At 37.4% G+C, this 72,089-nt stretch overlaps 1 protein-coding gene and 1 long non-coding RNA gene across 3 annotated transcripts; both read right to left on the bottom strand.

The window, feature by feature from the left end:
- Positions 1-22,067: 22,067 nt before the first annotated feature.
- On the bottom strand, positions 22,068-35,127 carry thbs1b (thrombospondin 1b). Of its 2 annotated transcripts, none has more exons than XM_007541294.2 (23): positions 34,871-35,127; positions 34,708-34,788; positions 34,015-34,574; positions 33,746-33,821; positions 33,364-33,447; positions 32,782-32,891; positions 31,813-31,944; positions 30,731-30,827; positions 29,698-29,871; positions 29,397-29,573; positions 27,976-28,149; positions 27,752-27,879; positions 27,518-27,670; positions 26,831-27,049; positions 26,638-26,745; positions 26,180-26,339; positions 25,975-26,093; positions 24,557-24,791; positions 24,252-24,479; positions 23,831-24,102; positions 23,655-23,752; positions 23,437-23,576; positions 22,068-23,357 (listed from the first exon to the last, which is right to left on the bottom strand). In XM_007541294.2, the coding sequence occupies exons 2-23, from the start codon at positions 34,769-34,771 to the stop codon at positions 23,350-23,352; spliced, it is 3,516 nt and encodes a 1,171-aa protein (XP_007541356.1). In that variant the 5' UTR covers positions 34,772-34,788; positions 34,871-35,127; the 3' UTR covers positions 22,068-23,349. The 2 variants fall into 2 exon arrangements, with proteins under 2 accessions (XP_007541356.1, XP_007541435.1); XM_007541373.2 differs by having other exon boundaries at positions 34,708-34,785.
- Positions 35,128-37,051: 1,924 nt separating this feature from the next.
- Positions 37,052-49,099, bottom strand: LOC107835555 (uncharacterized). The gene is made up of 3 exons (XR_001661347.1): positions 48,882-49,099; positions 38,197-38,375; positions 37,052-37,283 (listed from the first exon to the last, which is right to left on the bottom strand). It is a non-coding gene; the product is annotated as an uncharacterized LOC107835555 (long non-coding RNA).
- Between the last annotated feature and the right edge of the window lie 22,990 nt (positions 49,100-72,089).

The following is a 72,089-nucleotide window of genomic DNA, read 5'->3' as shown; positions in this document are numbered from 1 at the left end:
CCAGCAGATTTATTAAGAACGTAGCCCTCTGTCTTCAACGCCAATCCATGGATTCGTTCATGCAGAGCTTACATGCAGCGGCTCTATTTCCCTCCAGTACTAACAGATCAATAGCCTTTCAACTTAAAAACGGAATCATATGAACTCCTGCATCTTGTTTCCGTGATGAGGCGGTATGAGTTTGAAGACATTTCTCTGTCGAGCCTGCTGCTAGCATGTGCTTGAAAATTAGCTCTTTCTTCTTTGATTTCCAATTCTGACTTCCAATGATTCACTTCCTGCTAAAGAGCCCCCTGGTGGCTGAAGAAAAATTCACAGAAAAGCAGCACTAGGGTAAAAACCGGATGGTTCAAAGTAGCGGCTTATAGTCCGAAAAATACTGTAACATCTTTTCAGTCCCTCCAGGATTTCCTGATTCTTTTTGTGTTTTTTTGCAATAAAAATCAAAGTCTTTGTGGTACTAATTTGGAAATAATTGCACTTATCTATGACCTTAAATGCAACTTTTAATTACTCGCCGAATAGATTATAGACTATAATCTGACATCAATTAAAGCTGAGGCAGCTGTTTAGTATAATTAAGAACGTTTTTGACAATTTTTGAGGAAAATTTGCAGTAAACTTCCAATTATTAGCACAATTTGCTGATTTTCCACAATAATTCTCAAGAAACTGGAGGGACTGATTGATATAATTTGGAAGGTTGATTGATAACATAATATTTAATCACACTTTGTGTTTAGTTTATAATCTCAAGGGCCACATAAAAAGCTGAGGCGGGCCGGATTTGGTCCACGGGTCTTGAGTTTGACACGTTCTATAATCGCTTCTGTTTAGCCTGTACAGCTAAACAACTGAATATTTCTGAAGATCCAGGAAAGAATGAATATGTAAAGGTGACTAGAAAGAATAAACATAGCTCCTTTGCTCATATAAGACAGAACCACAGCCACGGAGCCAGACTGTCTGAGCAGGCCTACTTTTAGGAAAAGGGAAACTCTCAGCACGTGCAGAAACAGTTCGCTTTACAGGTCAACAAGCCTGAGAGAGAAAAATAGCTGGAAACATGTTAAATAGAAACGGGGAACAGGAACTGCGGCTGTCAGGACACAGCTAGCTCCCAGAGGAGATATTTATACAACACTCCCAAGGCTATAATCGTGGTCTCTTAACTATGTCTTCGAGACTGCAGAATGGACGTGTTTATCCGAACCCTGTGGAGAAGTGACAGGAATAGCCACTAGCAGTTTAACATGAAGCAGCCTTTCTGCTGGCTAGCTAAACTATGCTCTAGCTATTTTTAATCAGGAAACCTCTGCTTATTTTGGGTTTTTCAGCAGACTATGTCTCTAATGAAAGGATCCGAACTGTTTTGGAAATGAAATGAAATGGGCAATTATAGCACCAAACAGAGAAAAACGATATCTAAGACCTCAGCAGAAAGTTTTTGTTGACTACGTCGAATTTTCAGCTCTGCTATTCAGAAAACCTGCTGAAAAGACGTTGACCTCTAAAATATATCCTGTGACCCACGAAAGACACGAAGCAGCACAAAAGCATAAAAAGTGAACTCATACTTAAAATGTTAATTTTAAAAGTACTTTTTTTGATGCAGCACAGCCACTACCGTGTTTCCCCGATAGTAAGACACCCCCGATTGTAAGACGTATCGGGGGTTTCAGGGGGGTCGGCTAATATAAGCCGTACCCCGAAAGTAAGACATATGTCTTACTTTTCGGGGAAACACCTCTCATCTAGCTGCGCGCCGCCTCCTGCCCACGTCCGCACCGTCCCCCTCTCCATACGTCGCCGCGTCTGACGCCTCCGTCTGATCCAAGTGAGCGCCGCCTCCTGCCCACTTCCGCGCCGCCCCCCCTCCATACGTCACCGCGTCTGCCGCCTCCGTCTGATCCAAATGAGCGCCGCCTCCTGCCCACGCCTGCGCCGTCCCCCTCTCCATACGTCACCGCGCGTTAATAAATGTTAATTTTATGGTTAAAACAAAAAATTCGACAATTTCTTTCCCAATATAAGACATACCCCGAAAGTAAGACATAGTGGGGCTTTTGGGGATAAAAAGAAAGTAAGACACTGTCTTACTTTCGGGAAAACACGGTATTTTCTTATTAGCTATTAGCACTGCTAGCTCATTCAGAGAGGGCACTTTGGAGTAGAAATGTGCGATATGGCAGTTTGTTTGACACGTGCAATAAAGGTACATGTGATCAGAAAACTCTGAAATCCTCACTTAGTGTTTGTGAAGCATGTCATAGCTGAAGACACGCTTGCTTATGGAAAGAAATGGAGGATTTTTAGAACAAACATCCACAAATCAGTTCTTTCTATTGACAAATATACTTAAAGATGTACAAAAGTATGCACATTTATACACAACATGAACATTTCAGCTAGCTCAGCTGTCATTTTTCCAAGAACAGTCTTCCTGAAAGTGATACATTTCTAGGAGAAAGCTCACCTTAATGTAAAAATTTAGCAGGAATTAGAAATCGGTGCATTTATTTTTGTGGATTAAGTAGTAAATGAGCTTGCCATACAGACCTTCCGCTCATGCAGGACAGATTAAATTGAAAGTAGCGACCCGGATTTTCCTGATGTGGTTGCGACCTTAGACTTTAGTTATTTCCAGTGTTTACATTCTGTCCTAAACTGCCTTGTATCTCTGTAGAATCTGTACTTAAAGTACTATAAAATACTTGTAAAAGTATTAAAATGTAGATTATAAGCATTAGCTTATTAATTGGAAACTTAACAACAACTCAAAAGGTGAAAAACTGCATCTATCTGGAATTGGTTTGTGTTATGCTGTGGCTAAAACAAAAATGCCATATTTTGCATCTTTTGGTAATTCTTGGTTGAAAGAAAATAATTTCACATCTGCCAAAAGTGTGAAAAATTTCTAATCTTGTATGTCAGCATTAGAGAATATGTGCAATGTTTCCTCAACATGAAGGAGAAATTATTTATTTTCATTCTAATCTTTACAATAAAGCATTTATTATTGAATATTTTGTGCTTTAATTTAACAATGCTTTATAAAGAATATCTAAAACGAAATAGAAAAGCTTCTTGACATCCATGAACTTGAATCTGAAGACCAAAAGAATGAATGGTTGGCCCAAAGAATGGATTCTGGTTCGGCATTGTCGTCCCACCCCGTAGATACGTCTTTCAGCTGTCAGTTTCGCCTCAGACTGGTTGAAAAAAGCAGCCGAGTTCATTAATCAAACTTGTTACCTTGTTTTGATATTCAGCAGAATCACCATGTTTGAGTCTTTGGCACCTAAACACGGTCCGCAGGCGGTCCGCCCCGCCCTGAGAAGCACTAAACTCCGCGACACGGCTGTCAAACTAAATCCCCATCTTTCCTTAAGTCCCGGTTGCTGGGAGCGGACATCAGGAATGTTGCTGGGTGACAAAAGACGATTAGTGGCCTGTTTTCTGTGTACGCTGACATTTGTGAGTCGTGTGTGTTGTATGGAAATTCTTGGCATTGAGGTTGGATTGGATACCACAAAGGCTCTAAAAGGTTTTCTTTCACACTCTGCTCTGAAAGCACGTTGTTGAGACATTTTTAAACAGAAAGAAAATGGTCTTAATCTGACAAATAATAGAAAGTGGCTTGATAACAGTGTCAGCATTCATCGCCTAAATTCATGGTGAAAAAAAGAATATATATGCCACTTTAAATTCCAGAGTTTTGCATATTTTATACCGGAAAAGATTTTAAATTTTGGACTTATTTAATTAGCAATAACATGTGGATATAGCTTAGAGTGTATGTTAAGGAATAGATCAATTGCTTCTATCATGTTATTTTTATTGGGGTGAAATGTTTAAGTGACAATTTTGAGATGCACAAGTTTGGATTTATTCTTTCATCCAACTATCTTTGGTTTTATGACACAAAATTTCAGTAGATGCTAGCTTGATTTATTCTTTAGAGTTTGGGGTCACTGATTATTTGGAAAATCCTTCTGTGGGCAATTTCCTGGTCAGTGCAGGGTTGGTAGTTCCTAAACAAATTTCAGTGTCTTTTCACAGTAGATCAAGTTTTACTTCACCATAAACTGAGAGGAGACTCACCAAAAAAAAACAAACAACAAAAAAAAACAATTTCCTCTCTAAAATTGTCACCTTCCAGCTTGACTACAATTTGCAGTTTCCCACATGGAAAAGCCAAAAGTCTTCTGGTGGGAAGTTTTAAGGTCACATAGGACAAATTTGAAATAACACAAATCTTTCAATTATGGGCTTCAGTTGGCATATATACAGAGAACTACAATAATTTGGGTTATTTAGCGTCTTACAACAAAATGTGGCTCCACATTTTCACCATGTTTTTCATTTACTTATAAATGTTAAAAAAAATATATATTTTTCTTGTAAACTAAACGTTTTGCTCCAATCTACATATTTAGTTTGATAACTAACTAAATATTCCATTTGGAAGCTAAATATTTAGCTAGCAAACAAAACTATTTATTTCGAACTAAAAATTTAGCTCAGAGCTACATGTATTTCTGTCACGATAACAAATTTTACTGGATGATAATTTGTCCCAGAAGTTATCACGATAGACGATAATATTGTTGCTTTATGTTCAACCAATATAATGATAAAGGCTTAATAATGCAATAATAATTCTCAAAGATTTATAAACTTTAAATTTTAGTGAATATTTAAACAGAGAGACATTTTGAATATCCAAACTAAAAAGTCTTAAGTTAAAACCAAAACACCAGGTTTTGGTTTTACCTTCTAGCTTGCTGAATAAATGTTTGGTTTGAAGCTAAATATTTAGTTTGCTAACTATATTTTAGCTTGGAGCTAATTTTTAGTTTGTAAACTAAATATCTAGCTTGATTTAGGTTGAAACATGAACAAAACAAAATGCATTTACAGGCTAAGTAGCCCAAATTATTGCTGTTGATGTGCAACTTTACAAAACACTTTGTTGAATGTGATGCCAGGGTCTTTTTTTCATTATGAATGTCAACATAAAAACTCCAGCTTCAGCACAATTGAAACTGTGTGAGATGTGCTTGAAAAAGAGATGCTTGCCAAGAAATTCACCAGTTTAAATAAACCTTATGTGTCAAACTGAAGGCCCGTGGGACAAATCCGGCCCGCCACAACTTCTTATGTGGCCCTAGGTGCTAGAGAAGACAGTAAGTGAGCTTAAATATTATTTTATCAATCAAATCAATGTAGTTTTTATATGTTTACTGCCAATTGATATCAATCAGACCCTCCAGTATCTGGAGAATTATCGTGGAAATTCACACAAAATCAACAAATTGAGCTAAAAACTGGTAGTTTGTTGCACACTTTCTCTTACTTGTACCAAACAGCTGCCTCAGCTTTGACTGATGTCAGATTATAGTCCACAATCTATACAGCGAGTGATAAAAACTCACATTTAGACTTTTTAAATGAGCCTGACTCCACTGTTATAAGCTACCAACACCTCCAGTTGACCTGGAACTCTGTGCTAATGTAGGACTGGTAGATATCTGACTCCCTCCAATGGCCACCAATGAAGCCCTTAGCACATCGAAACCAACCTGAACTCAGAGTTGTACGTTTTCTGTGTTTTTGTCTGAAGTTTGCAGACCAATGTGTCTGCTTCAGGGTTTATTCCAAGAGAGCACAACAAGCAACATCTAATTGCCACCATCTCAGAGGATCAGATTGAGACCAATGACTTCAACCGCAAATTGCATATGTTGCTTCATTGCTCAGACTCAAAGCCCTGTGTGGTGATTGCAGCTTGATCTTTGCCAGGAAATCCCAAAACGACCAAGTTGAATATACGACTTTATAAGACCAAATATCCTCTTTTGCTAATGGATAATTACTGTGGGAACTAGTAAATCAAATTGGCTGTTAGCATTTTGAAGTACAATTTTTACAATTGTGTCCTTGTAAACAAGATACTTAGGATACACAGTAAAAGAAATGGTAACTGAAACAAAGACTTTAGATTATCATGTAATAAACTCAGAGCCATAGCAGAAAAGAGAAGGTCAACAGTCAACCAGTTCATAATGGCACACACTCATTACGGACGTTAAGGTCAAATAAAAATTGTGTTGTTATGATCCATTTAAAGCTTTTTTACAAAACAACTGGGTGCTAACATTTCAATTTACTGTCAGTTATATCTAATCTACTTACCTGCAAGCTCAAATAAATTCATACATCTCCATTAATATTTCAATAAATACCTGACCACATTTCACCTTTTCAGATTTGGTAGCGTTTATTTCAGGGGTTTTTATTTTGGGCCAAATCCAGATCATGAATGCTCTTAAAGGGCCAGAATGTATTGATCAAACCTGATCACAAACTGTTAACATATCAATGAATTCCTAAAATTAAATAATATTATTGAACATCTTTTCAGTCCCTCCAGGATTTTTTTGCAATAAAAATCAAAGTGTTGGTGGTTCTAATTTGGAAATATTTGGGCTTATTTATGGCGGTAAATGTGACATTTTATTCCTCGCTGCAAAGATCACGGACTATAATCTGATATCAATTAAAGCTGAGGCAGCTGTTTAGTACAAGTAAGAATGTTTTTGACTATTTTTGAGAAATATCTGCAATAAACTCCCAGATTTTGGCTCAATCTGTTGACTTTGCATGAATTTCCACGATATTCCCCAAGAAACTGATTGAAATAATTTGGCAGTAAACAGATAAAAACCACATTAATTTGAATGATAACATGATATTCCAGCAAAATTAATGTTTAGTCTAGAATCTAGAGGGCCATATAAAAAGCTACGGCAGGCCCAATTGAGTTTGACACGTGTGGCTTTTAAGGTTCCAGTAATTTCAAAAACTGAAATTGAGAAAACGTTTTGGTTAACTGAAATAAATAGAACCTGTATTTAATGGGGAACTATATTATAAACACACAACACAATAACTCTGCACCTAAAAATTAGCTAAAGTATGAAAAAACTCAAACTTCTTACCTCAACAAAAACTGAACAATATACAACTAATAATGACAAATTAAAACTAGCAAACACACTCTAAAAACTAACTGAACAAGACAAGAGAGCCCATAACACCCATATCAGAAACTGTTGATATGCATTATGAATTAAATCCACCATTGAGACAGAACGCTGTGAGTCTGCAGGTTGTTCTGCGTATAGATTAACCTTTGTGTTTTATTGGGGTGTGGTGTCTGGGTTTCCTCACTGCAGGCTTTCACCACTTGGAACACCCTGCAGCTGCGGCATTCGCCAGCAATTATTAGCCAGGCAATTTGTGGCAGAACCAAAGCGAACTGAGCACAATCACATCTGGCTAGTGCAGCCACAGTCTGGTCAAAATGGGCATTTCTGACATTCCTACCACCTTTTGCCTCTCAGATTGGACTCTAATTGCATCCAGCCGAAGGAGAGGAACTTTCTCTTCCTTTTATTTGGCTAAACCCATCAGGAAGAACAGATGTTTTTGTAAAGACGCCTTTTTATGCCTCTACAGGTGCATAAAATAAACACGCACACATGGATGTTATTGTAATGAAGCAGATAGTGATTCCCAAGTCTTTTATTCTTCAATTTTCTCCCTTATTTTTTAAAATTAAACTTGAATTGCAAAGATCCTCATCATGGTTTACCCCACATGTGTCAAACTCAAGGTCCTTGATCCAAATCTGGCCCGCCGTAGCTTTTTATGTGGCCCTCTAGATTTTAGACTAAACACTAAATGTGCTTAAATATTATGCTATCAATCAAATAATGCAGTTTTTATCTGTTTACTGCCTAATTATATCAATCAAATTTCTGCAAAATCAGCAAATACTGTTCTCACTCAAAAGAATGGACTACTAAGTGGCAATAAACAGTAAATCAATTAATCGCATGATAAATTAAAACAAATTCAATCATTTTCATTTGCATGATTTGTCATTTTTCTCTTTCTACCAAAAACTGGATGATAAAAGTCTTCAATCTGTCGTTTTGGTCTTAGCTATCTCTTTTTTTGAAGGGCAATTTTGTTTACAAAGACTTAATAATTCATTTTAATTTTTTCTGTTGTTTATTTGGATATTTAAAGTTCCAGTTTTAAATGTTCACTAAAATTTAAAGTTTATTAATCTTTGCAAACGTGTTTTGCCTTTACCGTTATATTGCTTGAAAGTTGTCTCAAAGCAACAATATTATCATTTATCGCGACAATTTATCGTCCAGTAAAATTTGTTAGGCCTGTGAACTGCATGTGTTTAATGTCAAATTTTTACAAACACAACAGTTTCAAAATAAAGCATGTTGATTGGAGTATTGAACGATATGGAAACATTTATATGTGAAGGGTAATATTTAGAAAACTATTCCAATATCTGGATAAAATGCATTGGGACACATTTATTGGCGTCCCTCACAATGTTCTATAAAAAACTTTAAAATAAATAAATATTTCATTGCAACAGTGTAAAAAAAACATACACTAAGACACAGAAGAAACACAAGTTTTAATTGTGGGGGGTAATCAAAAAATTTTTGTTTTTAACCTCTCAGTAGAGCAGAAAATGTTGAATCTCCAGAAATTAAATGTGTTTTCTTTACTGTGTGTTTAATTTAACTGAACTTTGGCTGTAAATTGCTGAAATAAAGATCTCCCTTTTCGCCTGTTTTGTTGCTAATGCCACTCAAGCTGTTGTTGGGAGGGGAAAAACTGGGAGAAATTCAGCGCTTTCTTGTGGCCGTCGTTCTAAAACGATTGGATTCCTTAATTGCCATGTTGATAATAACATAAGTACATGGTTGAAAACCATAAATGCTACACTATAATTACGAAGGCATTTGGAATTTTAAGAAAAGACAAATATGAAAATACATGAAGTGACATCAGTCGAGCAGTTATTTTAAAAGGGAGTTGGAAGTTTCCAAAAAGTTTATAAATCTACTCAATGACCTGAAATGGCATGGATTCCAGATGTGATATTTAATTAAAAAAAGTGCATCTTAATTCCAATTATGTCAATATTTTGGAAAGTCAGTGGAATGATAAACACTACCAGCCTCTTTTGACACCTCAACTGCCTTACTCACACCACTCCTGCCTGGGGTTGCAGGTTTTTAGAAAATCCATGTAATTACAAAGGATGTTCCGCTCCAGCAAACAGCTTCGAATGCGTCTTTCAAATTAGGGTAATAATTTCTTCACACTAAAGTAAGTATACAGTAGATGAAAGAAACTGGCCCAGATTGCACCATTACATCTGTCCTTGCTTGTGGTTGTGACCCTCTCATTTTCATACCAACAAGCATGAATCAGGTCACTGTGTCTGCTGTCTGACTCAAAACGGTGTGTTTAACTGGGGCTAAAAAGGCGTTTTCCAAAACGCATTCATTAAGTAACAGGAAAATGTTTACAGAGGGAAAAACAGACATATAACAACTGTTTAATTGTGTTTTTTCCATCGATAATACTTCTCTTTTTAGTGCTATTGATCATTTTGACACCTATTCCTAATTATCTCTGTTAATCAGAATGCTGATTAGTGCAAGTAAATAAAAAAAGTAGGGCTGTAACAATTCTTCGGATGACTCAAGTAGCTCAATTATTAAAATTCCTGGAGCAAAATTATCTGCCTCGAAACTTTGTTAAATTAGGTTTGTTATTTAGCACACCATGTTCCAGCCGGGTGATTATTTGCATTGTACAGTGTTCTTATTTCCGCCTCTGAGTTGTTGACAGAAGCTAAGTGTTGGCAGCATAACGTCCAATGAAAAGCCCTCAGTTTGGGGGCTTTTCATTGATCGATGATAATGTCCGGGTTTTTATAGTTTTGCGGTGGACCAATAAGTATCCTTTAACTGACTGGTGCGATGCCTGGAGCACCGCAGCCTTTCTGCTCCCGGAGCTGGTGCCTGGTGGTGGTGAAGAGCGCGGCGGGTGCTTTTATACAGGGAATCAGATAGACTGAACACTGCAAGTGACTCTGGCATAGTTGATGCTTAAAATAAGTGTAGTTTTACGGACGAACCAGAAAATAAATTTCTTTTCATCCCGGTCGCAACAAATGGGTGGCGTAGCGCACCGTGGCAGTACATAGCTGCCATTTTTTGTGCTTCTGTGTGACAAAGGAGCCGAATCCCATCACTAACATGGACATAGAAGCTACAAATGACTGTGCAAAGTGAGAGTTTGTCTGTTAAGTGGATTGAAAATGAATACATAAACTAAAGAGTGAAGAATCAAAAATTTTTTACAAGTGTCTTTGTGATCCTGCCTCTTTATTTTCAGATTGAATATAACTTCAGATTTTTGTAAACTTTTTGTCCAGGTTAACTTAAAAAGTGAGCTATTATTGTTACTAGTTAGTTTTCTAAACAACACAAAAGTAATTGTTGTGATGTAAAAATATGAAATTTGAGTTGATCTTCATATCCTATTTAAAAAATTTACCATTATTGTATTTTAGCAAATTTTTATTCATTACTCAATTAATCATCAGTATAATCAATAGAATACTCGAATACTAAAATAATTGTTTAAAAAACAAATCTTTTATAGTTTGTACCCAACAAAGTTTGCAGTCTGTATGCAGTGCCTGGGGCTCAATGTCAGTGTCAAGGTTACCTAATATTCCATTTGGAAGATGATCACCAAAGCAGCTCAGTGTTTTGATGCAGGTAGGCATACATACCTTACCTGAAAAAGGTTTTTGTCTGCAACATTATTTTATATCCAATGCATGGTTCACGTCCTACTTGTGGGACAGAACAACATGTTGTTTGTCTGCTACAGTGGCGTATAAGGAGCCTACTGTTCTCCTAAGCTGTCACGTTTAGAGCCGAAGTCTGTAAGTTCCTAAAGGAATGCCAGTAATTAGCTCCATAATCTTAAGATTTAGGAAGTCTGCAAGAACACAGACTTTATCATTGTGTGAATATCTTCCATATCACACTCCTTTGGCTTTATTGAGAAAAAACGGTTTTCTAATTATCAACAGGTTGCAATTTTTATGGGTAGAAACTGAATAGCTAAATTAGAATTGGGCGTCCTCCGGACTCACTAATGCACAATACAAGCACAAGCCATTTACAACTTACGATTTAGAGGCCGTTTACTGCTGAATTTTCACAACAATAAAAAGTTTCTCTCTTTTTGGACCAACACAGGGAGGTGCTCAAGTGGAAAAATTGGCACCTTTTGCAGCACATGGAACTGCCAACTGCCTTAGTAATATGAGATTTATTACAAACAGCTTAAACATCACTTCAAATCAACAACCATATGCTGTCTGATGCAAATGTTTAAGAATTTCAGCCTGTTCATATCACTTTTCAGACATAGTCTCCAATTAAGTGGTGTATTTCAATTCAGTTTAGCTGACTTCATTGTTCACCCGGAGAAAAAGTTAACTCAAAACAAAAATGCATTGTAATTCATTTAATTCTTAGGATTATAAACTGATCAACAGGTAGATCAGTTTTGAACCAGTATTCAAGTTAAACTTTCTGAATTGAATTTAGAAATTACGTTACCCTTATTATTATTTTTTTTTTTTTACATACTGAGAACAATGTTTGTCTGGACTGCATAATGATGTACTTTCATCACAAAACATCTTCTCCACCATAACTTTTGATTAAAACAAAGTTTCAATCTAAAGTTACGGTACAAATCTACCATTTGGTGACAACAAGAGAGTTATCTGCATAAAATTTATTTAACAGCTTAAATTGACTATGTAAAATTTTTGTGAGTTCTTATGCACTCACTATGGACAAAAGATATTTGAGAAACTTATGTAACTAGTTCTATTACTAAATAAACTACAATTACTTTGTTATAACAAAGTAGTTAAGTACTCCTATATCTTAGAGCGTACAAACCTCCATGTTGCTTCAAAATAAAACCAAATAGGACAGAATGTCAAGGTCTGGCAGAAAGAACCTGAGGCAGATTCAAACCTAAGACCATCTTGCTAAGATGCAATAGTGATAAAGACATTGTAAATGTGCAGCAAAGTTACCAAAAAGAGTATGAAAGAACAAATTTTCATCTTTTTGTTCATGTATTTATGCCTTCTGGAGAAGGCACAGACCTTATGGGACCGTTCAGAACATTTTCTTGGCCATGAGAACAACACCTTGCTGGCTTCTTCTATAAACATCTCCGCACTTCATTGTCTGGTTGTGTGAAAGAAGCACTGAAACAAGTCGGGTCTCAATAGCTGCATGCACTCAGAGTGGTTTATATGTGTCAGCACGACACCCACTGTCTCTGAAATTACAAAAGGCGGTGATGAAAAGTCCTTTTTTTCCCACAAAAAGCCTGCAGTATCAGATGAGATGAAGACGACTGATCCCCTCACAGTTTGAACTTTCGCCAAACAAACGTGATTGTCGTGACTCAGCAAGGAGATGAATTCTCGCCAATACAAAGTCCCTTGAACGCCGCACTGCCTTTTTTAGGGCTCTAGAAGGAAAAGATGAGCCTGAAGGGGATGTCTGTGTGTTGGGTGTGGGTGTCCTTTATCAAAGACAACCCATCTCCCTTTAGCGTTGAGTGCTTCTCTGAGGTGTACAGTACAGCTAACCAGGATGAACAGAGAAAGGACTCCTTTCTTCTAGCCTTCCTCACTCACAGTAAAAGTGCAGTTCTACCTCAAGCTCTGGTTTCTGTGCTCCTTTTGTCCAAGGCCACCAATTGAGGACACAAAATGGGTCTGAAGGGAACCCAATACAGCGCCCTCACATGTCTCATTGCCCCTGTCAGTGCTGCTGTCACAAACATGAAAAAATCTGGATCCGTTTAGCAGTGTTGAATTATGCACTTGCTGTCTCAGCGTACAGTAATTCTCCATTTTTATCTCGAACTTGACAATAAAAATGGCAATGCTCCCTTCCTGTAACCTTTAAAGTGGTATTTTGAACTAACACTTGAAGCTTTCCCTGGTGGGCTACATAGTAAAGCAATGCCGCTGACCTGGTAATGTGAGCAGAATGCCTTCCTCTGAGTAGCTCTGCTCTGCAGGCACTCCACCAGAGTTTTACAGAGGGCCTATCCAGCAACGGCTTGAAACATGAGCTTTTTATTGGTGAAGGAATGTTGCCGGTAAACAGATTTGCCATCAGATATGTGTGGTACCAAACCTGACCTTCACTATCAAAGGTATGGGCTGCCTGTAAGAAGTCTCATCCGGACAGCCTTACGTGAATCTGGTTTTGAGCTAAAAAGAACACACATTTATTCAATATTTCCTCTGAAAATGACAAAAAAAGGACAACAATGTGACTTATTGTCTTTGCCACCAAATCAGCGAACTTTAGGCAGTGACTTATGGTTACATAAGCAGCATTTTGAAACCTTGAATTTACCTTCATGGATCTGAGACACTTAAATGTTTCTTGTGGTGTGGTTTAGATCCCAATACTGTTTGTTGTAGCTATGGAAAATATTGTAGTTCAGTTTTGAAAAAGCAAACTGTTGTAAACAAATAGTTTAGTAATTGAGTATTCTATCAATTATTCTTACAATTAATTGAGTAATCGGATTTAAAAAATGTTTATAACTCTCACCTTGCCCATTGATAGCTTTTGTGTCCATGCTAGTGACGGGATTTGACACGTTTGTTCATCACACACAGAAACACATCTACTCTCTATGTTCTGCCACGATGCGCTCCGCCACCCATTTGTTGAGACCAAGATGATATGAAAATAATTTCCGGTTCATCAGTAAAGCTACACTTCCATTAAGCATCAACTACAGAGCAGGAGCCCTTTGTGTTCAGTCTATCCGCTCATCTGTATAAATGCACCCGCCGCGTTCTTCACCACCACCAGGCAGCAGCTCTGGGAGGAGAAAGTTTGTCGTACTCCAGTCAATTTAAGGATGCTTATTGATTCCCTGAAAAATGATAAAACCCGAACATTATCATCAATCAATACAATTCTCCCAGACTAACCTTGAAAATTGGGCGTTATGCTGTTAGCACTTAACACTAAGCAGCAAGTCAGAGGCAGAAGTGAGAGTGCTGTACAATGCAAATAATGATAAAACATAATTTAACGAAGCATCGAAGCAGATAATTTACCTAGACAAATTTTAATAATCAAAGTACTCGAGTCGTTGGAGGAATCATTACAGCTTTAGATTATTTACCAGCATCCCATACTGAGTTGTAGGAATTGCTTTTAATGGAATCAAATTTGTGTGGATTGTATAAAACATGCATGTGTGCATTGAATCTTGAATAAAATACAGTGCTTCAAGGGTCACCTGGATGGTAAATCACTTCTGATATGATACCAGTATTGTAGATTTGAATTTGATACATACTTTATTACTTTTTTGGTAGTATGGAATATTAGAAAAGACTTGATCAAATTATATTATCCAGAGAACAATAGTGAACCACAATATTAGTGGAGTGCTTCTAATGGTATGCTTATGATAACTGAGATTTTGGATGCAGGCTGATATAATATGACACCTGTTTTTGACTCTTTGGTTAGGTTTGAAGTAGTTTTTGAACTTGATACTTTCAAAAAATGGACAACTAAAAGATCCAGTAAGAAGAGCTTCGATCAGAGCAGCAGCTGCAAAGATTCACAGTTTTGTTGGAAGAATCAGATGACTTTAGTGATAAGTCTAGCAATATGCATCAATATCCTGTTGGATAACAGTTTTTACTGTTGGATAACAGTAGTTTTTACTGTTATCCAACAGTAAAAACTACAATTCAGAAAATGCCAGACCTAGCTAATTTACAAAGATTAGCAACAATATACTCTGTATATGTGTAACGATTATTTAATTTATCCATGTTCAAAAACATTTGTGAGCTGTGTCACTAAATGTTACTTTGTGTTGATCAATTGCATAAAATCTAGACGCTTTATCAAGATTTTTGAGGTTGTAGAGTGACGAAGTGTGGAAAAGTGGGTCGCTGTAGAAGAAAATGTAATTTATACATGACAGTCCAATGACAAGAAAAAATCCCTCAACCCTACTTCTTCAACAAGCAGAGAGAAAGAAAAAAGCTTTCCCAGAAATGTTATAACTTTGGCAGCAAACAGGATTAGCAGATCAACAGTGTGTTGCTCCACATTTTGGACTTTAACCATACTCCTGATATTTTGTCTTATGCTGCTGTGCCAATGTCTCTAATCTGTATAGCAAATCTATGGAGTGAGGCGTAACCATCCACAAAAAATATATAAACATAATTTGGCTTTGCAAAAGAGCATGTCCAATGCTTTACTATGCTGTTTATGTTTGTCCTGGAACAAAATTCAAAACATGTTCAATACCACAAGTGATTCTGTACCCTGTGTCCACCCAAGTCACTCATGTCCTCTGTGATCTGTTTATGAAGGTCTTTTGGCTGAAAGGTGTCACCACTGAGTTTGTAGTGAGATGCAACTTGGTTCAAATTTGTTTTATATTCCTTCTTGACGTACTAGCAGCTGGAAAAGAGTTACTCTTCACAACAGACATAAACAGATGAACCAATATTGGAACAGGATGTTCCTGGTCGTACATGTTCTTGCAAAGAGAATCCAGTCTTATAATTTTTGTGTCAATGGATCCGCCAATTTTTTGGAAATAAGAACAATTTGATACTGGCAAACACAAAAATAGGTTTCTGGGTCATTCGTGACTCTGTCGACCTACTTTCAGTGTAGCCAGTTCTTGTACAAGCTTCCAAATCCAAACCATCCTGTGTCAGTTCATTGAAATGTCAACATCAACTTACATTAGGCTCTGTTCTGCGAAGGACAGAAGGGACACAGGTGTTTGTCTTAACTGTTCACATCTGATGAAATCCCTGTGTCTTGTGAAATACCGTTCTGCAAAAAACATGAAGGGTGTGTGGACATCTGTCTACCACAACTTTCCCTAATATTTCACACCTTTGTGTTGAGAGTGAAAGGTGGAAGATTTCCCTTCAAATACACAGAGGATATTATACATCCTGTAGACACTTTCATTGTATAAAAATCAAACTTTAAATCAAGAGAGAGTTGGCTCAAACCTTCAGTCACATTAGTTTTCGCAGCTCACTTATTCTATTTTTGTTTTCATCCTAACTGTATTGGACATGTAAATCTTGAACTACCCATTGTTACATTTTATTAAAGTTAGTCATGTAGTGTTTATAACAACAAACAAGTTATTTTAGATCTTTAAACGTGATTTATTTTGCTTCTTTTAACAGCTTAGGGTAGATCTGTGGGCTATATGCAAACATTTTTCGCACAAAATCATTCTTAGTGAGATTTTAGTCTGTTCAGTTCTGTCTGCTGTGTGCTCATTTCAGAACAAGAGGTTTTAGGTCCTCTTGGCACTTTAAATCAAAATAAGGTGCTGCTGGCCACACCCCCCACCTCAACATTTACACGCGCATGTGAAAATGGCTGCAAACAGATGTGCAATTATGCAACTGTACATCTTTGAAAAGTAGAAGTAACAAGAATGCAACAAGTGGTTTCTGAATAGAAAACTCAACTACAAAACACTTCTGTTTTCCAGCAGCCATTGTCCAGTGCATACAGCAGTAAAACCAGTTGTCTAAATGTGCTGGAGCTCTGCTGGGGTTGCTAGGTAACCGCCTGGGCTTTATTGAGGTTGCTAGGTGAGGGGCAGTGTCTGCTGATTTGTGACATTACATAAGGAAGTTCTTTGAAATGGCTCGTTTTCCAGACACCAAAAATCATTAACTTATTGCCAAAGAACGATAGGTAGGGTGGTGCAGCATAATCATCGGATCTTCTGTTGGAGTTGTTAATGATGGCAAACAGGAAAATAAAAAATGTTTTAGACCATTGTCGACCTTCCTTAGAGGTTAGTGAGTCTCTAAAAGGTTTGTTTTGCAGAGGTTTATCAAACCAGGAAAGATGAGACGATGAATCCCAAGGAAGCTAAAATAGGAGTCTGTCTGGTTTTTCTATACAATAGTTTGATGATTGCACCATTAGTCTTTTTATTTCTACTCTTCTCTCTCACTCTCTATCAATGTGAGATGAAGAAGATGTGAATTTTAAGGATTTAGGGGCGGAGTGGTTGAACATTTGAGCATTTTGTCGTCAATACAGGTATCTCTGAGATCTGAGTTTATTTCTGGTTCTTGGGGCAACCAAGTCCTGCAGCCTTGCCTTTTGTACATCGGATAAATTTTAATGTTATGTGTCATTTGTGGTCACTGAGTGATTTTTTTTTCCTTTTATTTGTCCAATGTTTTTATTTAGACCAAACAGTCCTGACTGATTAAAATAGTGTCAAAATTACGACTTTATTCTCGTAAAACTTTACCCATATTTAAAACAGAAAACAAAAAACTCATCTTGCAAAATGCCATCGCAAACAAATAACTGTAGCTCGCAGAAAAAGGTCAGAAAAAATAAATATTAGCAATATGTCTGCACATTTCGCACAATAAATGTTAAATTATATGCTTTGTGAAAAACAATAAGCTGAAAAAGCTGATAAGTAACCAGTTCTTTTTTACAGTTGTAAAAACCCACATCGTGAATCATTTGCACTTTTTCTCTTTCAGACTGGATAGTCTTGATTAACTTAATGTCTTAATAAACTGAACTTGGAAATTGTTTTGAGACTGTTTTATTTGTACAAATAAATTATTCAGTATGATCAGATTCCCAATAGTATTTAAATTAGGAGGGCGTGAAAAAAATTATGACAAAAAATATTTGAGAAACACTGGATTAAAAGAACATTGCGATCACATTGGCAAACATGTTTTACAAGTTTGCTGATAAAAATAACTCACAATAGGATTAACATCCCCAGAAATACGCACCGCTAACGTAGCCGTCTAAAATCATTGCAAACCACTTGCAGCTGGCTTGCCAGCTCCTACAGTCATTATTAGTAGACCTGTGGTTTTACAGTGATGTTAATGCATGGTTGTGTTGCACTTGCTCACACAGATGAGGTATACAGAAGGGGCACACAGTGACTTTGCTGTGGCAGGCGCGCTCTTTTTGAAGCCCACTTTGTAACTCGACACAAGAGCGGGGCCAGAAGGAATTACAGGTTGGCAGATAAACAGAAGCTACGGCGCAGCAGCAGGGTGTGCTCCCTTCATGAAATTAAAAGCCACTGCTTCTCTCATCAGCTGCCAGCTCAGCTAATGAATAGCAAACTAACAGGATTTTGGCCCATTCCCTCTCATGTGTTGTCTCGGTCGAACACTGAACATTGTACCAGAACATGCTGTTTGCTGTTCTTTTTAAGGGCACTAACAACAAATGTAGACAATATAAATAAGTTAATTCAGGCTAAGACCACAGCACAGTCCTAATTTACTAAAATAGAAAGAAATTTAAACTTTAGCTAGAAAACATTATGTTATTTCTTTGTTTATTTTGTATAATTCACTCATTGTACCACATTTGAATTGCTGTATGGAAGTCTGGGGCAATACATATTATAAGCCTGGCAGGCCACCAGGCTTCATTTATATTGAAATGTAAAAAAAACACCATCCCCTTCTAAATAATTACCTTTTTTCTCTGTCATTTATTTTATATTTCAACTCACAATGCATTGAAAACTAAAGAGTCAAGGAAACCATTTATAGGTCCAACTTTCTGTTGCATCACACGTCAGTTTTTTATTATTGTTTCACAAAAACAATATTAGCTTCTTGGTTGAGGTGTTCAGGATCAGGCAGCGACAGGGTCAGAGGTCAGAGCACATACTCGTCAGGAATCCCGACACTCCTGCCAACAATCACAGGAACTGTTTTGTTCTCTTGGGGGGTTTGCAGTTTTTCATGACAGCTTATACAAGGCACTTACAGAGAAGTAGCCAAGGTGTTTATGCGATTATATGGCAATTATGTCACACAATTAAAAGAGTATTGTCTTTGTTTTGTAAATGCAAAGATTGCAGCGATTTAAAATAAAAAAAATAAAAAAATAAAATAAAATAACTGGCCTGGGTTTGTGCTAAAGGTTGGATTTTTGGGCCTCTGATTGTAAAACTCGCCTTTTTCTGAATATAATGCTTGAAAGGTGGATATTTTTGTAAAAATTTTGCAAACCGACGCACCAGAATTTACAGAACCAACCAGTACATTGAGGTTAGTAGAAAAACATCTACCAAACCACATTCCAGACTTATGCTGGTCACAGCTTTATTGTCTTAGAAAATGTTGTTCTTTTCTAATTCAAGTCTCAAAAACTGTATGTTCAGGTGTTATCCAAAAGCCCTTGTTTTTACAGAAGCAGGTTGCAGGGAAGTGTATTAATAAAACACTGTTTTCTGTGGGATTCAACATGAATCAGACCGTTGTTGGTTGGTGGAATATGAATCAAGTATTTCAGATTTTAATTGTGAGGTTTGAGGATATTTGGGCGTTTCCACCTGATGGTGGACCACATGGTTTCTCCTGCAGGAATTAAATAAACAATTTATGTTGTGCAGGTGTATATATAGTCTTTGTGCACTAAATATTAGCTGCTGCTTTAGCAATCAAATTAAATAAAAAAAATACAACGGGTACCATGCGTCTCTCCTTTTAAAGGTTAATGTAATGTTGTACGTTGTCTCTGCATAAATAAATAAACAGTATAAACGGCTTTAACATAAAAAGATATCTGTATGTTTGAGTAAAATGAACGATGGATCTCATCAAACGAGCCTCCGGTCGGGTTTTGCGCTGCCTCTGGCCAGTTTTTTTTTTTTTTCCAGCAGACATTGAAAGTTTCAGTTTCCATCTCCTGAGTGGCCAATCTGTATTAAACACCGTAACGTTATTGGCACTCAGGTAGCGCGGAGACTGTTTTTACCAATCAAATGGTCAATTAGGACGAAGAACACTGTGGGAAAAAAAAACTGCACAAAAAAATCTGCGAAGCAGCGATACCGTGAAAAGTGAACTGCGTTACAGGAAGGGTTCACTGTATATGAAATAATTTATAAAAAGCAACTGAGTAATTTGTGGAATGGCTGCATATCTGAGTTTATCTAGGTGTATCTGGGACTTCATTCTCATGCCTGGCCTCATAATGTCTCAGCATTGAAAAGGTGGATTTATTTAAAGAAGACAGTTTAGTCAAACACATGCGACACTTAACCTGCAGAACATAATATGAAAGTAAACTAAAAGTCAGTTTCAGCTGAATTTGGGTTCAGATAGATTAAGTAGAAACTGACAAGAACCGGATGAAACAACAAAAATTAAAACAAATTTATTTTCCAGTATAAAATCAAAATGGTCCCACACTGCGGAAACCTTTCGTTTGAGGCTGCTCCATAGATGACAATGTAAAAGATCAAGAATTTGTTTGGCAAATGCTTTTGACAGATTCGCTTCCTTATAAACAGTTTGGCATCCAGTGTCATTTCTAAACAGTTCTTGTATCGGTCACGTGACTTGCTGAAACCAATACATGCCCGATACGGGTGTTGGTCTATGGGCTTGATGCATGCGTCGGCGCGTCGGTGTTCCTGGACCCATCACTACTGTGTCCGTTCATTGGCATTCAGAAATTATTTTAATTCAACACAGAGATTTTATCTTTTAAACTTTTTACAAAAACTGGAAGTAGATGGTAAATACTATAAATCCACCAGTACTCTTTATTCAATAACTTACTTATTAAAATTATACATCAAGAAATAGTTGTTAACTGTTGTTTCGAATTCAAAAATACTTTTTTAATCCCAAAGGGAAATTAAGAGTCTTTTCGACTCATCTGGGATTTATCGCTTCAGCATTACTTCAGCTTTTGTTAATCAGCGGCTTCTAATTGTAAACAACTTTTCGCTATGCTTGTGCAACATAAAAAATGATGAGCACCATCTCCCCCCTGGGCCCGGCAATGGACGGATTACTTTTATTACCAGTGCCACTTTTTCCAGAATAAACGTTCAGCGTAATTGTTTTTTCCAGAAGAACACTATCTTCTGGCGCTTCAACAATGTTCCCAAGGCCTTTGGATTAAAAAGACAGTCAGCTCTACAGATCCTCCAAACTACTTAAATTTAAGTAGATGCTTTTCTTCATGTCCCCTCCTTGTTTAACTTAAACGCCTACATGGAAAGCAACTGAAAAGATATAATTGACATGATAGTAAACTTCAGCAAATTGATGTTTGTGATGGTTGGACTACTAGACGCATGTTCGATTTGGTTGCATTCCCTTTGTGATCTTAAGTTTTGCTGACAATATGACCGTTGCTTTGACTAATCAGACCATCAGCTGCCAAAATTAAATGTATATTTGCTATTGTGTTGATTCTGATTGATGAATTGTGAGCAGTTTTTTGGGATTCTTACTTTAGCTGAAGTAGATGTTATTCTAACTCACTAGAAATCAACGGTGTCGTTTAAAAGATTTAGTTAATAGACTGACATTCACTGAATTACTTATATGCTATATGTACAGCTCTGTAAAAAATTAAGAAAACCTCCTGATTATTCCATCAAACATTGATTTCTGAACTCTTACTGAGTGAAAACATTAGTGTTGTTTCTAAATTTCTAATTGTTTGCATTATTTGAGCTCTGAAAGCTCTGCATTTCTCATTTTCTGCAAATAAAAACTCATTTTTTTGCTTGTAATTTCAGAGATATGTTGTCAATAGTTCATAGAATAAAATAACAATATTCATTTTACTCAAACGTATACCTATAAAAATTAAAATCAGAGAAACTGATCATTTTAAGTGTTTTCTTATTTTTTTTTCCACATTGTAGGTGAATATTTAATACCGAAACAAAACATAAGTCCATGCAGACTTTTACATTTCAACAGCTATTTATTTTCTAAAAGTTGGTAACAAAAAATTTGCAGTGAATAAAAACAGCATTTTGCTTTATACAACTAAGAAAATGTTTACAGACAAAACTAATAATAGAAACAGATACACAACAAAACAAAGTAAAACAATAAAGAACAGAACATCCTTGCGTCAGTGTGCAAACTGTTTATACAGACGGACATGTCCCCTTTTACAAGACCACACATCCTGATAAATTATTTAAATAGCATGTATCTATACGCACACACAAATCAAGCTCTCACAAAAAGCTAAGACAAACAAAACAATAATTTATTTGCTAAGAATAGCACTGAAAATATGTGGCAAAGCAAATGTATAAAAATCTCCCATTTTTACTGGGGTACACCACGGCCCTGGGAACTCTGCTCTGTTTCTTAGATACAACAACTATTTACAGCTTATGCTATGGTAGCACTAGAACGTCCAACATTTCAGAAGATTGTGAAAAAGCATTGTTTTGTTTTATCAGATTATAAACAGCAATGAGGTAATAATTGTACATTAAAAATGTCATCTCTCTGCAGAAAAGGTACAAAAATCACACCAACTTCATATTAAAAAAGAGTTCTGAGGAATACTCAATTCACCTTGTAAATCAGCTTTTACTAGAACAAAGAATCGGATATTAGGAGTTTTACTCGTTTTAGTACTACTTCTGTTCGCTGCCTACACTGTAGGCAAGAGTCGATAAGCTAGATGTATTTACATCATTTCATCTTGAAATCCTCAAAAGTTGAGGGACAGAAATCTCTTCAGTGACTAAATGGTAATTTTAGAATTGATCATGGCTTTTTGATACCAGGTGATTAGATTTTTCTCATTGGTTTCATATAGGAAGATCGTCACTTCCATCTTATCCTGAGTCAAAAATTCAGACATCAGTTTGTGGTTCTTCTGTTTAAACTAGAACTAAGCTAAACTTAATTTCTCTACTCAACAGAGATTCTTAGGTAGACAGGTGAAGGATTTTCTTTATCCATTCATGGCTAATTTTCCACGCACACTGTTCATGAATAAACACATACCTCCCGTAACTCAACATTCCCCTCAAATCATTTCAAGCCCTAAAATGCTCTGTGTTCATTCTTTGAATCTGCAAAAGTATCATTCACAAGTCATACAAAGAGTAGTCTGGTAAAGAACAGAGAGTATATGTTTTTTTTTCTTTCTTTGGGATGTCTATCCAAAAAGTGAGACTGAAGATGAGAAACAGAGTAATGAAAAGGCATTGAAGTGAAGTGCATTTTTTTCTGAGGAACCTTTCCCAATGTTGGTGTCCATCTTGCAAAGCCAGAGTCTTTTCAGCTCCCCTTGACCTTTGATCCTCAACCGGAAGTTGGCTAGATGGTGCTTTGCCCAAACCAACTTCAAGTTACCCTGAGGCTAATAGTACGCCCTTCGCCCCATCCGAGAGTGCGTGCCACGGAAGAAAAGTAATGCAGAAATAAATCAGCTCCTGGACTTCGCAGGAGAAAATATGTTCTTACTTTACAAATAAAAGGTGCATTCCTCAGAGAGTTTGACCGTCATTTTATGCATCTGTTGAAAGATAACAGGAGTTAGCATATGCAACTGCGGTGTTTAGAGGAATGTTTACACTTTCTTCAATGCTACCCACCTCTGCATTCATACTTGAGGTCTGAGAAATAAACCATCTCCTGTGAGAAGACAAAAAGACCTAGCCTGCCACCTGCGTACGTCTTGTCATAGATGCTACCGGAATCTGCCATGATCTTCTTACCCTCATACATCACAACTCTGTGGAAAGACAAATACAACTGAATAAGTTCAAAGATTGGAGTTCATGAATAATAAAAAGCTTTTTGTTGTTCCCACCTGATCAGTCCGGTTCTTGGCCTGTGAATCAGATGCCACCTGTAGGCAGTGAAGTCTTTCCATCCGACATTTTTAGGGTCGTGCCAGAGAGTGCGGACCTAATAACCGAGAAAAAAGGATCTGCAGCTTAGTCTGCCTGACAAACATCTAAATATATTCATCTAAATCTAGGCTACCTGTCCTGCGGTGTTGCCTGTGTGCCAGAGAGCGTTTCTAAGGTGCTCTCCTGGGCCGGTGGTGGAGTTAACTACTTTGATGGACAGGCCTGAGTATCCCTGGGCCTTGGTGGGTTTACTGGACCAGTAGGTCTGCGTGATCTGCTTCCACATCACCACGTAGAACCTGGAACTGGATTGGTAGCCGAACACAAAGCCGGCATAATCGTCGTCTCTCTCTGTGTTTATGAAGAAAGTTCCACTGAAGTCCACGGCGTTGAACTCGTGGTAACCTGTTGCAGAAAAAGGGGCCGGAGAAAACATTTTCATGAAGTTCTGCATTAAAAAAAGACAAATGCAATGACTGGAAAACTTTTTCTAATTCCATTGTCGGCCAGAAGAAGGCTTAAGAGAAATTAAATAAAAAAGTAAACTAACATACCGACTGCAATGCCAGGATCGCAGTTGACAGTCTGAACCAGCTCTTTGCCTTGATGCCGGACGACCCAGTTAGGATCAATCTGGGAGGTGCCTTTTGGATCCAGAGGAACCATCTGGAACTTGCGGAAGTCTGTCTCACTGATATCAAAGTTCTCAGGACAAACATCATAGATATCAGGAACGTTGTCTTGGTCAAAGTCGTCTTTGCAAGCGTCTCCACGACCATCGCCTGAGAAATTTGTTGTAAGTTTGTTGTTTTTCCAGAAGTACTTGCACACTGTGGGATGCATTTCAGAATTTTCTTACCATCAGAATCCAGCTGGTCGGGGTTGAAGGCCAGTCTGCAGTTGTCTTTGTCATCAGGGATGCCGTCGTTGTCATCATCATGGTCACAGGCATCTCCCTTGCCATCCTTGTCGTGATCAGCCTGGTTGGCATTGGGGATATATGGGCAATTGTCCAGGTTGTTCTGGTGTCCGTCCTCATCGATGTCCTGGTTACTGTCACACTTGTCTCCCACTCGATCATCATCTGAATCCACCTGCAATCGGTTAATGTTAAATAATCTGTATCATAGCATAATATGGGTTTAGACTGGATAGAATAACATGAACATTTCAACTGATTAGTCTTGTGTTTCTGTTGAGATATTAATAAGAGTTGACCTTCAACGTCGTTGCTGATAGGACTGAAATGATTAATTGGATTAATCGTTGTGAATCAACTATTGAAATAATCGTCAGGTAAGTTAGTAATCGATTAAACATTAACTTGAATATACAGACTCAAAAAAAGACCAATTTCTGAAAGAACATACAATAATTAAGCCAAACTTATAAAAACTAAATAAATACATTTTGAATTTAAGATAATAAAATTCTTTGTCTGTAAATATGTTCTACCCAAACCTAGCTAAAACTAGCTTCATCTGGAAGGTAGCTAAAACTAGCTAGTTAGGTGACTTGCTAACTAGCTAGTTTTAGCTTCATCTGATTCAAATTCTTCTACTATTTCTACTATTGCGTAAAAAAGACTTAACTGGAAAATGTGCAAAACTTGCCAATTTTTTGACCGATGAATCAATTAATCATCAGAATAATTTGATAGATTAATTGATAACTAAAATAATTGTTTGCTGCAGCTCTACTTGTTTAATAAATTTGAAAATATTAGGACTAATGCATCCAGTAATGGTAAGCAAGTCTCTTCTAGTTGTTTAAAGCAGCCCACAGTTTGTTTGTAAAAAAAACACGTTGACACACCCTATCATTACCCCAAACCCTCGGCCCAATTCCTGCTGTTCAACACATTCCTATTTCTCAGTGTAGCATGGCACAGGTGGACTGAGCAGGCCTGTGCTGAATTGACATGGCATGCACATACCCCAGGACCAGCCAATTCCTCCATAATATCCAGCCTAGGGCCTCTTCCCTCACATTAGCCAGCCAACGTCAATGGACCATTGACAAGGCCTCCTGCTCCCCCCCTCCTACCACGCCTTATTGAACTAATGTGCCCTTGAGCTGCATGCGGGATTTGCTCCACCATTACATGGCGTGATAAAGCTTAGACAGCCACACAGGGCTAATCGCCGGGGCTCTCTCTCAATTGAAAGACAGATATATGCTGAGCTAGAGAGAAAGGCTTGGATCTGAATGTGGATTATTGTTGGTGGCTGAGGCGGAAGGAAATGGGGAAGGGTGTTTGCGTCTGTGTCCACACACCTGATCGGGATTATGTTCCAGAGGACAGTTATCACACATGTCTCCCACTCCATCCAAATCTGTGTCTCTCTGGTCAACGTTGTATATGTAGGGACAGTTGTCCTTCTCATTCAGTATTCCTGGCAATCAACAAGGAGACCTTAAAGATTGGAAACACCAAAGTAAAGTTTTTAGGGGTTTTTATATGGAAAATTTGAATGCCTACCATCCCCATCGATGTCCACAGCGCAGGCATCTCCCTCGCCGTTGTTGTCTGTGTCTGTCTGATCTGGGTTGCTATTGTAAGGACAGTTATCGCAGCGGTCCCCTACTTCATCGCGGTCATAATCATACTGCCTGGGATTGTACACGAACGGACAGTTGTCCTGTTTCACAAAGACAGAATGAGGAGCTGATGACAAGTTTTCAGTCGCAGTGCTTATCTTTTGCTGCCTGGACCTGTCTATGTACACGGTGCATGCAGAGCAGGATGAAAAGCTGCTTTATTTTCAGGCTCAGTTCTAATGTTGGGATTAGTGTCAGATAATGCAGGTGCCTTTGCTCGCTGTCTTAGCTTTGGTATTTATGGTTTTGGCTAAGAATCAGTGAAAAACATTTGCTTTCCTGCCCCACCTCAGCTTTTGAGGTGCATGAGAGTTAGGAAACCAGAACACAAATACTAACCCTGTCATCAGGAATACCATCATTGTCATCGTCATCGTCACATGCGTCTCCAGTTCCATCCTTATCATAATCTTCCTGCCCCGAGTTTGGAAGATTGGGACAGTTGTCCTGAATGAAAAGAAATATGTTCAGACGGGCTGCTGGAAGGCAACATTACACGTAATTTTATCGTTTCATCCCAACCCTGACAAACCTTTTTACAGTGGTAGGTGGCATTCTCCACACAGACCAGATCGGCATTGGGCCATCCGTCCAAATCCGTGTCCTCTCCACAGATGTGACCATTGCCAGCATATCCGGGTTTGCACTCGCAGCGGAACATGGGGTCGGAAAAGTGTCCCAGGTAGTTGCAGCGAGCGTTTTTGTTGCAGTCATGGCTTCCATCGAGGCAAGGATTACGGGGTGTGCACACCTGTAGATCGAACGGTTTAAACAAAAAGTAATCAAACTGTACCATTCTAAATCATTACATTTCACGTCACACTATTATATGTCACACATAGTTCATCCACAACATAAATCAGCTTGTCACAATTTATTTAAACATTGAAAAACTCATAATACGTCTTGATATGCATTCCGATTAGGCTCATTTGTCAGATTAAATGAGCAATTATTAAACATACTTTCCATTAAGAAACATTCTCATTTTAAGTCATATTTTCATTAGCTGCAAGTGGAAAATCATCATAATTAACAACATAGATAAATGTTTATAAACATCAGCCTGAGTGTAATTAATCTACATAATGTGTTACACATTACTGAAATAAATGAGTACATGTGCTACTCAAAAGATGGGGAGTAGTTGGAAGTAGTTTCTACAGGTTCATACATATTCTGGACTTTACTTTGATGGAAAAGCCAGGTGTCCACTTGCCTGTTTGTTAGCAGCAGCTTGCTCAACTCCTTTGCCAAACGGTTGGGGTCCTGAGTAGCGAGGAGGGCAGGGCAGACAGTTGTATCCTGGCTCTGTGTTCTCACAGCGGTGCACGCCGTTAAACTCAAAGCACGCATCTGGAACCTCCTTGCACTGTTTTTGTGGTTAAATAAAAATCCCTGTTACTTTTTTTTCCAGGGTAATAATTTTTGCTCTGTAATCATAAACTCGTACCTCATCAACATCTTTGCACTTTATGCCATTTCCTGTGAAGCCAACTGGGCATTTTCCACACTTCCAGGAACCATCGGGGAAACTAGAGCACTTGGCTCCAGAAAAGCAAGGGTTGGACAAGCATCCATCTGAGAACAACAAGAATAATCTGTTTTTAATCTTAAGAATGCTTAAGTGAAAAATGAAAACTCAAACAACCTAAAGCGGGCTTTAAAATGACTCACCTATTGGGCAAGCTTTCTTATTGCACATCTGTCTGTCTATGGCATCACCAACACACTCTTTACCACCATGCAGTGGGGCAGGATCATTGCACAGGCGCTTACGACTTTGAACTCCACCCCCACAGGTGAGGGTGCACGTCCCCCAAGGTGACCAGGGTCCCCAGTTCCCATTAACTGGAGAGAGGAAATCATGGTCAGTTTCTACCCTTGCTGCAAAATTCAGGAGTGAAATCAAGATGTCAGTAGCTGAGTTTCCGTGAAGCGTACATCATTTCCACTGCTCAAAATGAAATGATGATTTAAAAAAAAAAACTCATGGATTGTGATTAAATAAAAAAAATTGCACCAGAATGAGGTGTTTTTTCAACCATATTGAAATAGATGTATTTTGCAAAACTACAATGGAAATACAAAAGTCACATGACTGGATGTTACTACTGAAGAAAACCACAAAGAAGACGACAGGAAGCTGTAGGAGGATGAAGTATTTTTTTTCTGGCTCCACCATAGCTCTCACTGAATCGCACAGTTCATAAAAATTGTGTCATTTGAACGTGTGGAATCCATTACTGTTCTGCAAAATAGCCATCTATAGATTCCCTAAAACGCTGCATATGTTTAAGGCAGGGGTATCAAACTAATTTTCGTTTTGGGCCAAATCCTGATCATGAACACTCTTAAAGCTCTGGTTGTGCCAGAATGCACCGATAAAACCTATTCATAAACTGTTAAAATATCAATAAATTCTTAGTTAAATAATATTATTGAACATCTTTTCAGTTCATACAGGATTTTGTGATTCTTTTTGTAATTTTTTTGCGATTTAAAAATCAACATTTTTGTGGTACAAATTTGGAAATATTTGATCTGACAGTAAATTTGACTTATCATAAACTATAATCTAGCATCAGTTAAAGCTGAGGCAGTTTAGTACAAGTAAGAAAGTTTTTGACAATTATTTGAGAAAAATATGCAATAAACTCCCAATTATGTATTGGTGCAAAACGGTGTGGGTATTTGTTGATGTTGCGTGAATTTCCACGATAATTCTCAAGAACCTGGAAGGACTGGTAGATATAATTTGGCAGTAAATGAATAAAAACTGCATTGATTTGATTGATAATAATGTTTACTTCACTTAGTGTTTAGACTTGACTCTATGGGCCACATAAAAAGTTATGGTGGACCAGATTTGGCCCACGGGCCTTGAGTTTGTCAAACGTGGTATAAAAATGTTGTCACTCCAACGCCGAATAAGACGCCAACGCCTCCTTTGATGATTGATGATGATGATGAACACTAGCGCCATGACTGAATTATGAATACATCTCATGTAACTGTTTACATCCGTTGCTGCCGTTGACAAGGATTTGTGCACATTTGTCATGAAAACCCGGCTAATCCAAGGCGTTGAAACTCACTGGGACATGGAGACTTCTCGCACGTCTCAGTTTGTCGGCCCTCTCCCACACAGCCCCTGCCTCCCAGCTGAGGGGTGGGGGAGTTGCAGAGGCGGATACGAGTGATGACACCAGAACCACAGGTGACGGAGCACGACGACCAGGGTGACCAATGACTCCAGTTTCCGTCCTGCTTGACTGAAGATTTGAAAAAAAAAAAAAGGTCATAGGTCAACATGGAGCAACTAATCTGCTGGATTAATAACTAAAGCTAATTTTACAGATAACAAAACTTCAAGTAAGTGATATATTTGTTACTCACAGCGCTTGTCACACTCCTGGAGGTAGCAGTCGCGGGTTTGCACTGAGGTGCCCTCGCAGATATTATTGATACGGTCGCAAGAGCGGCCACGCTGCTGGATGCCCCGCCCACATGACACAGAACAATGAGTCCATTCAGACCAGGGCGACCAGCCGTCCTCAGCATAGTCACTCGCTGCGCAAGGGAGGGAGCGGGAGAGAATACGAAAAAGAGGGAAACAATTAAAATGGTATTCCAGAGAGGCAGCAAGCCTTTTTAAAACACCCCTGAGCATAAACAAAGAGGGCAAGCTCCTCAAGTGAAGGGCTAATAGAGAGGATTTAGCTGGGAACGAGATGCAGAAAACTTCTTCTGTTCAGAGCCAAGGCAGATGACTAACACTCCGAGATAAGCCGGGGAAACAGAAAAGTCCACTGTAACTCAGGATGAAACGACTCCAAAACACTGCAAAAACACAAAATCCTAACAAGTTTTTTTGTTGAGTTTTAGTGCAAATATCTTGCTGCACTTGGACAAAGACAAAACAAGCACGTTTTCAGCAAGTAAATATGAAAAATATCTTGTTACAAGTGAAATAACTTGTACTTTTTCATCGATATTAAGGAATTATTTACTTAAAGAAAACTCCTATTTCGTGCTGAAAAATTTCTTGTAAGTTAATTTTGTCTTATTTCAAGTCGACTAAGATATTTGTACCAGAAACTACACCAAAAATACTGTGTGTTTTTGGTGACATTGAATCTTTCAGTCCAACTTTACCTCTGCAAAATGGTAAAATATTTTAGAGCTCACAGTACTAAACCACATAAGCCCCTTTTTCACATCAACTGGAGTTTTTTTTAGCAGTCAAATTATCTTAAAAGTTAGCAAGCCTTCTGTTTAAAGGTAAAGCGCTCCATCCGGGGTATTTTTGTGGTAAAGCAAACACAAATGGGTCTTTCAGTGTTTGAATGGATCTTCTGTTAGCTGAACTGTGTGTATACAAACATATGGTGTGCATTCATTTACATACACAGAAAATATAAATTCTTACGTGTTCCACAACGAGGACAGCATTCGCCATCGGGGACGGTGGCGTTGGCACACGGGATCAGAGGGCAGGAGATTTTGCGGCACACAGTGGCAGAGTTCTGCACAAAGAAACTCCTAATCAGATTAGTGCGTAAGAGATTAAGGGGAACAATTTGACTCTACAAACTTGTATTTGCCCCTAATGACTGACAAAGCCGTCATAACAGGTACCACATCATTAAATAAAAATGTGATTGACATTAACTTGCACTTCAGTGTTGAAACTTGTGCTTCAACTTATCTGCTCTGGCACAGATCATTGTTCAGAGGTTGCACTGAGCTTAAGAAAACAGTCTTTTCACTCGTATTGTGCATGAGTGGAAAGTCAATTTACATGTTTGTTCGTGCAACCAACACATTACATCCCAAGGTGAAATCAGCCATGCCAGAAAAGTTAAAACACGGAGCCCTGGGAGGGAGTTTATGCCCCCTGCAGATAACCACCTGCCCTCTGGGTCAGGAGAGGGTTGGCATAAGCTCAAAATCCTGAATACAATCAGTCTCACATTGGTGCTTTAAAGATCCAGAGGTACAAACAACTAAATATTGCCTTCTAGCACAACACCATAAGTGAGTCTGGGCTCACAACTGCTCTATAGGTTTGCATGCTGATGCTCACCCTCCTGGATTTGATTACTGGCAGGAAACAATGTGGAAATAGAGAGACGTAGGAGAGAAAAAACTGCCCATAGGATTGAATTGTCTGTAGGATTCCTGCCAAGTATCCCCCCTTTGTCAGGGCCAAGGTCTTGTTCCTAATTATGGACATCACTTAAAGTCTGCTAGAGTCCCCAAGAGCTACACTCATGCTGAATGTCTGACGAGAGACATGTCATTACTACACCAAAGACCATCTACCTTCTGCAAAACCAACAAACTACTAATTACCAACACGAGCAGCTGAGGTGATGGTTAAGTGCTCCTCATTCAATCTGTATTGTCTAAGTTTAAGAGTTTGTGTGCTGGTATAAACCCTTCATATTTGTGTGACAGTTTAGCATGCAGCAGGCACAAATGGTAGGTCAATGGGGTGAAGGGTTTCACCTGACAAGTGCACTCAGTGCAGTCATCGACGGTCCATTCGTCTTTGTTCTTGCGCAAAATGCCGTTGTGGATGCAGACGCCTCTATGGCTATGTAAGCCAGTGTGGTTCTTAATAAGCTTGTTCTCATTTGTCTGGCGTTGTGGAAAAAAGAAAAATGCAATGATGTAATGAGTTTTGAGATCATATAAGTAGACTGAAAAGTACAAACACAGTTAGCGTGGGTAATCACAAATGTTTAATATAGAAACTAAACCAAATCTACCAGAGAGACATAGTAAACCAACATGCATACCCTCAAATGGAACAGTGAATCCTGTGGATAAGACAGACTGTTTTTGCTTTATATTAATGATATATCATTTGTAAGTTCAAACTGTATGCAGATGATACTGCAATTTATATACACGAAGATAGCATGACACAAGTTGTGAATTAACCATTTTAGATCTAAGTTTCAAATCTCTGCCTGGATATTTTTGCTTGTTTTAATTGTACACAGTTCTTTAAATGTCCTGTGAGTAAATATATTTGCCCATTTATCCATAACATCTGGAACTTTCAACATCTAGCAAGTTATTTTCGCAATTTACCGTCTATTAAAAGAGTGTCCCTGCTACAGCGGGGATGAAATTACAGTAATAACCCGATATTAGCTGGGAAAGGCAAAGTCTCCCCTTTCAGAAACTGTTGGAATTTTTCTGATGGCTTAAAGTATCGCAGAGTTACGGTACTGCAAATTTGGCTGAATCGTCGCTGTTCGGTCTGGAAGCGTTAACGAACAAACTCAATGATTAACGTTACACTACGGGTCTAAAACTGTCTTTATGTTATTCTAAAAGCCACTTAAGCCGTAATGGATTAAACTGTAGCACATTTGAAAAACAACTGCTTGTCTCACTCTGACACATTTATAAACGCAAACTGCTCCTGTTAATTAAACAAATAAAACGTTGATGTCTCGTCCTTACCAGTTGGCGGAGCTCATTGGACAGCTCCTTGACCACGACGCCGAGGCCTTTCAGCTCCTTGAACATGCTGATCAGATCCTCACAGGAGAAGCCACACACCATCTGCAGGTCTTAAAAAACACAGCTTAGGTAAGTCTGTGGCAGACAGACCTGTCACAGGAAACAAGGTATATCAAGGTTCCTGTTTTAAAACTGCTGAAATTCTTCTATGTAGCGTACAAGTTGATGTACACTTGTGGTCAGCTGGCTTAAAGTGAGCTTCTAAACCTTTTCCTTGCTTTTATGTAAGGAAAAAGGTCCATAAAAATAAGGACAGCCATGGTGTAAAAACCAAAGGAGCATCACCCATCACTATAACTAAAATAAATTTGTTATAAAATGCTGTTGGGAAGCTTCTAGCAGCATACCAACTGCTACCAGTGCATAATAATTGTCATATCTAAGATCAGTCAGATTATGTCATACGTTTTTCGTTTCACATACTTCTGTAACTACTGGTTAATATCATATCAGCCCATGTGATGCCAGTTTTAGAGCTTAACTTACAAAGATGATGAAGTCCAAGTATTACATAGTGTTTACCTTTAGTTTTGTGTCCAGTGTACTCTGTTCTGATGGCAGAAGAGCCGTTCAGGTTAGTCACAATCATCGTCTCACTTGGAGCAGCTGAAAGGCAAAACGTCATAAAATCTCCAAGAGATCCCCATTTATTTCTATGTGCTCACTTAGTGTCGCAGCTAGTCAGTTTAAATTAATGTCAAATGTAATTAGATAAAACACAAGACGTCAGACAGATTTATACCCTGAAATTCCTCAGAGACAAGTTAACCACTTTTAAGCTTTTACCAAGTAATTGGCGTGTAAATTACAACCAAAACAACTTCCCACTGACAGCAGCTTGCTTTGTGTTGGCACGTCTGGCGGATAATGAAGAGCACTACGCTTCTTGGACTCGATTACTTACTGCTCTGGCATCCTTTGTTGCGCAGGATCGCGTCCAGCGTTGTTCCAAACACAAACCGCACGTTTTGCAGCACCCCCTAAAAGCATCGATGTCAGAGAGGAAAAATTGTTATCAGTGTTGGATATTTCAGAAACGCTTAATTGGTCAGTCCGTCGTTCCTGAGTTGTGTGCGTAATTGCGCATAAATCCAATGTTTCGGGCGTTCTTTCTTCTAAAAACATAAGAAAACACAAGGCGTTCCGGAGTAAGAATCGATCTTCTGCGCTCACCATGAACCTGTCGTTCACTGCTCCCTTCCCGACCCGGAGCTGCGCGCCGGCTGCAGTGCCTTGCGTCAGGATGTTCTGGATGGGCGCTTCCAGCTCCACGGTGTTCACCTCCTCGCATCCTGCGAACAGCTGCGCTCGGTCCTCCTGCACGAACAGCGTGATATTCTTCCAGCCACCAGTGGCCAGGTCCACCTCCTCGATGGAAACCACCTGCTGCTTGTTCTCGGTGGAGTAAACGATATCCAGGGTGTTCGCCTTGCCGTTGGAGACGATTTCGAAGACGGGTCCGGAGCCGTCTCGCTTCTCCACGGTCAGGAGGCTGCCCCTGGTCCGTTTAAACTGCTTGAAGTTGAGGAGAAGTAGGAAGCCTTTTTCGACGTAGACCGAGTCGATCAGGTCCCTGAAGGCGCTCTCGGGGACCGGGGGGATAAGGTCCGGGTTGAGGATCTTGTAGGCGGGGCTGTACGGGTCGTCTCCTTTCGCCAGGGTGACCCCGTGGTTCTTACTGGGGACTCGGATGAGCTCAAACAAATCAAACACACTATTGTCGTCTCGACTCTCTGCGGGTGAATAAGAAGAAGCAGTAAGCTTTTGTCTGCATGAATACTAAATATTAAATCTTTTACGGCTTTTTAAAATCAATTAAATATTGGAAAATTTGAATAATCCGATATTTAAATAGTTGAAGCTCACCTGCGACTCTCGCACCGTCACAGGAACAAAGCATCAACAGCAAACATATTCCTGTCACCTTCATGGTGCAGCACAAACCTGCTGCCGCAAGTAAATTGAAATATCCGACAATTTAGGACTTAAGACAAGGTTGAGCAACGTGCAAAATATTTTTGACACTCACCTGCTCCCTTTAATGAAAGAAAAAGTTTACAAAAATATAAAATCCCTTGAAAATGTGTAAAAAATTGCAATAATTCCAACGTCCTTATTTGTGAAGTTAAAAATCCACAGTGAAAAGGGGGAATAATTAAATCTTGCTCGTCTTTTTCCTCTTTGCCTAATTGAAAATGTGCCTCCTCTGGTATCCACCGCTAAAAAACTCCCCTTTTAAGCCGAGGCAGCACAAAGTGTTATTTAAATAGTTTGATGCCTTTCCTAAGACGTGGCCTCGTCCAATCATGGTGAGGAGAGAAAAAGGGACGAGGGAGGGAGAGAGGAGGGGGACCGGACGAGGGACCTGCGTCTGTGCGCCGCAATCAGACCCTTAATGGTGCTGAGTTTCCTCTCCCAGCGCCCATCCATCACATCTCTGAGGCATTTTCACCTCTCTGAGAATGTCTCAGAATATTTCAGAACTCATATTTTCACTAATATTAGAAATTAAGCTTCTAAAAATCAACCAGAGTACGCAATGAGTTGAACAGAATCAGATTCAATAGATAGATATCTCAAATAAATATATTTTGTCAAACTTCTACCTTTGTTCAAACAGATTTGGTATGTATTTTGGGTATTTTTTTCTATTTTACTTTGGTATTATGTTCTCTAATGGACCGGGGAGCTTCAGTTTCTGGGATTGCCTAGTTGCAGTTCCAGCTCCCACCACTAGGAGCCGACGTGAGTTCACAGCAGAAATGCCTGAGGCTTTTCAAGGTGGAGCTGCAGAACACCTGAACTCCTGTTTTCAATTTATGAGTTCATCGATATGTTGGTGCATATTAAATACTCTACTGAACAGAATGTTAGATTTGTAATATTTTATCCTTATTTAGTGGTGAAAGGACAAATTTCACACAAGTATCCAACAGTTTTCTTTAGTTAAAGCTGTTCCAAATCAACAGGTTCTTCTAATATTTTAGGCTCATTTTGAGCAATGGAGTTGTGTTTTATGTAGTTTATTGGGTCAAACGTTTTTGGTCTCCTTGTTATTGGAATGACCAATATTCCTAATGCCTGAGGAGATTTGATTAGGTGTCTCAAAACATTTATCCCTTAGGGAAATAAAAAAAAATATATACAGATTTCTAAGGAAACCTTAATACATAACACTTAAGAAGCATGAATTAAAACACGACTAGAATAACAAAAGACATTTAGCAAACTCAAACCAAGACTTATTTGAAAGCCCAGAACGTGACGTCACACTCTTCATAACTCCGCCAACTTCGCCATGACGGACGTCAAAAAAAGAGAGAGAAAAAACAATACGATCCTTTAAAGCTAGTCTAAAAACAGGCGTCTGTAACCTAATATCGCTTTTATTTAGCTGATTTCGCAGTTAAAATGATCACAGGGTGCTGCGCGGTCGGCTGTACAAAACAGACAAACTAAACTTGTCATTTTATTTTAATATCTTTTAATGAGGAAAGACGCAGTGGCGATGGATAGCAGCCGTTAACCATGATTGGCAGCCTTCAGTGTAACCGCGGATTTGCAGCAAACACTTTTTTATAAGGTAACAAGATTAACGTTCATATACTATGTAAGTAAGTGTGATTAGAAAGATATCATCGCATTAGGGAGAAGATAACCATTAGTAACCATGGAGACAACGCCGCACCGTCATGTAGCCTAGCATGTTTGGTAAAACGCTAGTTAGCATCTCGTCTTTTGTATGTTTTTTATCCTGCTCCGGTTTAAGGGGAAGCGCTTTTTATGACATAGTGACATAAATCATGTGGTGTGAATTCAGGCAAAGTCGATAATTTGATCAACACGTCACAACTTTTGTAAATATCACCGTCTATGAGCCCCAACCAGGTGTGTTACGTTCACCGACATATTAGCTCGACTCGAACAAGTAGAAGCCATGAATGAACTAACAGAAACAAGTTCAGTCGCTCTGTTCAATTCTCCCGTCCTTCACTTTCGATGTCCATCATGGCGCCTCCAATGATTTAGTGACGTAGCTGCAAAGGGTCAATAAGGCATTCTCCTTAATATGACAACCAAATTTAAATTGAATAAATATGTTTAAGATATTTAGAAGAAAGTGACAGATAAAAAGGATTAAAGAATATAAAGAACAAGAAAAGGATGAGCACCACTTCTCCTGAGCATTGACAGATAGGTATTCAGAAAGTGAAGTTCTTTGAGTTGATTTGTAAGACCCACACATCTAGGTGTGCTGTAATATGCTGAGAGCTTTGTGCTTTAACAGAGATGGAGGAACTGGATGATGCTGAAGGCTGGTTCAGATGTCCTAGGATGGAGCGGTACCCTGAGGGGTCCTGAGGTCAAAGTCAACCTGACTTCTTTGGTGCCAAAGAGTCTGTCTGGGATCAGCACCCTTCATTGAAGGCGCTTGTTTCAGCCTGTGGAGGAGAAAGTTTTACTCATACAGGTATCTTGATAGTTAACTGGCCTGCTTTGTAATACGAAAGATTTATCACAATGGATAAGTGTTAAGCAAAAGGGGCGATTTGAATCTGGTTTATTTCTTAATCTGAGCTTCTGCAGATATCAGCTTTTTGGTCTGTAAACCTGCAGGTGGAAATTACCATGTTTTTTTTGTTATAATCTGGTATCTCTGTATCTCTCATTTTAAAAGGTTAATGAAATGTTGTACATTGTCTCTATATAAATAGATTATAAACAGCATAAACGGTATTAAATCTATCCAGATGACAAACTGAATGCAAACTGTCTTCAGAGGCGGTCAAAAGGTGAACAGTTTTAAAAAGAAACGCTGAGACCATTAAGTAAATTAGAACACAAATTGTGCTTTAAATAGCAAAGAAAAATAACAATAAAAAAGAAGCATGAATGAAAATGAGCAAAAAGTAACAACACATTTTAGGCAGAAAAAGGGAGTAAATATCCACCAAAATTTTTTTTATTTAATAGCAATTTTCTTTAAAGAAAAACAACAACAAAAAATTACATTTCTGAGACTGAAAAGTCAAAATTTTGCTATAAAAAACACAGAAACTCTCTAGAAAAAAACTTGAAAATGCATGAGTTTGAAAAACTGCAACTTTTCTAGAAAACTACTCATAAATTTTAAGATTAATATCAGACATTTTCTAGAAAAAACTGGAAATTCTGAGCTGCGAAAGTTAACTTCCGAAACTCAGAAATTTCCAAAACTGTCTGAGATTAAACTTGAAATTCCTGAGTCCTTTGACCTCAAGAAATAGGTCAGAGGAAAGTTATAAACAAGAAGAAAGAAGGAAAACAGTGAAGTACAAGTATCTACACGTTATTCCAGCATTCAAATTTACGCACAGGAAATTGATGAGCTACATTTTATGACAGCTGAAGAAAATTTTCTGTGACCTCCACCCTGCTCTCTTCCTTGTTGTTGCTGCGGAGGTTCTGCTTCCTGACAGGTCGTGACCCGGCCTCAGGCTTCTTTCTGATTCTTGATCGTTTGACACACCTGCCTTCCTGCTGTAAGTCATCACCTGGTGTCAAAAAGAGGATGAGTAAAGATGAGAATTCACTGGAAAAGCACTAGTGCCTGATTGGCTGTTTTCAAGCTAAGAGGAAGTGATAGCAGGTGGAGTAATTCGCTTGTTGACTGGGATGAATTCCAGAGGAACTGGGCTGATGGAGGAACATCCAGTAAAACCTATCAACTTTAGTGTGTTTCTGTTTTACTCTAGAGTCCCTCCTTGCAGTTTATCACTGATTAGATGACCTTTTTTTGTCAGTTGCTCATATTTACACTAAATCTATTAACGTTTCATATCATCCTCATTAAAGAAAAAAAAAGGAGAGTTTGTTTTAACAAAAAAATTAGCAAAAATGGAGCAGAGAAAGAAATACAGACATGGACAGAATGAAAACAAACATAAAGCTGTTCTCTAAATAGAGAACATTATCTGGAATGTCCTCTTCAAAGCTCTAATCTTAGCTGTTCAAAAAAAAAGTACAGACTGCAGATTTGATGTTGCACAAACTGGATGCAAAAGAAAGAAGGACTTTGTCCAACTGTTTAAAAATTTTAATAAACAATGACTTCAGGGCTCTGCAGCCTGCAAGTCTGGAGCTGCAAGTTACTCTTTGGTCCGTTCACAACGACTATTCATATGTTTGGCTTTCGATATAATAACAGCATGCAGTTCTGATATTCTTATCTGTTATTTAAAAAAAACACAGAAATAAAATGTTTCACTGCAAAAAACTAAATCTTACCAAGTATTTTTCATTTAGTTTCTAGTGCAAATATCTTAGTAAACTTGAATAATACAAAACAAATTTACAAGTAACATTTCAGTAAGAAATATGAGCTTGTTTTAAGGTAATAATTCTTTAATATTAACAGAAGAGTTCTAGTTATTAGTAGAATAATCAGGTAGATACAATCCTTTAAAAATGTTTTGTTCTACTTGCAGATTATTTTACTGCAAGTAGATTGTTCATCAATTTTAAGGATTTATTGCCTTGACGTTCTTTTATCTTGCTGAAAAGTTACTTGCAAATTTGTTTGGTCTTCTGATAATTGCACTAAAATTAGACCAAAATACTTGGTAAGATTTTGTGAATTTCCTGGAGTAGATGAGAAGTTGTCTTTTGTCAAAATTTAAATGAGTTGTTAGAGGTCAAAACTCCAGCCGTGACCTTGTTTTTTTGCGTTATATTGGACATTTAACCAAATTCTAATAGCGTAACCACATTACCTTCAAACTTTTACTGAAGTCTTGAATAATCTCCTATATCTAAGCTTCTGATATTCACTGTGGCTGCACTTTCTAAATGTTCCACTTGAATTCATGATGTAAAAACAGAGACATTTGCTTGGAGCCTGTACTTGGACTTCGCTTTTTTCACCCTGAAAATATTTTTGAAAACTGCTTAAATCATTAAAAAAGACCAAAGTTATTCTTTCCAGATGAGCTCAAAGAAAAAGAACTGACCTAAATTTCATCATCTCTCATTTTCATCACACCAATCAGTTTCTGATAACGGCCAAACCTTTGACCACATGTGCTGACAAATCAATTACAGTATCCATATGAGCGTGCGGCATAAACGAGGATCCATGTTGCACATGCGTCTGTTTCCGTCACGTTTTGGACCCGGTTTAAAAAGAATCTCAAACCTGGGCTTCTTTTTCTTTTTGCAAAAACAAAATTTCTCCATTTGAATGAGAATAAGAATGCATAATTGGAAAAAAAAAAAAGCTCTAACATGATTTGAAATAAAATAAATATTTAAATTCCTGCCTGACTTGAACCAAACACAGAAGCAAAAGCTAAACCAGCTGAACAAGCTGAGCAGCTATGACAGTTTGGCGCTTAGTTTATGTCTAGTTAAATTCCTTTTTTCACCTGTTTTGCATCTTTTTATTCCCGGATTTTCGATTTTGTCAAACCTCAAATATGCCATAACAGCGCTAGATGTTTAGCATACTGCACATTTAAAATTATTTATCTGGCACTGACTGGTTTCCACTCGAGGTCATACGACTGCAGCGGTGTCAAACTCATTTTGGTTTTGGGCCAAATCCAGATCATGGATGCTCTTAAAGGGCCTGTTGTACTAGAATGTATTGATAAAACCTGATCACAAACTGCTAAAATATCAATGAATCCTTAAAATTAAATAATATTATTGAACATTCTTTGTGTTTTTTTGGAATAAAATCTAAGTTTTTGTGATACTAATCTGGAAATATTTGCGCTTATTTATGACGAGAAGTGTGACTTCTTATTATTCTCTGTATAGGTCATGGATTATAATCTGACATCAATTAAAGCTGAGGTAGCTGTTTAGTACAAGTAAGACAGTTTTTGACAATTTTTGAGAAAAATCTGCAATAAACTCCCAATTATGTATTACACATTTGTTGATTTTGTGTGAATTTCCACAATAATTCTCAAGAAACTGGAGGGACAGAGATATAATTTGCCACTAAACAGATAAAAACTGCATTGATTTGATTGATAAATCAAGAGAGCCACATAAAAAGCTATGACGGACCAGATTTGACCCCCAGGGATCGAGTTTGACACGTTACTTCTGTATTACTCAAATAACTTGAAACACATTTGTTTCAACACATCAGTGAAACAGTAAGTAAATTCTTCTCTGCGTAGTTGAACTTGTTTTTAAGTAAGAATCTTCAAATACATCCAAATAAAAAGATGACCTTTGTTTTTAGACTATTTATGACAAATACAACGAGACATGATATTCTCTGTACCGCAAAATCTCTTTTCAGCACCATTTTCAGACGAGTTCCCACCCTCTCTTTTCTCCCACTAATTAAAATAAATTAGGTCAGGATCATTAGCCACTAGGAAATGATGCTGGCAGCAACAGTGATTCTGGTTGCTCAGTGAAATCTAAATATCTAACAATGCGTAGGAATGCTACGTTGATGCAGAAAAATATGCTCGGATGTTCTGAGTGGCTGTGAGAGTAACTTCAAAATTAATTCTTATGGGGCTTTCAGTAAAATGTTTTCCCCAAATTTGGTCAATTATCACAAAAAGCTGTTCAACAGCCGTTTGCTGCTAACTGCGGAGTTACACCAGCAGCAGTCTTGAAATTAAAACTTTTAGTTTAGACTGAGTGGGATATTGGTCTTGCATAGAGTGTATTTATTACATTTTACAGCAGAAAACAAAAAATGTGACATTGAAGATCCCAATTTGTGCATAAAACGTAGAAATAAGGCAGTTGTTTTTTTAAAATAGCCACATGGTATGAAACTGTTAGTTAGAAATTAGCAATTTCCAAATATCAATAACATTAAGTATCTCCTGCCACATATTTTGCCAGTGTCAGTTTTCCAAGAGCAGCAACTGCGGTACTCATGAGTCTCCATGGCAACCAGTTCAGTACTGGCTCAGGACATTAGCTTAGCATTCTTTATTTATAGCCGTGAACAAATTCAGTGGCTGCATCCTTCGAAGGCCAGATTCCTACATCGATTATGTCACACCGAATTCAAAGACTCCTCCAAATGGGTACTTCTTTTCCCCATATTTGAAGGATGGGTCCGGTTTATCCTTCACGGCCCACCATATCCCATAATTCATTGTGTGTGGGCGTTCAAGCGAAGTGGCAATGGCGGTGAAGAGCGGCAAATTATTTTTGCTACACCACACTAATAGTGACACCAGATAATTTTTACAACGTTTTTAGGCGAGAATGTAGCTGTGTCAGTCTCAGATATCTGCTTGGTTCATCAATACATCACCTAATTGCAATATTGCTGACATTTTCGGAGATGTGTGCTCCCACTGCATTAACAGGCAGCTCCCCTCGCCAGCCGCCTGCTGGCCGGACAGTCCAGGTTCGGACTCTCGGCACATTGTCATAAAAACTCCTGCTAGCTTTCCGTGATGAGTGGAAGTTAAATATCAATATTATTTACTCAGGTAATATCTAGTTGTAAAATGTTTGGTTTACTTAAGTATTTAGTTTATTCCTGAGCAAATCGGTTTGACTGATTAAAGTTAAGCCTTCAAACGTAGTAAGATTTATTAAACTGTAATGTCTTATCTGAGAGCTGGAGAGTATTAAATTTGTAAATGAATAATTTGAACATTTTAGAATCAAACTAACAGATTTCTTTTTTATTATGGAACAGCCATTACTGTTATACAACATACAGAAATAATACAGAAATCAGGAGGAATACATGACTAAAAAACAAACTTCGGCTTTGTTCTTTTATTTTCCCCCGCTTTACGCTGTCATGGTTGCTAAGCAACATGAGTTATGCTAAAGCGGAGGCTAAGCAGCTAACTGAAGGCTATTCCTGTCTCAGCTTTTGTTTTCCAGTTGTTGCTTATTCACTGCCTTTGAACTTAATAGCCGAACAATTGGCTCGTAATTTTATTTTATTTTTTTGCCATTGTTGGTCATATTTTTCTGGATCTGTTTCAGCTTTGGAAACAAATCTTTCCTTTTTGAGCAATTTTTTTCGTCTAGAGAGTGTGCTACAATACAACCAAAGAAGAACAAATAAAGCTCCTGAAGCCAAAAATAATCCCCCCAGTTTAAGAAATGTGTGTGTACGCATTCCTAAATCTACATTCAAATTTGTTGCTGTTCTGTTGACCCAATTAAATGTAACTGGATAATATTGAAGTCAGATCAGAGAACATCAAAGGCAGGTTGATTGAGTTGAGGTTGTTTTAATAGATGTTAATGAAAGCCCACTGGTCTGGATTTGGTCTAATTGATGCAGGAAGTTATTTGAATATTCGATTTCTTTCCTGGTTTTACTCTCCCAAAAGCCTCACATGTTTGGACGTCATAAAACAAATCATGTTTGGAAGTTTAAAGAGTTTAGTTTTTGTTCTCGCAGACATAACTCTAGGAAAACGTCAGAGTGGACGGCCTTTTGTGGCTCCACATTGCCAGAAACAAACAAACTGTATTGACTTTAGCGAGAAGAGCAACAGACATAGTCTACAACATTTTCCAGAACATAAAGGAGAGTAGGTCACCTTCTGCGTCAACATTCTTGACATACCTTGGCGATGCACATAAATATTCCCTTCTAAACACCATGTCTTTTACTGCTTTGTCAAATTTAAAATCATTAAACTAAACAGCAGATAAAAAAAAATTGTTTTCAAATGTTGCATTAATTCGTTGAGCAAAGAACCGAAATCTAAATCCACTTTTTCCTGTGGTTGAACGATGATTAAACTGTGATTAACCACATTTGTTATACAGTTGTGTTCAGTTTTGCCAACCACACACAAAACTAATCTGTAAAAGCAACAATTCAACAACTATTGGTGGGTTTTAGATCATGTGGCAGATGGGGGTCAGGAAGTAAATGCAGCCCGTTGATCCAGCTTCAAACTGCCTAAAATCTGAGTCATGTATGGTTGTTACAGCTGTTCTAATACAAAAAAAGATAAATGTCATTTTCGTGTTTTGAAGGGAGTTAATTTTAAAAACTTTCCCGAAAAAGGCCGGGAAAATTCCTTCCCCATTTTCGGCTTAAAATTGGGGGTTGCGGAAATTGCCATTGGCGGGTTTTATTATTAATTTTCAGGGATTTTTTTAAATTTTTTTGTCAACTTTAACTCAAAAACACGACGAGCCGCTGAATGAACGACTGCCCAACGCCCAAACACTGCGCTGAAACCTTGATGTTCAGAGGTGTCGATGTTTTCCTGTTTTTCTCTTCACTTCGACTAGTTTTCTGTGCTGCCATTTTCCCCAAATTTCTAAGTTTTTTATTAATATATGTTAAAAAAGCACAAGGATGAGCAGAAGTGAATCAGTCCAGACTTGCTGAGCCAAATAAAGCAACACGATTAGATGAATGTTGTCAGTTGGTTGGAGTTGGGCGTGGATAGAATGTTGGCAGTGACACGCACAGTTAAAAATACATATAAAACCAGCGTCTTAATAAGAGTTATGTGTGCAGTGCTTGCAGGTACAGGCTCTTTGAAAACTCAGGGAAGCTTTTAAAGAGCTGAGGTGTAAGGTGAGATACCTTACACCTTCTGGTATCTCAGAAGGTGTAAGCTGAAAGATATTTAACGTGCTTCATTTATTCATTCTGTCTGAGCCTGCTGTCGTTAGCCATGCTCTGCTTTGATGGTTAATGCTTTGGCAGCAGCACCTGATCCTCAGTCTGAAGGGAACATTATGTTTTTAACCTGCAGCTGTTCAGATTATTTTGTGCTGTATTAGATATTTGTTTTCTTTACGTTACTTTTCTCACGTGTGAGATTTAGTGCACTATTATGAGTTTGTAATGAATTATCAGTGAACAATGAGGCGTGATAACTTAAGAGAGTCTCGCACCTGCATTCATTCACATAAATCCAAGCAAAGAAACCAGATTTATTCTGGTAATGTAGCACACAGTACTTTACGAAATTATTCACGCTCTTTATCAACTTTTTTCACATTTCAATTTAAGTGACAAATATAGTGTTTTCTTTGCGTTTCCTCGCAATACTTTTGGGTGCGTTCACACTGCAGCCTGAAGTGACTCAATTCCGATTTTTTGCCGGGGCCGTTCACACTGCCAGTAAATGCGACCTGTATGTGTTCTGCAGTGTGAACGGGCAAACGGCCTGAAAGTGTCCCGCATGCGCAGTAGAGGGCGCAATAGCGTCAGCGTTCTCAGTGTTCTGCCAACCGCCATAAAAAGAAGTGCTCAGTGGAGGCTAACGGTGGAGCTTAGCCTACATATTTGAAGTTGTTGTCTAACCGGAGCAGCATATTAACAACTTAATCCTCATATAGTCCGTCATGGTTGTTGTTTTTCTTCCCACTTGCGCATATCAGGACGCAGAACAGTGAGATTTGTTGAGAAACAGTGACGTTCAGTTCGGATGAATGCGACCTGGACGTTAGGTCGCATTTGAATCGGATACGTATCGGATATGGGTCACATTCGAAAAAGAATCCGACCTGTGCTGTTCACACTGCCATGAAAAGATCGGATACAGGTCGCATTACGTCAAAAAAATCAGAATTGGGTCACTTCAGGCTGCAGTGTGGACGCACCCATTGATTTATGTATACTGTCACAAATGTCAATTTGAAATTTCAAATATATAAACATTTAAAGCGCCTGAGTAAAAACATGTTTATATATTCTTAACTCTTTGGTGCAAAAACAGATTAAAGATCGATTTATTCACCAAATGTTTGTTTGTTTGTGTAAGGTTGACCATTCGTAGCCATTCGGACTACCAATACAAACAAAACAATCAAAAACTCAGATATAGCTTTAGTATCCCATGAAAATAACTCAGTAATAGTTTGTATGTTTCTTTCCATCTTACAGAAAGTTTGTTTACATCTTAGAAAGAGATGGAAACCCCATGTTTGGTCTATTGTGCTTTTGCACTTTGCACATAGGCTTGTGGTGCATTTATATCCTAAAGAAAAAAATATAAACCTTCAGATTTCTCACAAATGAGATGGAAAAACCTATCAAAAACCTTATTATTGTAGAAAGTATAGTGGCCACCATAAGAAAGACTTTAAGTATTTCTTAAACTCTTTAAGAAACACTTAAAGTTCATGTGGCATGAACTAATCAGTACATTATTGCGAGAGAACGCAAAAGAACACATTTTTTTTACCATGTCCCCAAAGGGGGGTTTGTAAAAACTAACATACAGAGAGGGAATGGGGAAAAAAAACATGATGGATCGGTAATAAAGGTGTTTGTGGATGGATAAACGATGTTTTGATGCATGTTTTGTTGGCAGAACCAACAAACATATGGAGGCTACACATGCTAACAAACCTTCACAGAGATGCTTTGTTTAAATCTTTGTAATGTTTTTTCAGTTGATTGAGCATCTTGTTATGTTTGTTCATGTGAAGATTCACTGATAAATTAGCAGTTACCTGCTCTGGAGCTCAGTGACTTTACAAAAGGCTTATAAGAGGCCCGGTTTTTTAGGCCGAGAACCCCCTTTCATAGGGTTTGGTCTCTGAAGGACAAATCCTTTGTTTACTAAATCTGTCTGACAAAGCAGATGTTAGCATTTCTGTCACGCAGACATTTATTTCAGTGTTTATTCAAAGCCTTTTCGTTTGCAGGTCCATGTTTGACGTTTTATCCCCTGGCTTTAGCGTAAAATACCCGGTTGAAGCAGACTGCCTCTTCCAAAATGTGTTGTTTTTAGTCTCTATGAGAGTTATTCAGATTCAAAAAGGTAGATTCTGCCTTTTGTAAAACATTTTACAGAGCTAATCTTTAATACGTCTGTGTCTCTGAGTGAACACTGAAAGTCAAACAGAAGCATTTGTGCTGGCTAACAACCAGGCTTACAGAAAACGATTCATTTGCCTCCCATTCAGTTTAAGCTGCAGTTCTCAGCAGCTTCTGATCCACCTGAATCAAATTAATGCTTCATTAGGCCTCTGCAGAGCTTTATATCAAAAACCAAGCAACTAATTAAGCCTTTCAGGTGCCTTTTAACAGAAATGCATTTATAATCTGCGTTGTAGTGGCTCTCAAAAACCGGGCAGATGACTTCTGGTTTGGGTTTTTAATAACCAGTGATTGGAAATAGAAAGTATGGGCTTGATTTTGATCTTTAGATTCAGATTAGTTTTGTTTGTTTTGAACCATTTGTCTTTTTCTTGATTACAGAAAACGACGCAACTTTTTCAAGTTTGTTGAGGTTCAGCACTGACTGTTTGGTTTTTAAAGTTTTGCTTTTAGTAACTCGATGGATTTGATGAAATGTCAAATGTTTTTAGACTGAATAAATATTTAAGATTTAATGTTTTATTAAAGGTTCTACTTGACATGTCTTTATGTTATTAATCAAAGCTCTGGAAGTACTTAATTTTGTGATATTTAACCTTTCTTCATCTCTTTTGTCTTCTTACGGCTTGGTGATAAATCAAATTTTGGTTTCGAAAATTTTATTAAGGTATTAGAGTTTCTGTATCAAAATAATCATTCTCAAAGTGACTGCTATTTCATCTGACTTTCCCCACTATGGAGAGTAAAGGATATTTTTATTCTGTTTTATTTATTTATTGGTAATTTATTTATCTTTTTGATTTACCTTATATTTTAAAATAAACTATTTCTGTATACTTAAACCAAAATGTTTGATCATTTACATATTGTTTAACTTTTAAGCAGTTCAAACTCAAACCTGTCTGACTCAGGAAAACCCTTTTGGTAAATATAACAACTTCAGATTTTTATACTGGGCTGCAAAAATGCACAATTCTTATTTGGGGGGATTTTGGCAAATTCTTCCTGCATAAGCTTCTTACGCCACCTGCACACAGCGCTTATTCTGTCTGGGGTACACACTGAAATTTCCTTTGTGTACTTTGAGAAGTGTACTTTTGTGTATTTTATCTATTAGCCCACATGTGTCAAACATAAAAAGCTATGGCGGGCCATATTTGGCCCACGGGCCTCGAGTTTGACACATGTAGTTTAGAGGAAAGGTTATCTTCTGATAACACAGATAAATGCAAAATAATTGTTTTTGTAAAGAAAAGTGCAAGTTTAGTTAGTTTCATTTTCTGTCATTGGCTTAAACTGAATCTTGACACCTGTAAATATGTTCTTCCTGATTCCTTTTATTCACAAAAATATCTGACATGAGCTGCTGTGAGATTCTCACAGTTTAACTTTCGCTAAGAATACCACAAATGGCATTTATTCAAAAAAAGTAAGGCAAAGATGCCTCACAGGATTTAATTACTTAGTTATTGGCTGTTTGAGTAGTAAAGCTGTCTGGCCGGTTAACCACGCTGCAATTAGCTGCAATTTTAAAACCATAATTTTAACCTGGAGAGTGAAAGGTGGCTCTGGTTTGTTTTCTTCCCTGCTATCCAAGTTTTTTTTTTTTTTTGCTAGAATAACTGCAAAACAGCCAAAGTTTCTATCCCCTGAAAGAGGGAAAGTAAATTAAAATTCTTGCAGTCAGATGAAAAACTTCTTGTTGCTCTCGATAGAGGCAGACAGTATGCAGAAATTGTACTCAAATAAGAGCAGCACTACTTCCACAGATTTTTACTCTATTAAAATTAAAAAGTACTATTTGGCAAAAAGTTTGCACTTAATTTTTCCTCATTTTGTTTTCCTACCGTGTTGCAGCTCTGGCCTTTGTCCAACACACATTTCTTCTATTGACCCTTTGCAACTACGTCACTTAATCATTCAGGCGCCATGATGGACGTCGGACGTGAGGATCGGGAGTATTGAATAGAGCGACTGAAATTGTTTTCCAAAGTTGTTTTTGCCAGTTTATTCATGGCTTCTACTTGTTCAAGTCGAGTTAATTTGTCTGTAAGCGTAACACACCTGGTTGGGGCTCATAGACGGAGGAATTTGCAAAAGTTGGACATAGCTAGCTTAGAAACTGACCCATATCTCGTCCCTCCTGACGTGTTAGGGTACCATTTGTTTACCATTTGCTATAATGCAATATATGATATTTCTAATCACACTTACTTATGCAATAAATGACCGTTAATCTTCTTACCCTGTAAAAAGTGTTTGCTGCAAATCCGTGGTTACACCGAGGGCTGCCAGTCATTGTGATTAACAGCTGCTCTCCATCACCGCTGCGTCTTTTAAAAGTCATAAGATGAAATGACAAGTTTAGCTTTCCCTTGTCTGTTTGTGCGACTGACCGTGCATTTCTAAAGTGAAATCAACTAAATTAAAGCAATATTACATTACCACATGTGTGTTTTTGACAGGCTTTACAGGAGCGTATTGGTTGTTTTGACGTCCGTCATGGCGGAGCGGGAAGAGTTTCAAAGAGAGCGACGTCGTGTGCAAAGGGTCAGTACTAATAAAGTTACCTTGACAGAGTGGATCAAACATTTACATTCCAGAGTTTCTGGTTCTGCATCCCTTCCAGTGGAGACGTTTTCTCAACAGTTTTAATGTGTTTTTCCTTTTTGTTTGATTCTTTTTTATTTATTTATCTAACCAGTAAAACTCACATTGGGATAACACTTTGTTCCAGACCGACAGTACAGGTTAAGAGAGGGCGAGAAACAGCACAACAATCAAATCACATATTAAAAAAAACAGTTTCCACCTAAATTAACATTTACAGCCAGATGCTTATTCCTCAGAATAATTAAAAACACTTGGAAATTTCTGAGGTTTTATAGTTTAAAATTTACTAGATAAAACCTGATGAATTTGGGGATTAATCTTTGAGTTTTTCTAGAAAAAATCATTGCAAATGTCTGACCTTGAAAAGTCAGAGAAAAATAATTTCTTTAAGAAAAAACAATTTTCTTAAGAAAAAAGTGAAAAATTATTCATACATTTAAATCCTTTAAAAGTGTGTGAAGGACAATGTATTCTTATTTAGGTCACTTGCTAGGCTCAGAGGAGTTTGATGAAAAAGTTACAGAAATGTTTTGAGGTTCTGTTCTTCATCGTTTGAACGCTTCATCAACAATCGGAAAAAATGTGCTTCCTGGAACATCTCGTCAAACTACGCAACCCAGTAAACACACCATAAATGTTACAATATTTTAGACAAAATATTCCCGGGAAACGATTTTTAAATTCCTCCGTTGTCAGAGTTGAACCTAACCAGGCCTGTGTTGATGGGGTAACCGAGCAGCACGGCTGCAGAACAACAACCAACAAACAAAGCCATTTCAGGGTCATGAACCCAGAAGGAAAGGAACTAAAGTCCAAGGAAGAGGGCAAAGATGTTGACATATAGACAGAAAACTCCTGTTTCTGCTTGAACTAATTAAAACTCTACAGTACAACAGAGTTTAAAGCAGCTCTGACATCCATTTGAGAGATAAATAGTGGAAGCTACGTCACTCACATGGACACTGTCTTGCAATGCTTCAAAGCTGGAGTAGTTTTTTCCACTTCTAGAGTTACAAACATGCCATACACTTTCTAAAGGTCAATATTTTGGCTGCTTTTTAAGGTATTGTAGGTGTAAACACACCATAAGGCATTCACATCTAAACAAACATTAGATCAGAGTGTCAAACTCATTTTCAGTTTGGTCCAAATCCAGATCATGAATGCTCTTAAAGGGCCGGTTGTGCCAGAATGTATTGATAAAACTTGTTCACAAACTGATAAAGTATCACTGAATTCTTAAAATTAAATGTTATTCAACATCTTTTCAGTCCCTCCACGATTTTATGATTCTTTTATGATTTATTTGCAATACAAATCAAAGTGTTTGTGGTACTAATGTGGAAATATTTGGAATATTTGCTCTTATTTATGACGGTAAATGTGACTTTTTATTACTCGCTGTATAGATCATGGATTATAATCTGACATCAGTTAAGGCTGAGGTAACTGCTTAGTACAAGTAAAGTTTTTGACAATTTTTCAGTAATAAACTCCCAGTTATGTATTGGCACAAAAAAGTGCAGGGATTTTCACAATATTTCTCAAGAAACTGGAGGGACTGATTGACATAATTTGGCAGTAAACGGATAAAAACTGCATTGATTTGATTGATAACATCATATTTAAGCACATTTAGTGTTTAGTCTACAATCTAGAGAGCCGCATAGAAAGCTATGACGGGCTAGATTTGGCCCACGGGACTTGAGTTTGTCACATGTGCTTTAGGCGGCAAAATCTCATTTTAAAAATTTTAATTCACACACGTAGGGAAATATTTCAATCCTTCATTTCATGTCATTTAATGAAAACCCAAAATTCAGAACATTTGGACCTTCTTTTGCTTGAACCTCTCAGCCAATAGAATGCAAGTGCTGTATTGGGTGCGTTTGTTTCCTTCTAGTGGGTGTGCCTTCTGTCGATTGTAGCAACAATTGATATCCATCTATCCTCCCTCTCCCTTACTCGTCTGTTTACTGAGATGCAGTGAATTTCCACTAAAATGAAAATGTGTGCTCTTGAATTATATAACTCCCCCATAAAAATGGGGTTGAATCTACGGAAACTCTGTCCTTGCTTAAATCGCTGTGCACCAACAATATGTTTAATAACAATGAAGCAAAGCATAACAACACCTGTGGCCCAGCTGTTCAGCTACAGCATGCTTCAAAGCATCTTTTTTTAATTTATTATCTTAGAGATTTTTAATGAAACTATTTTATAGTAAACCTGCTATTTTGAGAAGCGTTTTTGGACTGAACCCTTGTGCATATTGTGAATAATGAATAGGTACAGCGCATGCAGCATAATCATAACTTTATGTGTAACTGGATGTAAAGGTTATATACTTTAACAAAGCATTGATTGACAAAGTAGGCAGCAGAGCTGAGCTGGTAGATGTTTACTAAAAATGTTTAGTTTATGGGCAAAAAATTTTCCAGAAATTAATCCCATTAAAAGTGTTGAGACGTTTCCAGTTATGTATGTGTTTGCATGTTCAGAGCAAAAAAAAAAGGTTAAACTTAGACAAAATACTTACAGAATTTTATATAAATTTTTTGACACTGAATAACTGTTTCTTAAGGGTTTTTTCAGTATGTAACAATAAACTAAAATCAGATTTAGATCAACATTAAAGTCTAGCGGTGTTAAAGACAGCAGTAATGTACTTTATACCATGTACCTCTAAAATGGACTAAACTCAACGGCTAAAATCTGAACTTTTGTTATAGTCCTTGTGTCTTCAGGTTTTGGTTTTCATGTGTCTTTGTATTTTCAATATTTTCTTTATTTTGATCTCATATTGCCATTTTCTGTTAATTTCTCTGATCATTATTGGTAGTAAGGTATTGCCATATAAATTAGTTCTTTGAGTTTCTTTAATTATTCTCTGTTTCCATTTGAATTTAGTTTGAATTAGCGTTTTAAGTTTTACTTCACCTCTTTTGTTTCAATCATTCACTTTCCCTCATCTGTCTGGCAGAAACTGAGTGTTTTTTTTATTAAATTGTTTTATTTGAAGACATTAACAAGATGGAAGTAACTAGAGGTACTAATATCTGTTTAAACCATTTTTAGCTCTGAGTTTTAAAAAAAATTATAAACTGTCAGCTTGTTTTCTAAACCCCATCGCGATCAAACTTATGTAGGAGTCTCAGGCGCGGAGCTATAGGGGGGCCGGCCCGGGCGGGTGCCTATGGGGGCCCGGGTCCGGAGGTGCCAGGGAGGGAGAAATGGTTTCAAGTCGCTTTAATCCATTCCTCCATTGCAGAATTTTACTAAGGTTTTTAAAAACAGCTGTTAATGTGACTCTTGGTCTGGGCAGCTTTTTACGTTTTATGTAACGGAGCCTTTAATTCAGAAGCAAAATCTTGATCCATACGATATTAAGTGGCTGACTACGCTAGTTTTTGGTGTACAAAAGTCAAATTATAACTGCAAAGTACAGCTTAGGAATCCAAACAGTTTTCCCATCCTGTTGATGACCTTGAACTTCTTGGATTTAGGACATAAAAAAAGACATAATTGCAAAGCACAGTGTGTGCTGTCTGCACCAGATTACTGGTTCAATCCGTATCTATACTGGGAACATTCAAATGTTTGCATTAAACAGCACAAACTTTACTCGCTTTTCCATGCAGATTTATCTCCAGTCACAGCACGTTTTATGCATCAAGCGCGGGAAGATTTGAACCGTTTGGAGCTTTTGACGCGTCAAGAGCGTCTGACAAATGGGTTCAGCAATGGAAAACAAAGGCTTGAGCGATTTTGACGCATCGCCACATAGACTTTGAATATAAACCAGGTGCACGACACGCTAGGTGTGAAGCAAAATGTCAAGTGTCTGCATTCAAAGTTGACGCGTTAGATGTGAACGCACCATTAGGATTTTAAAATTGTTTTTAAATTATAGTTTTTCTTCTTTCCTTGCAAGTCTGCAAACACAGACATCTCATTGAAGCCATTATAATGATGCCAAAACCAGATTTGGTGAAACTGTGGATTAAACTGGTTGATATTAATTAGGAATATAAAAGGAAAGTGAAGTCAACCCAATCAGATGAATGTTAAGAATTTAACTTCTTTTATCATACATCAAACATCTGTGTGTCAGTAGACTTTCTTTGTAGTTGCAAGAAGAAAAGTCGTGTTAAGCCGCTGCACCCTAGTGATTTACTACAAGGCCTTCGGCCCTGTTAGTCCAACAGTGAGTAAGCCTTTTCCCTGCCTTTTCTCTCTCCAACCTGCTATTACATGCCAGGTGGATAAGCTCCAGGGGTATGCAGGGTATTTGTCACAGTGATCGAGCATGTAAAGACTGTATTTTCTGAATTTATTACACATGCACAATGTCTGCTGTACTCTGAGCGTAATTTACTGCTACTGTTGGTGCACAGACGCATGCATTTGGACCAGTGACTGTTATATAATCACTGGTCCATACAACAGAAGAGAAATAATGTGTTTGTCTTCTGCAGCATCTTGTTGGGTGAATAAAAGAGCAGCACATGAAAGAGGCATCAGCCCAGACAAACCAGATGACTCAATTGATAGGTGAAGTTGCTGATGGAGAAATAAAAATGAAAGCCTGGCTTTTGAAAACCCAACAAGTGAGGAAGAATGCAGAGAATGACTGCCATCAGAGAGAAAGTTGTTCATAAAGAAAATCCCAAATAAATCCCTTAAACTGTCTTTATTTCAGATTCAGGATGTTTGGAATTACACTTTCAAGTTGTAATAGTCTTATTCTCAGTTTCACCAACTTTATTTCTAAATTCATATTAACATTGATCTCTGAAACATTTTTAGTATTTCATATCACCAACCTTTATTTTCAGAGTTCAGAAGAAAAAGTAGAAAACTCTGAACATTAAAAAACAAAGATTTTCACTTAATCTGAGAATAAACGATAATTATATGGTACTGTTGATCAAACTGCCAGCTGGCATCTAAAAACACAGTGGTAAGAGTTAAAATGCAAATATTCACACCCTTGCTTGTTTTGTAAAGAGAAGCTATGTGGGAACTCCCTTATAGTTTGCATTTTTCAGGCATTATGTGTTTGTCACCATGTGTTGCCTGTACCTGCCCAGAGCGTGCAGCTTGTGGTGAGCTCTCGATTACCAGGGAATCATCCTCTGCTTTCATGTTGCCAGAAGCAAGTTAGCTCCGACTGTTACAATAACCATACATGAGCCAGAGTTCAGGAAATATCAAAACCCAATACACCCAGGATCTATCAGGCGTCCAGAACCTGGACAGCATCCATGTTTTCTTAAGTTCTGTGGTCTTTTTTAATTTGCATTCCTGTCTAATATTTCCCTCATTCTTTCTGGATTTTAGAGATGATTAGCTTCCTGAAATCACAGCTGCCACTCACTTTTTAGCAATAAAACGCCAACTGTCACAGTTCTGTAGCTGTTTTTCATATCCCCACCACTAATAGTAACAGCGGATCCCATGTTTATAATTGTATTTGTATTAAAATTACAGCTGCGTGCCACTGAAGTGTTGGGTTATTGCTTCTAACTCGCTCCAGGGAGCAGCGGGACACCACAAGTTCTGGGAGAATGCTGTACGCAAACATCTCAATTTAGTATTAAATATACACACTTACACATGTGTTGCTTCTATTTATTGCTTGTCTAATTTATGCTTGCTCTATAATTTTCCATTTAGGTCAATGACCACAGGTTAGCAGCTCGTTTGAATGTTTGAATTAATTTCAAGACTTGCCGCATCTGCTGACTGACCAATCATGCAGTGGATAAAAGTTTTGGGAAAAAAAGCATAAATCCCTCAACTTCAGCAGTTGTTGCTGCTAAGGTTGATGAAAGGAGCACAGCAAAAACACAACTATTATTGGTCTAATTTCTTAAAATAAGACAAAGCTAACTTACTAATTACTAAGTCATGCAAGTTAAAAATTTAGTGTAAAACTGCCACTTCTCTCTTTTCTTTCTCCAAACTGGTAAAAAGCTACTTTATTAAATTGGATTTTTTGCCTTCTACATCAGGTTGCAGTCATTCAGCACTTTCTAACCACAGTAATTGTCTCTCTCTCTCTCTAAAATATTCCAGTCTGTCTTCATCTCTCTCTCTTCTTTTCCTGCTATGTCTGGAATCAGTGCGACTTTCTCTCAGCGGATCAAAGCGGCAGTGACCGAGTCAAAGGAAACATTGTTAACAACGCTGATACCGTGCCGTTGGCCTATTTTGTACAATGTTCCCAATAACAGGAAGCCAGGAAAAATGAGTTCTCCCATAATTACATTGAGCTTGTTTCCTTCCCCCACATATAGTGTTGTTGTGCAGAGATCAAACACTTGAATGTTGAACGCTGATCTCATGTAAGAGGAGGTCTCCAGAGCACAGCAGCAGAAGTTTAATAAACCCAAAAGCTGCTTCATAGGTGGGACCATCAGTACCACACGCATACAAAGGCTAAAACCTCATTTGGAAAAGATGTTGACATTTTCTGCACAAGTAGATAGCGGTGCAAATGTTTACCTGAGGGTAAACACTGGAGCAATACTTTCTTTTACTGCAGACTTTCTGGAACATTTTACCTGATTTCTTTTATTTTATTTGACGAACTTTACAACAGCCCAAAAACACAAAATCTTAAGTATTTTACTTTGCTTTTTATTACAAATATCTTAGTACACTTGAAATAAGAAACTAACTTACAAGTAGCTTTTCAGCAAGTTGCAGAAGCTTGTTTTAAGTTGCTAATTGCTTAATATTGGTGAAAAAGTATTACTTCTAGCGGGACATTTTAAATCGCTTAAAGCATATTTTTATTTGTTGGGACTTAATTTTCTGTTGTGATTTTATTTTATTTCTCTTTACATTTTTATGCATTATTATTTTCTTTTTCTCTTTTCATGAACTTTTTCTACTGCGTTACTGTTTTGTACAGCACTTTGATGCAGTTTTGAAATAGTTTTTTTAAAGTGCTATATTAATAAGCTTGACGATGACATTTTTTCTGTTACAAGAGAAATAATTTACCAGTGAACTATTACATTTCCATTTTTTTCATGCTTTTGCATCTTGCTGAAAAGTGGCTTTTGTAATTATTTTTGTATTTTTTAAGTGTGCTAAGATATTTGCATTAGAATCTAGACAAAAATACATGGTAAGATTTTGTGTTTTAGCAGTGAACTCCTTTACTTCTAAGCATTAAATGATGCAACCTTCCTGCAAAACAACACGACATAAGAACTTAATGTTCACTCCATTAGGTTCAATTGATGCTGGCCAAAAATTAGTAAGCGGAAATAAAGTGACATTGCAAATCAATGGTTCATGAAGAACAGCCGTAAAGTTGAGACCAAGTGGTCCATATAAATATTCTCTCTGGTTTGGTTTGAGGTTAGTAGGCAGCCAAAAATTCATGTTTTAGAGAATCAGATTAGAAAAGCTGCCAACGGATCAGCATCAGATAGGAATTTTTTTGGGAAAGATTCAGGAGTTGAATTTGCATTGATGCCTTCTGACACTTCTTACATGAACTCTGAGCAAACTGCTTCTCTGCGTTTTAAAGGGAGACCGGGGACATGATGTCAGAATGGATGCCGTTCAAAACCGCCATCTTGAAAACAGCTGCAAAAATGCAGGGCCACAAAGTGGTCATTAAATGTCAAGGCAGGGATCCAAGAACCTGTTGGAGGTTGTGAGCAAATCTGTTGTAAGGAAGAGTCCTTCTGAAAGTAGTTACTATAAGCAAGTGTTGAAAAGATCCAGAGAAAGTTTATCACAGGTGAAGGAGATAAACCTCAAACGCACAAGCAGAACTTAGTGACGTTTTTAACAGCTCACTGTTAAAATAAACTTAACAAAATTATATATATACATCTATAAAAATACAATACAGCAAGGTTAGAACTACTGGCTGCTTATTTTTATTTGGAAAGTTCACATTTGGTAGGCCTGATATAAATACCTTACAAACTTGAAAGTAAATGCTTATTTCAATAAAACGGAGTAAGCAGTAACCAACATACTAGCCACGATATTAGCACCAATTGAAGTGAATAACACAGCTTCTTACGTTAAAGATCTATTACGCAAAATTCACATTTTACACGTTTTTATACTTCCATTTGGATCTCTACTGCTTCTTAAAAAACCACCAAACTGCTTTTTTGGCAACAAGTTTATGTTTTTTGGTGTGTGGAAAATTAGCCGTTTCAAAAACCTTTGGAATGTTAAGCCCAGCCTGTTGCCTAGCAACCAAACCAGAGCTCCAGCACGTGTGGTCACCTGGTTTTACCGCTGGAAAAGACAAGTGTTTTTTTTTTTTGTGTGTTTTTTTTATTTGCAGTACATAAACCACTTGTTGCATTCTTGTTGGTTATACAGGAGGCACTACTTCTGCTTTTTAAAGATGTTCAGTTGTACAAAAAATTTTGCAGCCATTTTCACGTCTGAGTGTAAACGTTGAGTTGCAGAGACGTGGCCAGCAGCAGCTTACATGGATTTAAAGTGACAGAGACCCTAAAACAGCTCATTCTGACAGGAAAGAACTGAGCAGAAGAATGATTTTGTGCACAAAATGTTACAAACTTGTTTTTTTACAGTCCATAGATCTATCCTAGCCTGTTTAAGGAAGCATAATACTAAGAGGGCACCTTTTCAGTGTTACTCCAGGTAAATCTGAGTCTTGGCTGTGATTATTTTTGATTTCGGCAACATGATTGGGTGCCACAGACTTCTTCAAAGGAAAAATCCCTGCTTGTGTCTAAAAGGACTTAAGTTGTAGCTTTTGTTATAAGCAATGCAAGCAAATATAGCTGTACTCCAAGAACTTGGGTTTGTCAAGCATCTGTTTTTTCTTTGGTATTTAGTTTTGCCATTAATGGCCTTCAACATTAGTCGATTCCTTTGTGTTTTATACGTATTGTAAGTATTAATCTTTAGCTTCTTGTTACTAAGATCATTTTATGAGCCAATCCCTGGCATTAAATATTGACAGCCTTTCTTCCTATTTTCAAAATGTACTCTAATTGTTTTTAGACAGCAGATTCGTACATCACTGTATGGTATTTAGATATCATTTGTTAATCATGTTTGGGTTTTTTTGTCTCACTTTATCGGATTATTTTGAATGTTTTCCAAATGTTATGAAACTGGAGCCCTGGGATCAGAGCTCTAATGAAAGATTTACACCCTCGAATGCTGGCGTTTTTATCCCATCAAAAGCTCCATGGGAGAATGTCCTTTACCTTTGATTCAACTTTAAAATTGTGATCAGAGAGGTTTTAATACCTTTAAATCTGTGATTACACACGTTCATTAATGCCAAAGGTTGTAGGGGTTCTCTTTGAAATCATTCATGTTCCTTGAGTCATTAAGTCACTTAATGGCCTATCAAAGCAGCTGAAGGAGAGGAGAATAGAGCTGTTGTGTAGCTAACGAGCATGGGAGAGAGAAGCGACAGGAAAAAAACAGAAAGCGAAAAGATCTTCTGGATTTCTTTTTCCCCCAAAATACGGGAAGGAGGAATCAGAGGTGAATAGCAATTATCTGCCAGTGACTGTAATCAGGTAGAGTGTGAGTGACGCAGTGATTGGGCCAAAGGAGGAAGACGGTGACAGTAATCCATGGGAAAATATGGACCACAATGAACAGGTTGTCCTTGCAGATGACAGCAGTGACTCCATCATTTATAAGTGGAAACAGGCAAAAAGGATGTTCATATAGCAGGGAGAAAGATTCAGCTACTGATTAAAAAGTGCAATACGCAGATCCTGATGTGTTTTACCACTCACATATTGAAAAAAAACATTAAATCTTACTGAGCATTTTGGTCTAGTTTCTCATGCAAATATCTTGGTATACTTGAAATAAGACAAAACTAACTTACAAGTAACTTTTCAGCTCAACGTAGGAGAAAACAATTTTGTTTTAAAACTTATAACAAGATTTCTTTCCCCATGTTGTAAGTGACAATCTGCCAGTGGAACTAGAACTGGGTTGCTAGGTGACGGACTAGGGTTGCTAGGTGATGGGCTGGGCTTGGCTGGCGTTGCTAGGTAACGACGTCATTGGAACAAGAACTTTTTCATCAATATTAAGGAATTACTGGCTTAAAGCAAGCTCTTATTTATTTCTTAAAAGTTACTTGTAAGTTAGTTTTGTCTTATTTCAAGTGTACTAATCACCTGAAACTAGACCAAAAATACTTGCTAAGGTTTTGTGTTTTTAGCAGGTAGTGGAAGTACAAAAGAACTCGAAGACCACATTTTTTAAAATTAAAACCTGCCTGCACCATGGCTGCCTAAAAGAAGGGAAAAGTTTTGGATTGGTATCTTTTTCTTCATCCTGATATAAAAAGCATTAAAGAATATGATGGTTTTTAGCTACCAACACAACTGAAAAAGAAAAGTTTTAAAATTCACAACATATGCCACTTAATAAACAATTTCATGAGAGTCTGTGGTGAGGTTTTCCGGTTTTATTCCACATTCTCCCACATTCAGAAATAAATGTTCTATTTTCAGTGTGTGGAGGAAACTTTCCTGCTCAATCGCCTCTGGGATCTGAGTTAAACTACTTTACGTCACCGCCTGTAAAAAGTGATGAGATGAGCCCTGACATTCTTTAAACAATAAGGGAGATTGTTGCAGACAAAATTATGACACAAAGAGGGATGAGTTTTTCTGTGTTTTAAGGGTCTGTGGTAAGTCGGCCATTTTCCTGTCAGTTCTGATGGGCTGTAGTCCGCCACAGCAGCCACACATTGAAAGACAAGAACCCTTCAGTTTACAGAACGGCTTCATGGAAGACAAATTCCTGTTTGTTGTTTACTGACGTATATTTTAGTCTGAAAGAACATTTTGAGTACAATCAAAGCGGAACAAGTCAAGAATTTGCCACAAAAGCTGATTTTCTGGATGCTTTCATTCAGCTATCTGTCCTATATGTTCCTTTTTCATGTGTCAAACTCGAGGCTCGTGGGCCAATTCTGGCCCACCACAGCTTTTCATATGGCCCTCTAGATTCTAGACAAAACACTAAGTGTCCTTTAATATTATGTTATCAATCAAATCAATGCCGTTTTTATCTGCTTACTGCCAAATTATATCAATGTCTCCCTCCAGTTTCTTGAGAATTATCCTGGAAATTCACGTAAAAATCAACAAATTGAGCTAAAAACTTTGAGTTTATTGCAGATTTTTCCCTAAAACTGTCAAAATGTTTCTTACTTGTACTAAACAGCTGCCTCAGATTTAATTGATGTCATATTATAGTCCATCATCTATACAGCGAGTAATAAAAAGTCACATTTACCAGCATAAATAAACACAAATATTTCCAAATTGGTACCACAAACACACAAAAATTACAAAATCTCGAAGGAACTGAAAAGATGTTCAGTAATATTATTTAATTTTAAGAATTAATTGATATTTTAACATTTTGTGAACATGTTTTATCAATATATTCTGGCACAACCGGTCCTTTGAGAGCATTCATGATCTTTATTTGGCCCAAAACGAAAATGAGTTTGACACCGCTAACTTAAATAATGAGTCCAAACTAAAAGAAGCATCTTTTTTCTTTAATATTTAACTTCTTATTGTTCTTCCTAAATTTTAAACCATTTTAAAGTCATCTAAATAATCATGATGCTGCAAAGTCACCAGTCTTTTACGAACTAACTTCATAAAACGTTTTTAGCGAAACACTGGATTCATTTCCCACCAGAATCATCTCTTTTGGCTCATCCACTCGTTCACTGTCAGGGTAATAACCTGATTAAATTAAACTCTTGTTGTTGTTCAGGAACCTCACCGTCTAACAGTTCAGCTGGCCTGGTTTCTTCGCAGCACCTGAACACATCCTGCATGTCTTGCATGCTTGAAGGATCCCAGGTGCTAGCTTGCATAAGAGTGCCGCTGACACTTGCCAAACCCAGTTATGCCCGGAATGGGTTTTTAATTAACTCGTACAGTCACTCTTTATCTATTTGCCTTCCCTTCCCCTGAGAGGCCTTATTTCATTACAGCTTATTAAACATCAACGGGGCATTAAGACAGGGAAAGCAAACAATATAATGGATCTATATATAATATTTTTCTACTCTCTTGTTTGGTTGGTATTGGCAGTCAGTGTCTCACCGACAAAATCATTTTTTGTTTTTTTCAGTTGTTAAACCAACAGAAACTCAGACTGGCGTTTTGTTAAAATCTGTTAAAGTTTTATAATTTCACACTTTTGTCGCTTTTGAAATAAACAATTATTTAAAATAAACCCATTGTCCAGGGGCCAAATTGTCCAGACTGTTTTATTATTTATTATTTAACTTCATGCTGCAATTTAAACCAAATAATTATTTCACAATATGCAAGAAAAAAAACCTACCCTCAACAAAATAAAGACTTATTTTACTTTAAAATAATTAAAATTTTTGTTTCGAATTGCATGAACAAAATCGCTGATCTGATAATGAATTTTATTAAATTCTGACCAAAAACATTGAGTGTGAACAGGAAATTATCCTCAAACTGCATTAAAATAAACATTTAAAATAAAACAAGAGTCAGATCAATGTAGCGCACTTTCATCTCATAATATAAAAACATGCCGCTAAGCATTCTGGGAAATAGTTCCCACTCTTTTTCTTCTTTCAGTTTTTTAAGTGCTAACTTAAAATCTCTAGTTTATTCAACAAGTAATAAGTTAACACAACTTACTACTGTGAGTTCGTCTTTCACAACCTCACACATTTAGGTTCAAAATCTAGAACTTGATCAATTTATTTGACTTGAAGAGTAGAAGACAGTAGACAGAACTAAATGTGGCTCAAATGTTTTACAGTGTACAGAAACTTTCACTCAGGCACAGACACAGGTCATGAAATCAATCAATTATAAATTTAGAAAACGTAATAACCAACCCTGTTTGGTCTGAATTTTTTGTGCAGGTGTGAGTACATCCGAGTGGACTCTAAAACTTTACTCCTGCTACTTTTTGGACTAACGGATTAATCTCAAAGTATCTCGATTTCTGGAAAAGGTTCCCTCAAGCAGAAGACGTGTCTTAAAAGTCATAGCTATTTAGTTCTGAAGATGGTGAGTGAAATAAGAGACACACACAGGTAAAAAAAAAACAAAAGTCTTTCCAATTCCAGTCACTCCTGTAGTTAAATGTTACGTAATATTAATTTACAGAAGAAATTCATGAAACTCTGTTAATCTGCTAAATAAAAAAGGAACAGATTCAAATTCCAGTTGTCATGTTAAAATAACTTATTTTACTTTAGAATATTATCATAATAACATATTTTACTGGATGATAAGTTGTCCTAGAGGTTATTGCGATAAACGATAATGTTGTTTTGAGACAATTTTCAAGCAATATAAAGGTAACGGCAACATTCTCAAAGAAGAATAAACTCTAAATTTTAGTGAAATTTTAACATTGGAACTTTAAATATTGAAGTAAACAATAGAAAAAAACTAATAAAATGAGTTATAAAGTCTTTGTAAACAAATTTGTCCTCCAGGAAAAGGGATAGTTAAGACCAAAACGACAAACTGAAAACTTTTACCATCTAGTTTTTGGCAGAAAGAGAAAAACGCTAAATCATGCAAATGAAAATGATTGAACTCGTTTTAATTCTTCTTGCAATTAATTGATTTATTGTTTATTGTGGCATCGTCATGTGTTGGTCAATTTTTGAGAATTTGTTAAACATATTTGCATTCTTCCAGTATTAAATAAAAGTAAACACATCATCTTATGCTCTTATTAGTTAATAAGGTAATCTTTTCGGATCGCAAAGATACTTTTGCATTTTTGAGGAATCTGAAACAGATGCTGAGCCACAACAGGCTCTCTGAAATAACCATAAATGTTAACTTCTTATCAGTCCACTGGGAACTTAGTTCCTGCCTTCATCGGTCCTTATTTGCTTCTTTATATTCAAATATGATTGGTATTGTAAAATAAGAGCAGTGGCTCCTTGGGGAGCTGTGGGAATTATTTAAGTGAGCAGTGCTGAAATTAAATATTATCTCACTTCCTCTGTATCTCTGACATTTTGCTTTCATCTGTAGTAATCCAAACAACCTAATTGAAGATTGCAAGAGAAGTTTAGTCCATTTTTTTTATTTCTTTTTCTTTTTTGCAAGTCTTCCAGAAGGAAAAAGGTTTGGTTGTGTTTGCTAAAAATCCCACATTGAAGAGAAATCAAAGGACGTAAGTTTAAGCTGATTGAAAAAGTCGTGTTGTGAGGATATTATTAGAACAGGTGCTCACCTGAATAAAAGTTTCCTTTCCAGAGGAAAAAAAAAATCTAATTACATACAATGACATAAGCTGAGGTAGATTTCTAGCAGTCTTTGAGATACAACCAAAGAATGTTATCATATGTCAATCATATTTATTTTGTCGCATACCAATGTTGTTTTTTTTCTGTCACTTTCCTCTCTGTTGGAAGACTGTGACTTTTCAGAAGTGATAAAAATCTTAAATGCTCTTCTTATGTCTTACACCGACACCTATTCTGCAAAAACGCAAAATCTTACCACGTATTTTTGGTCTAGTTTTCAGCTGAAACATCGTTGTTCTCTTGAAATAAGACAAAAATAACTTATGAGGACCTTTTCTGCAGTGTACAGGATTATTTCACATTTTTCCCATGTTACAAGTGAAGCAATTTCAGTGGAACTAGAAATTTTTTCATGGTTATCAAATCATTATTGATTTAAAACAGGCTCCTATTTCTTGCTGAAATGTTACTTGTAAGTTAGTTTAGTCGTAAGATATTTTCACAATAAACTAGACAAAAAGAATTAGTAATACTGAATAATGCATCTATTTGTTAAATATCTTCAGTTTATTTGAGGGAAACGCATCTTGAAGGGGATTCTTTTATTTTCTAAACATTTATCAGTTTCCGATTGCTTAATCATCTTTTTATAATACACTTTAACTTTCTTTAGTTCCACAAATTCATGATACGTACTGCCAACCCTCCGCTACATGTGCACCTGCTTCAAATCTGCATTCACTCTGCAACTCCTGCCAGCATGAATCAAAGTCAAAACCAACTCCAGATAAAACTGACGGCTCCATTCATAAAGATGAGTAGTAGGAAATACATTTGAGAGTTTCAGCCGCCTTTTTCCTCGCTGTCTCAGACAAAGAATGAAAATCTTCTGCATTTCTGCCAAACTTTACACCTCAGGTCTGAAACCTGACCAAGTCCGAAAACATGAGCAGGAAATTAACGACATTCCTGAAAGAAAACGGCCTTTTAGAAAGAAATCTAAAGAGTTTTGCTTAAATCTCATTGAGCTGGTTTACGATACCCTCTTTGGAGAAGAAGGATTACTTATGTTCTGCTTCTTTGAAAATTGATTGTAAGCCTCTACTGTATGGATAATCCATCGGTTCCTCTATTCCTGACTTATGTGGAAAGAAGAAAAACACGCGGATGGCTGAGGTCAGGAGGTCACGGCATGAAGAAACCGATGGAATCAGATCTTCTTTGATGGGAAGGAAAAACTCCTGACAGCCCAACCAACTAAATGAAGATGGATCTCACTCCATACAGACATTTACAGTAATCTAACAGTTGTTTTATTGTTCGATTTAGGATTATTAACAAAGCTGAAATGAGAAATAATTAAATAAACCCAAATACGAGAGGATGTCACAACATCCTGCTTCAATCCAGCCCCTAAGCGGCTGCAAGCCTCTTCTCCACTTGTTCTGGTAATGATTATCCTCCAAGCATGTTGCATTCACCTGTAATTATCTGCTGCACATCAGGCCTATAAACGGCAGGCATGCTCTGTCTGCTGTTTGCTACCAGACGGCTGTCTAACAAGTCATTAAAATGTTTTTTACTGGAGAAATCTGGCAGACTTCTCATACAAGATCCAAAAAATGAGCCCATTACGCTGTCAGCCGCCTGACTGATTCGATGAGCGCGTTTCCTAGCACCTTTGTTCCCAAACACAAGGAATACAGGAAAACATGCATGACGGATATGGACATTATTGAACTCGGCTAGCAGCAAAAACACGTCCAAAAAAATTTATTTATGAATTTGGTTTGACTGTAGGGTATCCGACAAACTGTCCCATTCTGGATGCATTTCATTTCTGTTTCATATTTCTTGGTTTAAAGATAAAAATCTGGTTGAAAATAACGTCACGCCATCACATGCTCTGATTTTATGCAGTAATGCATTTAAAGCAAAAAATGAAACCTTTTTTTAACTTTCTGGATAAGTGTCAGCTTTGTAAAATTAAATAAGTGATCGTTTTCATAAAGAGAAAGTGATTTCTGAACATACTTCACATCTCTGATATTAATCACAAAGCTTTTAGGGAAACCAGAGTTTATCTTTTCTGAATGATGTCACCGCTCTTCTCCTCGTTTCTCTTTAAATTAAATAAAAATCATAAATGCCTTGAAAAGCAAGAACAACCTCGAGACAAAAAGTGTTGCATCCTCATCTTTAGCGAACGCCAACAAAAGCCAAGAGATGTTTTCTGAGCTCGGAACATGTCACTGCTGACATGATTATCCTCTGCTTGGCAGGACAGTAAAAATTAAACAAAATAGTGTTTAATACCAAGTGTAACAAGTTTAGGAGTAGTAGCAGTAAAATGTTGAAGATTTAAGGCTTGTCTTCTTTTTTTTATTTTTTGAATAAAAGTTTCAGTAACACTTAATTGGAAGGGGTGTGTATAAGACTGACATAAACATGATATAACACCTGTCATGGACAGGAATGACTCTTCGTTGACTCTTCGTAAATGTTTACAACTGTTGTCATGAAGTGTCATTCAGTAAATAATGACACTTTTATTGCAACGGTTCACTAAAAGCTGGATTAAAAGTCAGTTAAAAGTGTCAACTTTTCTTTATTCAATAAATAATGACACTTTTAAAGCAAAGTTAAATTAAAACTTGCATTAAAAGTTAATCTAAAGTGTCAACTATGCATTATTCGGTAAATAATGTGAACATTTGTGCACCCTTTAATGCAAAGGTGCACTGAAAGTTACAATAAAAGTTAATTAAAAGTGTCAACTTTGCATTATTCTGTAACTAATGACTCTTTTAATGCGAAGTTCAATTAAAACTTGCGTTAAAAGTAACCTAAAAGTGTCAACTTTGTATCAAGAGTGTCATTATTTACCAAATGACACTTCATACCAGTCGTAAACATTTATAAAGACTCCTTGATGCTCATAACAGGTGTTATATCATGTTTATGACGGTATTATACACACCCCTTCCAATAAAGTTTTACCAAAATTTCTGAAGCAGACCGAATTTAGCAGAGCTTTGTTTAAAACTGTGTACACAGGACAAGTTATGCGAGCGCATAATAAACTGCTGCAAGTTCATCAACAGATTGTTAAAGTGATGGCGTGAAGGCACTGAGCGGAAAGTAAACGCTGCTGAGTAATGACTGGAGCGCTGGTGGCTGTTTGGGTTTAGATGGAATCACATCGGGAGTGTTGAAAAGAACACATTCCTCCACTGTTCCTTGTCTGCCGCCCAATCGGGCGGCTTCTGTGATTCGGACTGCGCCGGGTGTTATTAGCTTTATCTGCACCAGGCCTGCCACTGAACTATGCGGCTCCTCGGTGCTTCCACTGCCTCGTTTGCAGATAGGATCTGGGCTAAGTTGGAGCATCACACCAACAGCAGGGCATCCAGGAAAAATCTGAGAAAAGCTGCACTGCAAAAACACAAAATACCTGGTAAAACTCTTGAGCCTGTGTCTACTGTCTTCTACTCTTCAAGTTAAATAAATTCAGCACGTTTTAGATTTTGAACCTAAATGTGCGATTTTGACTTAAAACAAGCTTTTATATCTTGTTTGATAAGTTACTTAAAAGTTAGTTTTATCTTTATTCTAGTGTACCAAGATATTTGTGGATGTTGACGTTAGAGCACAAAGTATTGACCATTTGAACGTGACGTCACTGTCTTTGAAACTCCGCCCTCCCTGCCATGATGGACGTCGAAACAACCAATGCGCTCCTGTAAAGCCCGTCAAAAAACGCACATCTGGTGGCCTAATATCGCTTTTATTTAATTGATTTCGCAGTAGAAGTGGTCACAAGGTGCTGCACAAAGAGACAAGGGTGAAAACCAAGCTTGTCATTTGATTTTAATAACTTTTAATGAGGAAAGATGCGGCTGTGATGGATAGCAGCCGTCAATCATAATGACTGTTAGTCCTCGGTGTAACCGCGGATTTGCAGCGAACACTTTTTACAAGGTAAGAAGATTAACATTCATTTACTTTATAAGTAAGTATTATTAGACGGATATGAAATATTGCATTATGGCGAAGGTACGCGTCTAACCGTTAGTAACCATGGAAACAATGCTCCACCGTCATGTAGCCTAGCATGTATGGAAAAAGCTGGTTAGCATCTCGTCTTCTGTACGTTTTTTATGCTGCTCCGGTTTAAGTGGAAACGTTGTTTGTGACATAGTGACATGAATCATGTGGTGTGAATTCAGGCAGAGTCGGTAATTTGATCAGGAGGGACGAGGTAGGGTCGGTTTCTAAGCCAACTTTTGTAAATCCCGCCGTCTGTCAGCCTCAACCAGGTGTGTCACGTTCACAGATAAATTAGCTCGACTCGAACAAGTAGAAACCATGAATAAACGGACGAAAACAACTTTGGAAAACAAATTCAGTCGCTCTGTTCAATACTCCTGTCCCTCACTTCCGACGTCCATCATGGCGCCTTGAGTTGCAAATGGTCAATATTAAAGAATTTAAGAGGTTTTTTGTTGTTTTTTTTTTTACAGTAGCAGATAAACTAACCCCCTCCATAAAATGTGTTGATGGTGTATAGTGCAGTGAAACAGGTGGCTCATTAAAAGCTTATGCAGCTGCTTTGCTTGCTGGACTTAGACCCCTATTCATCCGTAGGCAGGAAAGGAAATCACATTAACAGTAACCCAACACATTCCTGCTTCAGATGCAATTTGCGCTGCAGCACTTTCACAATACACTTCAATCAGTGCTTTTTATCCTCCCGATATAAAAAAATCTCTTCTACTTTGTACCAGGGGGGAAACTTAACATTAGTCTGCTTGACAGATACTTATTTGTGGACAAGGTTTTAATCATGTTTTTGTTTTTCACACTGTGATTCTCATTATGTGCTGCATGCAAACCTCAAACCTCAGCCTTTACTCACCGCTCTCTTGCAGTCTTTACTCGCTTTGATCGGATGTTGTTGAAAGAAAGATGGAAAAAAAGTTACAAGTGGTACAGCGGGAGGTAATTATTTTGATGTGGTTTTGTTCTAAATATTTGATCTGTGTTGGTGCAACAGCCGGAGAGACGCAGCAGGCTGTAGCAGCCGAGATTTTCCGGTTACGGTAAATGTGATCCAGAAGAAATCATTAGAGCTGTGTTGTGTCTGCTGGCCTTTGAGGGTGTTTGTCACAATTCATTCTGCTTTGAAGAGAGGAGAATAGCTAGGTTTTATTTATTATTAATTTTACCAACACATTTTTACAGGAGCAATAGAGAAAACAATCAAATTATACTGCAAAATCTTATCCAAGTTTTTGGACTAGTTCTTGTACACTTGAAACAAGACAAAACTAACTTAAAGTAATTTTTCTGCAAGATATAGGAGCTTGTATTGGTAATTATTTAATATTGCTTAAAAAGCTTTAGTTCCACAGGCAGATTATTTCACTTATATCAAAACATTTTTACATATTTTAAGTGAAATAATCTGCCGGTGGAACTAGAGAAGAAGATTTGGACATCTTCATGGAAAAGAATCATCCTCAACCATTTGAGTTCATTACAGTTCAGCTTTTATGTCTTCAGTGATGAGCATCTGCTGTGTGAAAGAATCAAAAATAGTTTCCCTCCATATGTTTCAAATGTATCTATAAAGACAGAAGAAGCTTCTGGACTAGTTATTCTGCCTTTAACCTTTTTTATTATATCTAAGTCTTGATATTGTAAAGGTGGAAAAAGAGGATTTTTGAGCATCTGCAATATCTTTCCGTCATCTTTAAAACATCCATTTTAACCAAAAATCCACCAAATTCAGTCACACACCTGCAATTTTTGTTAAAGTTTTACAAGTCTTTGAATGAAAGAAACTGATTTTGAAAATTTATTTTGTATGATTTTGTTATTTTTTGTTACTAATATGAATTATTGTAATTTCCATCAGTAAAATACCAAAATTTCCACTTAACTTTATATTTTATTTTTACATATTAAATTATTGCTAATCTGACCAGTTACTCAGTACTGGAGTAGACTTTACACCAAATATTTTTTTACTCTTACTAATTTCTTGTATGGAAACGTTTTATTTTAACTTGAGTAAAAATATGTTGAAGTAGTACTAAACTTATTTGAGTATAATTTTTGGATTCTCCAACCACCTCTGGTGATGCGTCACATATGTAGTGATGAGGATTATTTTCTAAAAACCTGCAGCAGTGAAGGACTCTTTGTAAGTCACATCTGGTAACGTGATCTGTGTTTGGGTTTGCATTGTTGGCATTCCTCTGCGGCTTTCGCTTACTGTATGTCAGTGTTTCACACCGCCGCTCTTCACACACGTCGCTTTGTGCACCGACCCAGCCTGGTAGGAGGCAGAGAGGGAGACTTCTGCATGTGAAGCTGATGCAATTTATAATCAAAACTAAGATGGATGGAGAGTTTGTTTAAGCTACTGGATGGTTTCAGTAAATGTGAGAGATCTTTTCTGTAAGAATCAAGTTTCTTTGGCCGAATCGCAGCTATCCAAATATTTGGATGGGTGTGTTTTTTGGAGCATTTTAAGTTTAAAAAAGCATCAGATTTTTTTCCCCTTCAAACACTCAAAGGGTTTCCTAAAATATCTCTGTAAAATAAGAAGTGACAAAATCTTTCTAGACCTGCAAAATGTGCTAAATTCTGGGGGTGGGGTTTTGTTTAATTTCCCATGACCCACTGTCAAAGGCCAATTGGGTTTCAGCTAGCCTGCGATCTTGACCCAGAAAGCTGAGAGCAGTGAAGTCATTATTAAACCACTGGAAGAGCCAAAAGCAGCCTCACTCCCTCAGTCAAGCCAGAAAGATCTGAAACAATATCTGAGGTCTCAGTTTCTCCAAAGAAACATGTTTTTCCACGTGTTTATTTAGTTTGCAGCTACTTTATTAGCAGAAATGAAGGTAATTTAAAAAGGTGTAAGAGGAATTACTTCATTTTGATTGTAAATAATTCCCAGGGGTTTGGCAGTGAGATACATGCTAACTTAACAGCTGGCTCACGAGATAACAAATCTGGACTACAAAAAACATAGAAAGTTCAAACTTATTATCTAGAATATATATAAATTATTCTTGTTTGGATGTAAATATGATACAAAACATATTACAAATGAGAATGCTTAAGCAAAATGGCAAAGTAGCCCCAAAACATGTACACTGTAAAACATTTGAAGGTGGTTTAACTTGAAAATAAAAGTCCACTTGCTCCCTTGAAAATGCAATTTAATCCAACAAGAAAACTGTTTTGGTTTTAACTCAGAAATTAAAGTTCATGAGGGTTTTTTTTTTTAACAACAAGGGACAATATTAAGGAATTGTTTACACAATAGGAACTCTTATATCTGGCTGAAAAGTTACTTAAGTTAATTTTGTCTTAATTGAAGCTAGTCCAAAAATTCTTGGTAAGATTTTGTGCTTTTGTAAATTAACTCTGAGTTCTGTGTTTGTAGCAACAAAGTGGTGTAACATAAACTACTCTATACACACACACACACCTTTCAGTTTTAACTTCAAGGAGTGAAGTAAAAACATTGGAATGGTGAAACTAAAAATCCAGTTAACATAAATCCTCCAACACCTTGTGATTGTGCATTTGCAAACTGTCTCCAGGCAAGCACAGAAGCTAATTTGAAAGGATGTGCAGGTTGTCATTGGCTTTGACCACTCAAGATTTATTGGAACTGAGAAATGTGGAGCAATTTCTGACTGCCTGATGATGGCTGTAGCATGATGGGGTAATAAAATTTCTGGTGGACCAAACCCCTCTGCAGTCCCTTGTTAGCTCATTAGTGGTCGTTTCTTGGTGACTCTTTCGATGTTTGATAAAAATGACTGCCTTGGGGATTTTGTCACAATTTTAAGCCAAACAGTGACATAAGGCTTGGTAAAAACCCACTTTCTGCTTTTAGGTGACTGCAACGAAGACTTACCATCTGCGATTCAGTAACTGAAGCCATTTGTGACTTTGGGAGAAGCTTCACTCAAAATTAAATCTTCTGAACTCTGCTTTTCTGGGCATCATTTCATCTTTTTCTGTCATCCTCAGATGAACTCTGTTGGAACATGCTGCTGCTTATTTCCAGTGGAGGTTTATGTTAAAGGGATCCATGAGTAGTTGTTACAATAGACTTTATGTGGGAAATATTTATTTTAGATGTAAAAGCAATACAGTAATAATACTGTAGGTTGTTTAGTTTTTATAAATTTTAATAAAATATTGTCACACAAATGTTGCCATGTTGTTCATGCTCCAGTGCATTATGGGAAAATGACATCAAATGGACGGACTGTGTGATCCGGTAAGTACTTCTATAGCTTTGTGTCCGGTTTGGCAGCAGCTGTTTAGGGTCTGATTTTCGTCCGGTATCGATAGTGGTTTTACATTGAGCACCAGTGTTCTAGCTTCGTTAACATGTCAAGTAGCAATAGTTCTGTTAGCATTTCAAGTAGCAATAGCTCTGTTAGCGCTGCTTGTGTTTGATGTTTCTCCCAGCGTCTGTAGCGCTGTGTCCAGTTCGGCAACAGCTGTTTAGGTTCCTGCCGTGGT

Source organism: Poecilia formosa, unplaced genomic scaffold, assembly GCF_000485575.1.
Source record: "Poecilia formosa unplaced genomic scaffold, Poecilia_formosa-5.1.2 Scaffold1, whole genome shotgun sequence".
Taxonomy (NCBI): domain Eukaryota; kingdom Metazoa; phylum Chordata; class Actinopteri; order Cyprinodontiformes; family Poeciliidae; genus Poecilia; species Poecilia formosa.
This window is presented reverse-complemented; position numbering and strand designations above follow the sequence as displayed.

What these genes read in the sequence shown, in the direction of transcription:
- thbs1b (XM_007541294.2), bottom strand. Translation starts at nt 34,771, where the DNA reads ATGAAGGTGACAGGAATATGTTTGCTGTTGATGCTTTGTTCCTGTGAC. An exon ending in TGACGGTGCGAGAGTCGCAG is followed by an intron (nt 34,575 to 34,707) that starts GTGAGCTTCAAC and finishes ATTCACCCGCAG; the next exon opens with AGAGTCGAGACGACAATAGT. An exon ending in CTGTCCTCGTTGTGGAACAC is followed by an intron (nt 29,872 to 30,730) that starts GTAAGAATTTAT and finishes TCCCTTGCGCAG; the next exon opens with CGAGTGACTATGCTGAGGAC.